This window comes from Puccinia triticina, chromosome 7A (assembly GCF_026914185.1).
Source record: "Puccinia triticina chromosome 7A, complete sequence".
Classification (NCBI taxonomy): Eukaryota; Fungi; Basidiomycota; class Pucciniomycetes; order Pucciniales; family Pucciniaceae; genus Puccinia; species Puccinia triticina.
Window position 1 is genome coordinate 7616126 of NC_070564.1, and position 71393 is coordinate 7687518.

The window sequence follows — 71393 nt, forward strand, 5'->3', positions numbered from 1 at the left end:
GTTGGGTGTTGGTCGTAGTTTGACACTGTAGGGCCGAGTCAGTAGTGCGGTGGGGGACCACGCGCGAATACTCTGGTGCCCCAGGTTTCTTTACCTTTTATTTTGATGCTTTTCTTCAGGTCTGCTTTTCACATCACATTCGTAGTGTAGGGGTTATCATCTGAGCTTCCCAAAGTGGATTTGCTTAGGACCCGGGTTCGAGTCCCGGCGGATGTATTTTTTGACATATCTTTTGTCCAAGTTGGTTTTATCCGTTGTTTAGTTGCAGATTGGTTGTAGTGTCAAAATTTCATGAGGTGTGTGTAATGTGAAAGTTGGTGAGGTGCAAAGTTGAGATGTGTAGTGTTCAATTTGGTGAGGTGTGAAGTTGAGATGGGTGTAGTGTTAAAGTTGGTGAGGTGTGAAGTTGAGATGAATTGTGTTGAATTTGGTGAGGTTTGTAGTGGGAGTTGTGTTGTGTTTTGTTTTTTTGTGTTGTGTTGTGTTGTGTAGTGAGGTGTAAAGTTGAAAAGTTTGTTGTGTTGAGTGGTGTTGTGTTGTGTTGTGTTGAGTGGTGTTGTGTTGTGTTGTGTTGAGTGGTGTTGTGTTGTGTTGAGTGGTGTTGTGTTGTGTTGTGTTGAGTTGTGTTGTGTTGTGTTGTGTTGTGTTGTGTTGAGTGGTGTTGTGTTGTGTTGTGTTGTGTTGTGTTGTGTTGTGTTGTGTTGTGTTGTGTTGTGTTGTGTTGTGTTGTGTTGTGTTGTGTTGTGTTGTGTTGTGTTGTGTTGTGTTGTGTTGTGTTGTGTTGTGTTGTGTTGTGTTGTGTTGTGTTGTGTGGTGTGGTGTGGTGTGGTGTGGTGTGGTGTGGTGTGGTGTGGTGTGGTGTGGTGTGGTGTGGTGTGGTGTGGTGTGGTGTGGTGTGGTGTGGTGTGGTGTGGTGTGGTGTGGTGTGGTGTGGTGTGGTTTTGTGTTGTGTTGTGAAGTGAAGTGAGGTGTGTGTTTGTGTTGTGTAGTGAGGTGTGTAGTGTGACGTGATTTTCGAGGTGGCATGTCGGAGGTGACGAGGTGTGTGGTGTAGGATGACTTACTCCAGGGTTGTGCCGAGTGTTTGTGGGTGGCTCTACTCCCAGGATTAGCAGGGAGCAAATTTACATCTCGCTACTCCTTTTCCTACTCCCGGGAGTAGTTACTCCAAGACTAATCTGACCCGATGCAGTTGAGGGGTCGGATTAGTTACGCTAATCCAAGCTAAAACCGCGACCGATGCGGTTGCTCTAACGTCTATGATCCTTCCCTAACAACAACAACAAAAGTTTTGTCCTTTCCAGGTCTGAGGCTGAGTAAGTCTGAATGTACAACTTGTAACAAGTGGAGACCCATCTGCATAGACGGCAAACATCTTCCTTGTTCATACCTAGCGCATGTCGAAAAGATGTGCCTCCAACCCTGAAACTATGGCCAGAAATCCCGCGAAAATTGTCCCCAACAAATATGCTCTTCAGCTTGTGAAGCACCGCGCGGCGCGTCAAGTGTTTCCGTTTACCCGCGTCGGTGTACCCAAACAGAGAAGTTTGTAAACTGCCCGTCTCCTGCAGGCGGCGAGATATGGCCGCGACGGGGCAAAGGGCGTTGTTCTGTTTGTTAAGGACGAGCAGCTGCGGACGGCCTGACAATGCTGTCTTCGCCCCTTGGAGTGTTAAAGTGGCCACCTTCCCCAACGCCGGATCCGTCGCGAAAGAGACGTCCGTAGTCAGGAGAGAATGAGCGTAGGGGAGCGGGCCGTCCTCACTGTCATATGTCAGCTCCGCCAAACGCGCTGTAGGAATACCAGACCAGACCACCCGCAGCTCCCGCCAGGGAAGCTAGCGCGGTTAAGCCCAGACTACCCGCAGCAACCGCAACGGAAGCTCGCGCGGTTAACTAAAGCCCCAGACCCAGCTGCGCAAAGAGGTAAGACCCCTCGAGCAGTCCAGACCCAGACCTAACCCAATCTCAGGCTGACAAGCTCCGCTTGCTCACTTGCAGATACGGAAAGCGCAGCGGCAACCACACCGGGGGAAGGGAGAATAAGCTTAGCCTCCAAGTACGTGCTCGAGGAGAGATAGAGTTAGAGATTGGCCAAGCTGACCTACTTCATTCTTGTAGATCCTTTGCACACCGGATAGACAATCAGACCCCAGCCGCTTTACCCGATAGGATCACGGTCAGCACCGTAACCGGTGAGTAGTCCACTCCCTGAGACCCAGGAAAGGATAGAAAACAGACAGCTGACTTGACCTGAACCATGTTCGCCAAGCAGACCAAGAAACCGCACACCCGTACAGACAGGATAAGACCAGATTACTCTGTTAACTGGCTCCTGCGTTGATAAGCTCAGAAATCACACCTAGACCAGAAACAGAGAGTGAGACGAGTATCTAACAAAGGCACATCTTATAGACCCGCTCCCGACTCATCTCATAACCCATCCCAAACTCAGACTAAGCAAACCAGAATAATCAACCCTAAAGCAAAGCACCCACTCGTGCTGCTGTCAGGTAAATCTCTCAAACATAAATATTTCTCTTATCTTAATAATAAATGTAAATACAAGTTATTAAGATAAGGAAAAAACTTTCAGTTGCTCCAAAATTTCCACGCGCAAGGCCCCAAAACGCCACAATGCCCAAATCGGCAATTTCCCGCTCCGCGTCCGTGCCGCCAAGTCTCATATTTAACACTGGGATCAGATGCCAGAGCATCACCAGAGATTTAGCTGGTAGTCCTGGCGTAACCGTGTCTGACCTAGAGGAGGCCTTGAGCAACATGTTGATTCACATCTTATTCCCCACCGGTAAGACACAGGAGTGAAGTTGGTGCCACGCTCTGAGACTGCTGAGGCACTTCCTCAAAGACGTCAAAGTGATCTTTCCCGTATTGTGCATGAACCGGTTCCTCCCCTCCCAGACGCAGAACCGTTCCAAGGACAAGTCTGAGATCAGGAGAGTTGAGAACGCTTCACCTGTTGGGTTACAGAATGTGAGGAATTTCTTGACGATGTAAGACTCAAAAGTGGTTGTGAAACCCTTTTGCTGAATGGAGAAGGGGATGATGGAGGTGCAAAACTCTGCCCTTCTATACTATCAGATAACAAGACCCACCAAGCTAAGCTTGGCAAGTTTTAATCAAGTGATAGGTCTGGTCTAGTTCCAGATGAAGTTGTTCAATGACAGGTATGTGAGATTTGAGAGTGAGTTCAGTAGTTATTTGCAAATATAAGGGTTGTAGTGATGTGTGAAGGTGATGGTAAGTGTGAAGGGTTGGTATGTAAATAACTGGGGAATACTGAGCTGAGGGAAAAACAACTGGGGGAGAGAGCTCCTTATATAGACAAATGTGAGGGATTTTAGCTACAAGGGGGACCCTGGATGAGGGATTTTAGCTGGTGGGCTGCATACAAGTGGTGTCAGAAGATATTAAATACAGGCAGAAAGTGGGGTGAGAAATGAAAGATGATGTCATACTGATGCAAGGACTGCATAAACAAAGCGGGGAAATGTCAAATACAGAGGTACTTCATGCAAGGGGTGCATGAGTGGTGTCAGACTAATGCAAGGAGTGCATAAATGGGGTCAGAAGACTGCATGCAGCTGCAAGGGGTGCATAAATGAAGCGGGGACATGTCAAATACAGAAGAAATGGGGTTGGTCCCCTGCATATGCAGTGGAGATAAGAGGGATAGAAAAGAGTATGTGTTTGGCTGGGGCTGAGTATGCGTATACCTGGGAAAGGTGACTTGAGGGGTGTGACAGGTTAATGACTGAGGCTGGCCGTGTCCATGAGGGTCCAAGAGGGTGTAACTTCCAATCCTGCGGGGTTCCAGTGACGCTTCCAGTGGTGACTAGGGGTAAAATTGGCCGTAGAATCCATTTATGAGGTCTATTTGGTGGTATCTTGAGGGCTAGGGTGAGTAAATATATGTATGAGAAAAAAACTTTTGATTTTTCACTTTTCCGTCTACCACATCCTCCCCCAACTTATTGTCTGTCCCCAGACAATTCCACCGGAAAAGTGCCGTATCTTGACTTGTGGAATTTTGAGGCTTTAATTTTTACTGAGTGACATGATGAATCCTTGGGAAATTGGCCGTTGGACGTCTCCTGGGTGCAGTGACTGAGAGGCTGAGCGGGTGAGTTTTGGCCAGAAAAATTGATTTTTGTCGTTTTTCTGACTTTTCTTGAAGGAAAATTTTTGAGGTATTGGGGGGTCGAAGTGCTGCGCGCAGTCCGCAGCTGCGCAGCCGCGCCCTACCACAGTAGTTGACGTCGAGTTGCTTCAGTTGCTGCCGCAGTCGCGCCAGCGCTGCTCTTGGTAGGTGCGCGCGCCTGGAGCCGCGAGGTTCAGTTATTGAGTGTTGATTGGGGGCCCGTTGGACCGGTCCCGGTATTTGAGTGAGCGGGCCCTGAGCACGGATGCTTGCTGATCGCGCCCGCCCGCCGTCTGAGTTCCAGCCGGGTATGTATATCAAGGGGGTATGGGTATAAGTCAGACTTCCACCACCTTCTCGACTTCGCCGACCTCGACCCTCGACCGACTTGAATCCGAATCGAATCCTCGATCTGCAGGCCTTCACGCCACCAACACCACCATCTCCTCCTGTCGAGCTGGTTGCTGGTTCGCGTTTGGGGTCCGTTTTGTTCCAGTGAGTAGCCCGTGTGGGCCAGTGCTTGTTTGTATAGTGGGAAGCAATTGGCTGAGGTCCACGACTTCGCCCTCATTCCGTTTGTCAACGCTGATTGAAAGACAAGTTACACAACACCGTTGAGTACATAGTTGAAGCTGTCAGAATTCGACGCCGTCGACGCCATGATACGAGCTGGCGAGTTGTGCGATTGTCCTGCATGTTGTTCATTTCGGCCCGATCTGAATTCGGTCGTCGTATGATGTCGTTGGCCGTCGGCCTAGCTGTCAGGGTGAATAGGAGCCTTGGTTTTGCGTTTGGGGTCTAAGTAAGTGGTACCCTGAGGTACTGGAAAGGTATAAAGATCTTCCTTTCCAGTCCATTTTCTTCCTCCTCACCCTTTCTTCTAACTTTGCAGCCTGACTGGTAGCTTTCTAAATTTATTACCTCCTATCATGTCTATAGTTTTTGTATTCCATTACCAGCCGCTGCCGCCCAGTCTATATCGCGCCAGCGCATAACCCCATCGTGTGTCTGTTGAGCTCAAGCCCGGCTCGACTCCTTTGAACAATCCGCAGATTTGAGAGGCTGTTGTGCACGTCGTGTCCGCACCAAGCTTCGGATATTTGGCCCCGTTCGAGTTCAATTGCTTATGTTGTTGGTGGTAAGCTGGGTGTTGGTCGAGGAGTCCAACACTGTCGTTTGGGTGTAAGAAATTTCTGAAAGTGATTGAGATGTAGTGATAATCCAGGTCTAGCTGTTGTAAAGAGCCTTTGTTCTAAAAAAAAATCAAAAAAATTGGAATCCAAGACCCAATTGAAAGCCCCTCCCCCAACTTAGCAGGTTGTCCTCAACCTTGAAGAAAGTGAGTTTAGAGTATAAAGTCAAGAAAAAAAGGGAGTAAAAAAGAGTGTGAGTTCTGAAGGAGTGAATTTGAGTTGGAATTGTGAGTGAATTGATCTAGCAGGTAGATTTTGTTTGATGGGTTATTTTTTATAGATTCATTGAAGAGATTTTGAGTGGGGGGTAAGTAAGATTTTTGATAGTGATGGAGGGAGGACGGTAATGAAAGAGTAAGTCGTGAAAGAATGTGGGCTCCTCCCCCAACTTGAAAGATTTAAGCCCTGATATTTTGAGAAATTTAGAGCTGATATCGTGTTTTTATGATTTAGAAAAGAAAAAGAAAAAAATGATAATTGTTTAACCAATTCCAACAAGGAGCCTTGGGCAGTTGAATGCTTCCTGGAGTTGTCCAAAGCGGTCCGGCGGAATCTTGAGAGTTGGTTGAAAGATGAGTTTCTTGAGTAGGTAAAATAAGAGAAGAAATTCTTTGTTTTGTGATTTGGGTTGAGATAGGTTGTTAATGGATCTGTCCAATTCTTGTTTTGGTTTTAATTTATTCCTTGAAAAAGTTGGTTTTGAGGTGATATCCGGAGGAACTGGGGCCGGCGGAGTCTTGAATACATCTTCAGCAGGCATTGGAATTGGAATTGGATTGATTGAAGTATGTGCTCTTGCTGGATTGAAATCTGGATTATTGATATTTAATAGACTGATGGGGTTGTTTTCCTTTTCTTCAGTGTCTGCACCGGTGGTCCCTGGCTCTTGAGGTAAAGGTTTGTTAAAGAATTCTTCATGTTGATCCAAGTGAGGTTTGAAAAGGTGCTTGTTGAAGATCTTGCTTTGAATTTTGTGAATATGTTCAATCCAACTGATTTCAGGGGAGCAAGGAAATTGTGGATCTTGCTGAGTTGTTTCTGTAAGATGGGAATCTTCAATATTTGACTTATAGTTGTTGTTGAGTTGATGTGGCTGATGATCCAAGGTTTCGATTTTCTGAACAGATTGATCTGAGATTTCTTCCTGATTTACGCTGATAGCCGTATTCACACCGTTGGAGTCAAATTCTAGTATCTCAATGACAGTGTGTTTAGGCTCCATAACGGTATCCATGAAGTATGCTGTTGATGGTTTCTGGTTCGTTGCCATATCTGGTAGCCGGATTGTTGAAGCTGTTGTTTCAAAAACTGATTCCTGAGAGTAAGTCTGTGTTTCTGTTTCTGTAAGTTCTGACGTAGGTTTCGTAACATCTGTTATTGGTTCCACCATATCTGTCACAGGATGTGTGATTTCCATTGCCGGTTCCGGGACGTGTTTGAGTGGTTTTTCTGAGAATTCAAGTGGATAGTTGTAATCAGGAGATAAATTTAAGCCCAGAGCGTTTTCTTGTTTTCGGAGTTCAGTAAGCTTTTTCTTTCAAAAGAGATTGTCTAGGGGAAACAGGTCTTTATATTAAACTACAACCCATTTTCTAACATGGAAATGGAAGGGGTCTCTCAACTGGGTAACTGCACTGATACTGTTTCATTGCAGCTTTACAAGAGACAGTTCAAGCATCAAATCCAGTATCCAATGAGCAAGCAGCTCAAAAACCCCTCAGAAAGGATTAATACATTACCAACAGCAACATTAGAAATCATGATATTTTGATGTTTATCTGCAGTCCAAGCAGCCAAAAGCTTGGTGCCCAGTGCGCGCCCAGGCATTTTTGAATACTGTGTTTTTGGCTAGGCTGGCGCTTGGAGCCCAGAAGTCGCAGCCGGCCGCGCATGTAGCGCGGTGGGTCCCGTTTTTCAAACTTCGTCTCCCCGGCTAGGTCGCGCACAACCCCATGCCCCCCTAGGTCGCCACTCCACCCATTTGGCCCGGCCCTCTTCCAGCTGCCGGCTCATTCGTCAAACGGCCAATCGGTGCGCCCCCTCTTTGATCGTCCGCAGCCTAGTCAATCTTCTCGCCCCGCTGTCATTCGGCCGGCCCCCTTATAGTTGGTCCGCCCGCTCGCCAAACGGCCCCTTCCCCCCGTCAATCGGTCCGCCTCCTTGTTGATCGGTCCGCTTCCTTTTCGATCGGTCCGCCTCCTGGATCCTTGTTGACCGGTCTGCCCCCTTGTTGATCGCTCCACCCGCTTATCAATTGGCCGCCTGCTCCTCAATTGGTCAACCTCTTAGTCACTTGTTCCAGCCTATCCTCAATCAATCGGCCTACTTTTGAATCGGCTTTTGGAATCTGAGGTTGCCTTATTTGCCCTTCCGCGTTCAGAAGACTCCCTGTTAAAGGTATGGCAGATTATTTGCAATAACCTACTTTTAAATCGGCTTTGGAATCTGAGATTGCTTTACTTTCTCTTCCGCGTTCAGACGACTCCCTGTTGAAGGTATCGCTGATTCTTCTTGTTGATATAGTTCAATCAATGTTGTGGGTTTACCAATATTCTGATCGATAGCTTCTTTAAACCATCAACATCTGGTCTTGGCCCAAAACAAACAAGATCACTCTCTCATCTTTAACCTGAATCTTGTGAGTCAAAGAATAACATTCTGTCCTAGCCTAAGTCATTTGTTTATTATTGAAACCACCTTCCCAAAGCTTTAGAAAAACCCAACCGATCAAGCTAGGCGGCATCATTGGATTTTGACTTTTCAGCGCTTTCCAAGGTGAATCTCTCATATTTCTGCCTCTCTGCTACTGGCCATCCAACGGCTGTGAATACTTCTATGGTGCTGTTAGATGTGGATTGAGGTGTAAAGTCCAATCTGGATCTAATTGTGGGGTGAATTGCTTTTTTGGTGTACAGCCAAACTGTGATTCATCCCTACCATGCAATTTCGTGATATGGCCAACTGACCAAATTCATCATCCCGCGCGATCTTTGCTTCAGGTATTTCCATGATGCGCGGCATTGAATATCGCGATCAAGACGTTGATGCGGTCATGCGAATGACAAACAAGTGGCTCATGGTTTTGCATCGCAATGCTCACAGGACGGTTGTCGACTTTGATCTTTTGGCTGTTTTCATTATGCAGGAAATGGATCGGAAGTTGCATATCCGCGATCTAGTTGCTATGTTAATTGAGACATTTGCAGAAAGTAGTACTCCAGAAGTGACTCGACAAAATCAACTCCTGGACGCCGCCTTTGTCGTAAATGAAACCATACATCGCTATGACCAGGGAGTATCTCTCCAATCTGATTTCCCAAAGCCGTTCTGCCTCCGATACCCCACAATTAGTGAAGTTTTGAGGTATTCCATTGCTTTGGAGAAGGAGTTTCAGGTCATCAAAGCTTCAGGAAAAATGATAGTGTTGATTGACAAGAATGGAATATGTGTGGGGGTTGGCCTCCCTCCTTACCCAGGCCCAGCCAAAGATTCTAAACATATTGCCCACGATGTAAGTATCTTTGTGTTTGTACATGGGCTTTACTGATCAAATGAAGCATTTGCTGATGGTAGAGATGTTTCAGATTCCAGCGTTGTCCTGTCTAACCGAAATGGTTGAAACTCCAGTGTGCAAGTTAAATCTTGATCAACAACCGCCTTTATATCTTACAGAACCTCCACCTGGCCCACCGCAATCTCCGTTTCCACTCACTGTCAAGACTAAAGGTGAAATTTGATCTCCTCAGAACAGTCTTGATGCTAGCGTTTCTTATCAAGCCTATGGCTTTGGATTAGGTGGTGTCAGTGTGTTTTTACCATCCAAAAATGCTTTTTCTGAATATCTTTTTACTTGTAGAAAAAATCGGCTGCAGTGCTTGACAAGAAGATTGCCTGCGATGCCAACTCCATCAAAACCGAACAACTGCAGGGACACGGCAAGGAATGGAAGAATGAATCAATAATTCCCACACTACCCAATCCACTACGAGAATTCAGTAATACTGCGGATAATCAGGCCATAGCTAAATTAAGGAACGAAATTACTTTTTATTCAAAGCTGACTCTTGCTATCAATAATGCATTCCTCCCCAAAACTGTTGAGGTAGCTACAAAAGCTGTGGCATACATTAAAAATACGGTACCAATTTGGTTCAAGAGAGTCTGAAGGTTGAGAAAAATGATATCATTGCATGTGAGTGAATTTCAGTGATATCATTCCAATTTTATCTGATTTCAACTTCTTTTGGAGCTACAGCCCAAACCGTCAGTGTCAATACACAGATCCATACCCATCGTGACAAAAAGAACACTCTCCTATTTGATTCAGTTTATTTCTTTGGGAATCATCATGGAGGAGAATTTGTTTTTCCATTGTTAGGGGTAGCTTTTACTGGTCTGCATGGATACTCAGTTCATGGGCCGTTCCAAATTCTCTACCATGGCGTGGCAAAGTATTACTTCGAAGAGGGATTGCCTGACTCTCCGTATTGATTCTCTCTGGCAATGTGGAGCCGCAAGAGCTCTTTCACCGCAGTTGCAAGGCATTCTGCCCACTTCCAAAAGAAAAACGAAGTAAGTTTATCTGCTCAGTTGGACCCATTTTATCAAATAAATGTTGAATTTGAATTTTGCATAGACATACAGCGACTCAACATATTGGCTACCAATTTATCCAGAATACAAATTCGATGCTGTCCAGCACTATTTTGAACAGTACAATCGGGAATTAAAGGCCAAGGAAAGGCTCAAGGGTAAAAAAAAGCATGTGGCTGAATAATGATGATCCCCACTCTTTTAACAAAACCTCGCTATATTTTTAGTCAAATTGAAACCCTCCCGATTTATTGAGCCTGTTTGATCTTACATTTTTTCAAATTAAATCATAATTTTTTTTATCGGTTTCAAACAAATCAAGGAATTTGAGTAATCCTGCCTCAATTGGTAAAGTAAATTCTTTGATTGATTGTGGTCTGCAATAATCTCTGGATAAAAATATTCCGTAAAATCAAATTGCAGCATATAATATCATCTGTGCTATATTTGGTGATAAAACTAATCAAAGATAGAAGCTATCGCAGAAATAATAAAAAGTGTTGGATGTTGCAAACATTCATCCTGAGTAATAATGATGTCTTCAAAAGTTTGAGGTTTGAAACAGATATCTATCTACACTTCTGGAACTTTTTCAATTCTGAAGTTGCCATTTTTAATGTCAGCTAGCCATTTCCGTTTTTCGGGAACTTGAACCTTTGTAAATCCTTTCATCAAAGACTCTTTGCTCAGCTTTGAGTTCTCCGACTGGACTAACTTTAGCTCCGGATCAGTCTTGGCTAGAGTTTTGGCTGGATTTGGAGTCTTGGGGAAAATCGAACTTTCATCGCCACGGGCAGCAGCTTCATTGCAGGTATTGAATAAGCAAGCAATCAATTACATTTCGGAATTTTATGAGACTTACCCAAGAGTTCATTGAGAGCATGACAAAGGTTTGTTTTGAGCAAGTCGGATTCCTTCTTTTTCTTCTCCAGGATAGATCCACCAATATTTTCCAAGTTGCCTTGTATTTGTCTTCCATGACTGTAAGCTTCAAAAGTTTCTTTTGATGACCATTTCTTCTTAGCTATACTCAGCCATGAAGCATCGTTTGAGTACTCCTTACAAAAGCTATTTTTTCCGGGAGATCTTGTTGCAGCAAGGAGGTAGTAAGTTACATTGTATACATTTGATACTGTGTAAAGCTGATTCATGGTTTGTTGATCAGTTATAAGCTACCAGGCATTGAAAATTTGTTAAAAAAACTGCCAACCTCCGAATTCAGCTTGAGAATATTTTTTAAAGCTTTTTTGTATGTCTCGCTGGTGCTTTCGCCCTGTAATTCGGATCCCTTGGCCGCAAAAATGTTGACTTTTTCGGTGTTGACCAGCTTTTTATACAGAGGGGTATATCGTTCAATTTCCTCCAGGGACAGACTTGTTTCTGCCTCTTCATCATCCTTGTCATCTTCCTCTTCAAAGTTGCATGGTATTCCCGAAAAGTGTTGGAATATTCGCGCACTGAAGACCTCTTTCTCTTCATCCGGAAGCAACTGCCAGGCCTTGCCAATATTGACATTTTGATCTTCCCAACCTTCCGAAGTACCCTTGGATGGAACTTTGGATGAAAATTATTATAACATTTGAATCGATCTTTCAACTTTGTGGATTGCTTACCTCTATATTTTAAGCTCTCAAGGCTGAATGCAACGAATCTGTTCCAGCCACATTTTTTGCGGGGTGGCTTGTTCTCCCCGCTACAAGGAGGAATACAATGAGATTGTAGTTTTTAGAAAATGATTTTGATTTGAAGGTTTAACTTACAGGAACTTGGTGACTGTCTTCTCAGCAACATTTCCGACAAGGGCCAGCATGAGCTTGCTTTTCATGTAGTTCTGCTGGAGAAGTTCTAATTTGGCTTGAACATCTGGTGGGAGACGATTTGAGGTACCATACTTTTTCTTTTGCAAAGTAGATCGGAGTTCGCTTAATGACCAGGAGTCCAAGTGGGATTCAAAGTTCTCCAAGTTGAAACCAACTCCTTCATTTTTGACATCTTCTTGTCTGGCGCGGCCAGTTTGAGTGTTGGTGGGATTCGGAGATGCTTCTTCACGTTGGTTGGAGTTTGAGCAGCCATTGCTTTTGTCCGAGGAGCTTGAATCTGTATTTGTCAAAGTTCTTGGACGTTTTCTGGATGCCTGTTTCCTCGATCCGCCATGTGCGCCAGAACCAGATTTTCCTTCCTTTCTGAGCCGTTTTTGGTGAGAACTGCCTGCAGCAGTGGATCCCTGAGAACGAGTTGAGGTTCTCTTTGAATTCTTAGAGGAGCAAGTGTTTGCCATTTTTTGGAGTGGCTTAAGTTGCAGGAGTCGTTTTTGTCGGCAGGAGTCGTTTGGAGGCAGGAGTCGTTCTGAGCCAAGTTGAGAAGTTTGAAGCTGGATTGGGTTGAGTGGAGCAGATTGGAGCTTCCTGGGGTGTCTTTGAAGCTTTCTGGAAATTGAGGGCTATGTATACTGTGCAGGGGAGTCGGGTATGCCCCTTGAGCTCACTTGAGACCCCCCCCCCCTGAGATGCTCCAGGCCAGTACCAAGCGGTATGGAGCTGCTCTGAGCCAGTGCAGAGCCTTATGGAGCTGCTCTGAGCCAGTGCGGAGCCTTATGGAGCTGCTCTGAGCCAGTGCGGAGCCTTATGGAGCTGCTCTGAGCCAGTGCGGATGTAGGGGGAGCTGAGTTGAGACATTTCACTCAACTCAACCAAATCTTCCCACTTTTTTTACAGAAAAATACACTCAGACAGGTTGGAAAGCCCAGTATAGATGATCTACATCCCCCAGTGGGTTCAAATCAGTGGCCTTTTGTGGGCAGCTGAGCTGGGCTCACCTGGCTCCGCCTGGAATACGGCTTCTAACCGAGGATGTTGGCACGCACATCTTCGGTTTGTAGCCGATGGATTGGGTGAACAAAACTCATTTGGACCCAAGTTTTCCACAATTAACCTGGTTCCATTACAAAGTCCCATTGTCCAATCAAGGTTCCTGAGCATTATTATTGGCACTCCACATTTCAGTTGAAGAATATGAGGTGGGGACCCTGAGATGTTCAACCCTTTGATATACTCTTGCAAATATAGGTTTTTGGGGATCATCTTGCACAGAATCAAAGCTTGTGTAAGCTCTTCCCTGAGATGGAATGGATTCTAGAATTCTAGAGTTGATTTGTTCTAAATAAATATTCTTTCAGTCTTATGAGATGATTCAAATTTTGCTCCTGAGAACCCCCATGAATGACATAGAAGTAGTTGGGTTGATTTTGCTGTTTTATTGAGTGATACCTTCACATCTCCAATGGATAAAAGAAAATTCTGAAATTGAGGATCACCTGATGCACACATATTGACTGGAAGTTAGATGATATTTTGTTGAAAGTATCTCCAGCAGTAAGAGTTGACAATGTTTGCATCAAAAATCTGGGGACATGTTCCCTTCCGCACCACTGGTAAAACCTGATGTAAATAACCTCCAAGTACAATTACCCTGCCACCAAAGGGTTGATCTGAATCCATCAAGTATTGGAGTAATCTGTCTCAGTGTTTACCAATTCAAGGGCATGTCTATGTGTCATTGGGGCTTCATCCCAAATGATAAGCTTTGATTGCCTCAACACATCAGCCTTTTGAGAATGTTTTGTGATTGAATAAACTGAATTTTGCAGAAGCTTTTGAGGAATTCCAAAATTCAACTGAACAGTCCTGCCATATTCCTTTTTCATAGCTGCAATTCCTGTGGGTTCAGAGAGAATACAAATTAAGATGGTATGGTTGGGAAAATGAGAGCTCACCACTTCCTGCACCTGTGATAGCAACTATTTGGGTTAATCTGAAATTTTCCAGTAAGCAGTTGTATCAGAAGGTCTTTCCAGATCCCCCTGGACCATCATTAAAGAAGCAAGCAGGTTGTTCTGAATAACATGCATTGATGATCTGATCAAAGGCTGATCTCTGCTGATTATTCAAATGATTTGAATTGTCAATTTGAGATATCCACGTGTTGAAGACCATTTTGTAAAAGGATTGGATTGATCAATTCAATCATCTGATTTGTTATGAGTGCATCATCTTGAAATTCCTGATGGATCTCCAGTCTTCAGTCATGTAAGGAAGAATTCCATAAACACAGAGGGTATGAAGGTTGAAATGTTGCTATAAGTATGCCAAATAAATTTTGCAAATAAGTTGGCATCATTGTTTCATTTGCTTCAGCCATTGTGGCTTCCAAATAATGATCATTTTCCAACAGACCCTGGGCCAAAGAAGCTGAACAAAAACTGCTATAAATTTGTCTTCAAAATTTACAAAGATCCTCAAGAGAGGTTGCACCAGTGACATGATTGAGTATTAGCCGTAAATGCCATCTTTCTGAATCAGAAGGATAAACTGCAGAAATTCTACCAATTCAAAAACCCCTCTGCCTTGGATTCCATTCTTTGCTTGTGGGGTGCCATGTATATTACTGGATGTCAAAACAAATTATAGAGAGATAAGTTGCAGATAGTTTGCAAGAGAAAATCCTCCAGCATGCTTCTGGAGCTGCTACCCATCAAGAATGTCTGAATCTAGTCACCCCATCAATATCTTCTTCAACATCCAAGGCTGATTTATCAGAATATTTGTACAGGTATTTGACTGCACAAATTTCTACATTGATGTGACAGTGAAATTTGGCAGATAAGTATGAATTGGAGGGCATGACCCAGCAGTTGTCAATGATAAAGTGGTTATTTCCTCTTGAGATTTTTGGTTCATTGTAAATTCTCCTGTAAAACTGGTAAGAATTTTCATTCATTAGAATTTCAGAGGTGTTGATTTTGGGATTGTTGTTGTGGGTGTTGTTGAAATTGCATTTGATTTGGTTTTCTTGCATAATGTTTGGGAAAATGAAAATCCGGATTAGAAAACCCTCTTGAAAATTGTTGTGATGGAATGGGAAAATGAAAATCAGGGTTATAAACCCTTCTTGAAGTGTGTTGTGATGGTATTTATTCTCTAAAGTGGCTGGTCTGATGATTACCAAAGTGGCTGGTCTGTTGATTATCAAAGTGGCGGGTCTGTTGATTACCAAAGTCGTTGTCAAAAATTGATCCTGTCCTGGTAGTTTTGTGTACATGAAGATTATCTAGATCATTATAAATATGGGAAATATTGTTAAACCACCTCTTTTTTGGTATTGTGAAAAGAAAATGAAGGGTAAGAAGATGCTGCAAAATGATGTTGCGTTTCTCTAAATCTAGCTTGCTGTTCCGCAGCATAAGCTCTTCTCAATTGTTCATTGGATTGTTGCATTTTTGCAATGAAAAAAGCAAAGGATTATAATCAGAACGGGGAAGTTAATTGAGGTGTGATGAGGAGAATAGTAGTGGGTGGTGTCTGATGAGTGGATTGGTTGGGGGGAACTAACAGCACATTGTGTTGATTTTGTTGTTTATATAATGTGTTAAATTGAAGGTTCAGATGGGTACAATCAGCCATTTTCAAGGTTATAGATGTGTGACCAAGTCTGATGAAGCTGATTGCTTCAACAGACTTGGTTGTTGGTGTGAAGCCAAGTCTGATGAAGCAGAATTGTTGTGGAAGTGGTTATCAATGACATTGAAGACAATTAACCAGGTGTGGATATCTGTCCAAGCAATCTGCACATCCCCAAGGGAACACTGAACAGAGTCAAAGCAAGTCCGTTGAACGGAGTCAAAGCAAGTCCGTTGAACGGAGTCAAAGCAAGTCCGTTGAACGGAGTCAAAGCAAGTCCGTTGAACGGAGTCCAGGGATGGAGTATAAATTTATGGGGTCCTTCCAGCAGACTTGGAGTTGTCCACTCAGTCTTGATGGCCGCATTCCTCCAGAGAGCGCAAGTATGCCTTGCTGAGGAGGTGTGAAGCGGCTCCAACTTCCTTCGCCCAATGGCTGGTATACACCCAACAATCTGCTTGAATGGACTGGGTTATAGATGTCTCACCCTGTCTGTTCAAGCAAAAAGAAAATTGATGCCGGCGTTACATGCATACCAACGCCCGTGTTACTTGCATAGACAGATTTTGTACAGGATATCAACGCCGGCGTTACTTGCATAGACAGATTTTGTATGGGTTTGTTTGGCCCCCAGACCCTTTTCCTTTAGTTATATGTAGATTATTTTCTCAATCAGATGTTTAAAAACTTTGAGTTAAGAAATAGAGAATCTGAAAAATGTGTAAAATATAAGAAAAAGCATGCAATGCATAAAAAGTTGGTCTTGTGAATGATGGTTGAGAGTTACATGAGACAAAGCGGATGTAACAAAATTAGGGCTGAAATATCCGGTTCTCTCACGCGAGAATTCCTGATAAGTCATAAGTCCCTCCGTCAAAGCCTCAGGCAAGAGAGGGACTTAGTTAAGTTCGGGCTAAACAATGAATCATGGAACGTAAGAACGAAAAAAGGAGCCGAATGCCTAAAAAACTGCTAACCCGAGATGGGAAAGAGGGCTCTGAGATCTGAAAGGGGGAAAGAGGTGATGGGGTACGCTTTGCGATAACCATCTCCCTGGGCGTCGACGTCATATATGGCGCGCCTGTGTACCGCGCATGACATCGACCCGTGCCCAGCCCCGATTTTCACGAGCCTTCCCACTCTCTGCTTGCATGGACAGGGGGGAACTCGCCGGTTCCCGCTCGATCCCCTTCAAGGAAAGGCTTAGTTAAGCTCACAGCCAAGGGTGGCATTGATCCATACTCGCTAGCAGCTACATTAGAGGCCAAATACACCTCACGGGCCATTGAAGTCAACTGCAACTTGTATACCAGCAGGTCCATTGGAGATTCTCTACAGCAAAACTTCAGGCAGGAACTAAGTTGATTTCGGCCCTCATGTGACTTGGGCCAGGTGTATTATAAAACTTAATTTGAAAGGCCTTGGTACATGGAAACTGCATGATTAAAGCCCCAACTCGCCAGAGTGCGCTGGAATTGGAGGCGATGTACAAAAAATGGTAAAAAAATGTACACTAGCGACGTCAACAAAACAGCATCCCTAACAAGTTATATATTACTCAATCAAGACCGCCGGGTATGGGCCATTGAATGAAAGAATTAACTACACTATCTATATTGGGATTGAATGGAGACATTGGCAGGGCGCTTACTTTCGCCAGGAGAGCTCGATCATTGGTCTTGTTGTAAGGGATCTGAATGGATTATCGGGGGTTTTGAATTTGTGATCTTCACGTGCATGCGGTTTGATAACGTGAATTGTGCTGGATTACAGAGTTTACTATGTCTCGGCTGCAGTCTTTGTCGGATCTGTTGGTAGAGGGAGCGACTTTGAGAACAATGAGAAGGACGTAGGAATAAGGTTCTTGCCATCTGAAGAACCATTTTTGCTCTTGGAGATGTTGGATCGGCTCAATACTTCAAATGTCTGACCAGATGTGTTCGTTGAGCTTGTGCTGGTTGATCGGAGCGAGATAGGTGGAGGGATGCAACACTGCGTTATACTGTTACTGCGCTGGACAGCGGGTCGACCTAACCCAGCTTCGGTGGAACCATCTGGCTTGTCTTGTGGAGTCTCAAGAAGTTCGGAATGAGTTGAAGAACCCGAAGTTGAAGAGCATAGCGAGGATATTGGTGAAACAGCCGAGTTAAGCGGGCTTGACGGAGTAAATGTTTTCTTCCCAAATCCCACGCGCCAAGGTTCATTTTTCCCGGACACGATTACTCTGTGGTGTCGAGAATCAGCTATAGAAAGTAAGACTAAGTTTTGCTTGATTGAAAACTCCGACAGTACGTTTGCTTACAAGGGACTGATCAACCTGGAGCACTTGTCAGACTTTTTTCGACAGAGGTTTACTGCATCCACATAGCTAGAATTTGGCGGCACCTGCTCAAGTTGTATTAACCCGGAAGGTGGGCTCAACTTGAGGTCTCGTTTCGAGGAAGCTCTCAAACTGAGTTTCCGGACGAAGCTCCCGAGTCCACGGGTGATCGGACGAGGGGCGATGGGTGGTGGTTTTTGGGAAGGCTACGGATTTGAGCTGTCAGTACATGTGCTAGTCGAATATCATCTACGGCCCATGATGGAGTTGAATTAGTCAGACTTACAGCTGCGGCACCCACCGATGCAGTAAGTTTACTACTGGCTTGCTGAACGCGCGGATCCACCTCAAAGGAGGAGATGGAGTAGTCCATGCATTCAATAAACCTGCTTTCGTGTAGCCCTTCTTGGCGATGGGGGGTATCTACTGTAATCATGAGGCGGATCACTTTCGAATCGAGTCGCGGTTCTTCCTGGTCCGGCTGCTCTAGCAAGCTTCCAGATTGCAACTCCGCGCCGAACGACATTGATGCACAGCAACCACTGGGAGAAAGTGAAGGCGAATTCGAAAATGGCAACGCGGAAGCTGGAAGGGATGATCAATTGGGCGGGAAAAATAGATTCGACGAAAAATGTAAATGGCTTTAAAGAGGACTTAAGTATGTGTAACTATCGGGGGATTGAGTGTTTGGCGCTCTCGGAGACTGGTTGTAGCAAACTTCGAGGGCTTTTGAGCGAGGGACTGCGCTGGGTGGCTGAAAATATTGACGAGGACTGGGGGGGAAAACTGATGACAAGAAAATTAAGGGATGATGAAGAACTCACGGTCCAGGGCAAAGGCCCGAGCCACTGGATCCTGGATTGGGTCTTCAACTAAGGGCCCATATGTACCATAGCTTTCCGCGAACTTAACGCAAGTCTCGAGGGCGTATAGTTCGGGGTGGGTGCTGGGAACTGGCTGGTTCGGGGTCCCAGGCTGGAGTGGCCGGGCCGCGGTCGCATGGCGCCGACCGTAGGAGGGACTTGCGCCCAATCACGGATCTGGCGTGGATCCTGACGTGGTAATCTGTGGCAATCCACCATTTTTGGGGGTGCAAATCTTTGCACCCATGTCATCTATGCTTAATCACTTTTTACTCAAATCATCTGCCCTTCGGTTATTTTGAAACCATTGATCTGGCCTTCAATCATTATCCTGCATAATTTTTATTATCATTCCTCACATCATAAATTACAGGCAGTCAAAAAACCCTGAACTTCATGACCCGCAAGGGGCTGTGGGAAAGCTGTACTCAAGTCCTGTCAAGCCCCTCTGATTTTCAGGGCAAACTTACCCCGGCCTTGGCCAACACTTTCTTGTTTTGATCCCCAGTTGAAGGGGTCAGTTCTTTGAGGTTAGGAGAGATAGATTGATGGTTGGATGCAAAAAATTTAGGGCTCTAGTGAGCCCCTGAAAAAAAAGAAAAAAAAGAAAAAAAAACCATCATCAAGTCATTTCTTATAAGGTGTACAGTACCTTGACAGAAATATTGGAACCCCCAAAAGCTCATTCCAGAAGCCCAACCAACAGACTTGAAGTCATGAGGATTGGACAATGGGTGGGTGAAATGACTGTAGAAGAGTGAATATAACAAAATAAAAAGTATATGGAAAACCCAAAAATTTATAAATTTTCTTTCATTAGGGGGGTTCACAATAGGATAAAAATGAAACCTTAGAGTCAATTTTAAGGCCTTTATCAACAACTTTTTGAAAATATGGCAGGATTTACAGGATTAGGTGTCCCCTGGCAATCAGAGGGTGTTCTTCATTTTTTAAAAAATTGTCTGTAAAGGCCTTAAAATTGGCTCTAAAGTTTTATTTTTATCCCATTGTGAACCCCCCTAATAGCTTTTCACCAGAAACCTTTTATTGTCCCACCAGAAATGTTGCACATGCTGTGGTGCTCCATCCCAAGCCACAAGTAGTATTTTTAGTATCTTCTCTTTACATATCTTCATCATTACATTGCACATTACCCCATAACCCTTCACAAATACTTCATTATTATTGCATATTCAGATTCTACGCCTTATTTCACCTACTAGAGGCCAAGGCGGCTGCACCGCTGCAATCTCCAGGGAGCCACCCCCAAAAAAGCTCCATGGTGTGGAGATAAAAGTTTTTGGCATTTTAAGTGGAAAAATAAAGAGATAGTGTCATTTGAACAACACTGAAACCATTAAGTAATCACGCCCCATGTCCAGCTGCACCCCGTAACACACATGGCGGAATGAGCACCCCAAGGCACCCCCAGACAAGCCCTCCAGCTGAGCCCTTTTTCACCCCTTCCCTCAAGCAGTCCCAGCAATCAGATATTGCTGTCACAGCCACAAACATACCTGGCACCAACCACACAAATAAACCCGCTCCAAAACTGTTGGAGTACATACATGCAGATCCCCTGGCAATCTAGCCAAGTTTCCCGTGCAGACCCAACCCACCATCCACTGCCTTGCCATTGGCTTTTCCATCAGCACACCCTTCCCCAACACGCTTGATCTACCAAGCTTACAACCCAATAAGCGCAAAGCCCCTCAACTTTGTTTGGTTCACTGGAACCCCCCCCCCCCTCCCTCCCTCCAACATGAATGACTCCACAAAACATAATCTGGGTCCCTGGCGTACATGATTTGTCAATTTTTTCAAGCAAATGCACCCCCTCACAATGACCTCAATGATTGATGAAGCCAATTAATCCTACAAAAAAATCAGCTCTTCAACAAAATACTTCCAAACAACCCTCCTCCCCCCCCCCCCCCCCCCAACTATACAATTAACAACCACTCATGAGCACAGAAAATGTTGATGTCTCTTTCACACGGTCACGGCAAAACCAAGTTTGATTCAGCATGACCCAGGGGCTAAGAGATTGACTGGGAAGGGGAGAATAACTATGGAGGATGCCTGATTGTCTTGAATAACCTTTCTGGTTGTGAACTCGTGAGCTACATGCCTGATGTTAGATAAAACTATTTATGGATGGGGTAGGATTAGATTAACAGTGTAATAAACCTGGTTGATAATGAGGGTGGCAACAGAAGTAAGCAGGCATACAAATCAGGGTTTTTTCCGTTGGTGAGAAGGGAAATTTTTGATTCAGAGCGCCTGTCAATTTCTGGGATATCAGGACCTCTCTGAGACATTACCCAGACAATTGGATTTTTTGGCTCCTTGCACCAATACAAGATGTGTTGTGCCCAGAAATACTTGCATTGGCTCCTGTACCATCCAATCACAGGCTTTACATACAACATCTGATGGAAGAATACATACATAATTGTTCAAGCAAAATGTTTTGGTTCAAGGCCCAATTTCACCCAGGCAATTGAGAGTCATGTTGTGTGCTTTTTTGTATTGATTTGGGTTGACATCATGGACACAGCCAAGTGATAATTCTATAAGATTAGTAATCCCACACAGTCCAAATGGTCCTACAGTGCAATCCACCCATCATTTTTAACCATTCTGACTCTCCAGGTAACCTCCTCAGTAGAGCTACAAAAAACACAACCAAACTATGAATACATACAGCGGCACAGAAGTCAATGCAGGTGTAGGTGCATTTATACCATGTCCATGTAGCTAGATTAAGATAAGGTAAGTAAAAAATGTGCCTTGCGGCAGGGCCCGACCAGTGCTCCTTGCCCCTCCCCCCCCCCCCCCCCCCCCCCCCCCCCCCCCTTCAAGAAATAAAATTGGGTTGGAGCTGGCCCCAATTCATTCCAAGCAGAATGTGTGCCACGCCGGGCCGGGATGGTAGTAATTGATTGATCAGAGAAAGAGGGTGGGTGCCGAGAGGAGCACTTTCTTGAACGCGGCAATCTCCTCACCGCTAATCAAAAAAAGACAAAGTAATGATATAAGTGTCCCCACCCACGACAGAAGGGGGGAGAAAGAGGGGGAGGAGGGGAGGTAGAGGTCGAGGAGGGAGGCTGAGAGGCTGGCAACGTCTTCGAACTGACTCTTGGCGCGGGCGGCGGCAAGGGAGGACTTGATCTGAAGCTCCTGCTGCAGCACGACGTTAAGCTTGACGAGGGAGGCATGAGTGTCGCCACCGGGCTGATTAGGGTCGACAGAGGAAGCGGGGCCGAGGGTTTTGATGTAGAAGGTTGGCGAACAGAGGGCAGTACCGGTATCGAGGAGGGGGAGGGTTGGGTGAGGACTGCGTGTCGAGCAGACCTAAGGAACGGAGCAGGCCCATTTGATCGCGCAGGAACAGGCCGGCGGGGGCGGCGATGCACCAGACAGGCCTCTGCGGCCCCTCCTGTCACCGCCGCCATCAGCGCCACAAGCTTCCTTGTCTGGGCGTCGAAGAGGGATAGGTTGGTGAGTAGCTTGCGTTGGATGATGAGTAGTTGGAGCCGAAGGCCGGGCGCCGAGGAGGTCTGATTGAGTGGCGAGCTGGGCTGCTTGGCCCACAAAAACCGGGGACACGGGTCAGTGTCGTGGAGACTTCAAGGACAAAACCAAGAAGGAGAGAGAGCAACTGATTATGACCTGGCGCCGGCCAAAGCCTCCTGTAACTCTGGCATCGCACGCTCCATCTCCTCCTGGAGCCTTCTAAGACTGGTGTGGAGCTAAATTGAGGGATGGGGGCGGACAGGTGATGGCCTGATGACGGAGGACAATGGCGAGACAGCGGCGACAAACGCAGACACCATTGTGGGGCTTTTTTGATTGGATGGCTCCGTTTATCTGGCCCGCCAAGGCCGTCCGACTACAGGCTGTTGCTCCCATCTGACGCGGATCATCAAAGGGCAGTGTTGTTTTATTGGTGGGGAGGGGGGCGAGAAGCAGACTACGGCGTCGCACAGCCAACAATGTCTGTAGGCTAAAGATGGTCTGGCAGAACCCTTCCAGTGGACGATGATCTGCTCCTGGGACCGCAGCGGGCTGTGGCTGTAGCCAAAGATGGCGCCCGGGTTGCTGGCGATGATGGTCCCAACAAGGTGTGGCTTGGTGGCTTGAGCATGGTTATAGCAACTTGTTGTTGGAATGATTGTGTTGGTTGCTGTTGCACTGGAGAAAATGGCTTGCGTTGCCAGGAATTGCAGTTGTTCTGCAATGACCGTTGTGAAGAGCAAGGTGAAGGGGTGCGTTTCCGCTTGGGTGTGACAACTGAGCTTGGTGTTGGCCAGTTGTTTTGACATAAATAGAAGGAAGGACCACAGACAAGTTGATACCCAGGGGTTCTGGTTTTGTCCTGGCCCCTCCCTGCAGGCCCCCTACTTCGCTTGATTAGGCCCCTGCTTGAGACAACAAAATCCGACTCTTTTTTGCTTGTTGCACTGTCACAAGCTGGAGAGTCTATCCATGGCACATACTGTGTTCGGGGATAATCTATTCAACAGTGGCCATCATTTGGCTGCACACCAAAACTTAGATCTTTTTTGCGGTGTTTTTGTGAATTTAATAAACTTGGATAGTCACTTACACATAGTACCCTAGCTTAACTAAGCCTCTTGAATGGAGGGTCCAGGGGACCCCGCCCAGAGGGCTCTCCGTAGGAGAGGCTTATGCATAATGTCTGAAAGCTGGCAGACAAGGGAAGGATTTTCAACCCTAAAAACACAAAAACAGAATTTAAAAATCAACAACACATGTACAGAGAAATCTGAGTAGACAGTTCTCTCAGCAGTAATAATGTGCACCCTCAACAAAGTTTTTGAGGCATAAAATCCAAAACTGATTGAAGGAACCTGTTTTGAAGGTCAAAGGAATCCTGAAGGATATTCCATTACTCTGAAGATCCAATTTTGGATTTTCTGATAATATGCACAATTGAATATCCTATCTGCAAAAATTGAGTGGCTACAGGTGTAGGATCTGCAGATATCTGCAGGCTTGTGAATCCAATACCCACAAGGCATGATGGTTGTAATTCCTTGGTTTACATTTCTTTTTTTTTTTTTTTTTTTTTAAAAAGATTAGTACAAGGAAAAAGGTTGGGATTGAGGAGATGAGACCAGCACCATTTGAAAGCTGAGGTTCTGAAGTATATTTTGGCTCTGGGACAGGTCCGCAGGAGCTGAGGGCAACGGTGGGCCGCTACGCTACACTACACTATTTCAGCGCTACGTGTTAGCATAGCGGCAAAAAGCACCCACCAATTTTGAATAGTGTTAGCGCCGCTATGCTGCCCTAATTTTCAACGGCACCAACAGCGCACAAATTCTTTGTAAGCGTTAGCGCACCGCTACACTCGCTAAAAAAAGGCCTTTTTTTCCGCTGAAAGCGCTGTAGCGCAGCGTAGCGCGCGCTCTTTGGCGCCCTCTGTGTGTAGCGTTAGCACAATTTCTCAAATCTGCGCTAACACTACGCTAACAGCTTAATTAGCTGCGCACCCTGTGCGCGCAGCGTTAGCACGGAGAAGGTGCAATTCCGCTAACGCTACACTGAAAGTTAGCAGAATTCCGCTATGCTAACACTACGGTTAGCGTAGCTGGCCCACCGTTGCTGAGGGGGAGGCTGGGTGATGCGAAGTATTTTTCCTCCAGCCATTAATGATTTCTTTCTCAGCCAAATTTTTGACTTTGTGCACAAGTCCCTCCCTGCCAGAGGGGCCGCTTTGCGGCCAGCCACAGCAAGCCTCCTACCAGGGGGGACTTATGTCAAGTTAGCATAGTACCCCTTTATCTTCAATGGTTCAATAGTTATAAAGGATATAAGATTTACAGAAAACTTACAGTCTTCATTAGTTACAACATTCACCTCATGAGTAACTTACTTAAATAATTATAGTACATTCCTTTTACAGAAGTCTTCCCACACATTAAACCCCTTACATACATTGCTCATCATGTACTATGTCTATTGTACACATTACATCATTGGATCTGTGCTTACCTCTTTCAGTAGTACTCATCATTACAAATGCTACTATGTTCACATCATCTTCCCTATTTGTAAAGTCTTTCTTCCCATAGCTAGGATTTCTCTTGATTGCTCATCTTTCAGCTGAACATAAGACAAACCATCTTCCCCCCCACAAGTGAAGAGTATGCAGAAATTCCAACCAGTCCAGTCCCTTTGACTTATCTAATAACATGGCACACAATACCAGCTAGACCAAAGACAAAGCACAATATTGATTTCTGCTTGCTGTTCAAAGAGCTTGACCAACCAATGCACAACCCAGTTCTTTTCCCCCCTTTCTCAAGAGCTTTCTTACCAAAAAAGACTCACATCTTGCCAACCTGTTCTCATAAACCTTTTTGTTATCAGCTCAGTAACAACCCTTCAACATTAGTGAACATACTAAAGTCTCTGCACATCAGCCAGCAGAAATCTCCTTAGCACACTTCTGGCCCATATATCTCTTGAATATCGCGCCAGGAACGTCCGCCGCAGACATCATGGAAGCTCTGAAAGAGCATGGACCTATAAAAGATTGTTTTACGCCACATGTCGGATTGGGGATGGAATTATTTGCACTGGTTGTGTTCACGAGTTGGGAGGGTGCTAATAAAGCTATTAGAGCGCTTGATGGCGCAAAAGCCAACGGACTGCCATTGGAAGCGCAAGCAACAAAAAAGGAGGAGCACCAAGGTCTGGAACTTCTAGCGCAGCTGAGGTGAGCGGCCCCAGAGACAAAACTATGGATAGCTACGCCGCAAGGATCACACCAATTTCGGGGTTATTTCTCCACCGATTTCTACTAAAGATTCCTGTTACATTTCTTCTTTATTTCTTCATCTAGATATACATTTTTTAGCATTACATTACTTCTTAAAAAAGAAACTATAATACAAGCAAGAAAAACAATAGAAAATTCATTAAAAGAATCAATCAAAGAATATATTATTTCTACCTCATTTGTTCATAGCCTTTCCCTTTTTCAAAACTCAGACTCAATTCTACGCAGAAGAAAATCAAACATACAAAAAAAAATCTGTACATAAACCAATCAATTTGCCAGTTCACAGTCTCCTTTTGCTTTTCCCTATTTTCTTTCTCTGCTCTTTGTCACACTTCACTCAAGGTTGGATGATGGGGACATCATCTAATTTGGGGGTGGATGTGATGAGCCTAATCAAAACCTTATTACATCACTCATACACCTACTGTGAAGGAATCAGCGCCAACACCCTCTAGGAATCACCCTGGTACACGTAATCCACGCCCACAGACACTTCATAATAGCCTAGAATCATCTCTACAAGGCACCTCAACTCTTCAGTATTCACTTTCATGGATGGCCCTCCACAATGGGTAAGAAAATATGTACAAAATCAGGTTCAAAGTGGGAGAAAGTCCACCATCAAACAGAGCCAGACTATTAGGAGATATGTGTCAGGGATCTCTGCCAGCTAGGGGAAGTGGGAGGACCAGGGGATATAGTCAAGCAGGAAGGGGGCCTGTGATTGTCCTTGTGAAACGTTGCGGCGTGCAGGGGCTTCACATTACATTACACCCTAGAGATTCCAAGAAGCACTGGAAAGGTTTGTGGAGCAGAAAGGAGTTAAGACATGAGTTAAATAATCATCCCTTCTTCAAGATTCATGGAAGAATGCTTGGGATTTCATATTATCATAAGAAGGAAGCTTGTGCAAATCAAAATAACCAATCATAGAAAAGAAGTATATCAAGTTTTTTAGAAAAATATGAATGCTAAGCAAGTATCAGGCTGTAATGCTGGTAATGAGGTCAGTTGTTTGTTGGAAGCTTTGTTAAAGCTGATATTATAATAAAAAGGAAAATTGGAGGATAGCAAGAATTGTGACATGGAGAAATGGTGTACAAAAGGAAAATTGAAGGATAGCAATAATTGTGACATGGAGAAATGGTTTACAACCAAGAAAGAAGAGGAAAGGAAATGCTATGGGGTATCAATGTAGGACCAGGAGATATTTTTGAGACAATACTATGTAGCATATGTTAAGGATTTGGGAGTTGAGAAATCCAAGAGGTATAAGGCGCGCCGAGTTCTGCAGAAATGAGCTTTATCTGTTGAGACGGAATACCACCTTGCCTTAGGGTATCCTGTAAAATCCAGCTTTTCTTGTGATAATGCTTCAATGCACCTGCTGAGAGTTGGTCTTCATGGTTCGTACCGGTCTCGATGTTAGCAGAACTCAGACAGACCTGACAGCATTCACGCAATGGAACTTCTTTCTTGGATCCCCACTTGTCAGTCGCAAAGTTTGGCTTGGTCTTGCCTTCCGGTGCCAACATCAGACTAACGTTTGACAGGTTTTGGATGGAGCTGTTGGCAAAAGGGGGAGAATTGGCTGAGATGATGATAACATCATCAACAAACTCTGAAGTGGAAGTGGTGGTTGGCTCTGTGTGATTTGATGGGGGTGGTGTTTTTCGCCAGTTCGTGAGTTTCTTAAAAAACGCAATATGGGTAGGTTTGCTGCGGCGAGTGCCGGTCGTGGCGGATCGTTGTAAAGCGGCACCGGGGGTTGAAGATTTTTCCAATGAGGCGCCGAGAGCAGAGCTATCTTGTAGTGGTGTAGCAGACGGTCTCAGGAAAGGGGTAGTAGGGGTCGCCGTTCTCTGTAGCGGGGCTCCAGAAGTCATCGCTCCTTGTGTTAGAACTCGAGGAGTGGATACCCGCTTGAGTGGGGCCCCTTGAAGCGATTGATCCGGTGTAACTGGGAGTGATGGTCGGCCAAACGAGATATGAGTTGGTGATTTCTGTAATGAAGCACCCGGCGAATCGCCGATTGATCCAGCAGGAGGCGAGGTGTTAGCTTTCCCAGGATCTCCAGCATCATTTTGTTGCCTATCTAGTCGAACGGATCTCGCTTTTTGACCAAACCACTTGAATCGAGAGATCCTACGGCCGTTTGTTTCTAATGGAGAACATGATTTAGACTCAGCGGGGATCATTTGATCGACGACTGAGTTTGAGGCCTGGGGTGATGTAAGCTTGAGAGCGTTAGTTGTGACAGGTGTTGGTGGTGAGATCGGACCAACAGGTTCTGAATTCATAACTTGAGCTGTTGAATCAAGTCGAAAGAAAGTTCGCCTCAAAAATTAATTATCAGCAACTGTAAAAGGGAATCAGTCGGTACAAAGAACGACTGACCATTCGAGTCCACCGATGTGACTTGCTTGGAGAAGGGCGTGTTCTGAGCCTGCTGTTCCCAGTCATCGTTGGGAGAAATCGAGGAGGCGATCGAGTTGATCGCCGTGTTGGTTGATAGTTGAACTGGGACAGTTGCGTTGTTTAGTCGTTCTCGAAGACCTGGGGATAGATGATGCAGGTTGGAGAGCGTGCTGGGTTTGAGGTTTGATTTATGATTGCCGCCCATTTGCTTCCATCGCTCCAATCGGTGTTTCTCTTCCCGTCTGAGTGCCCTTCTGTTGGGTTGACGGGTAATGCTAGGAAGGGTGAGGTTGAGATAACGAGGGACATCGGGAATGAACTGTTCGTCTTCGTCGATCTCTTTTCGTGTTTGAGCAAAAAGCTCCCGGCTGGTTACGACAGCTGAAGGGGAGTTGGCAGTTAGTGAGGCGTTGGAGTGATTGTGGTGGTGGCCGATTCCGATGAGGGAACTAGTTGAGATGTTGAGTGGTAAACTATAAGAGTAGAAAGAGTCGGATCGTAGGAAGAAAAAAAAACAAAAAACAGAAGCAGCAACATGACGAATCAGATGAGTGAGAGGTTTGTGCGAAGCTGGAAGAAAGAACGGACGCGATTTTCTTGGTGCAAAGCCGAACGGGTCTCCTTCTGCTACGACTCCTGGAACGCCGAGAATGATTTTCCTCATCGGACGAATTCTCTTCATCTGGATTGGGGATGATACGAACGATAGGGTTGAACCTGAGCTGAGGATGGTCGTTGATTGGTTGTGGATCGACGGAATGGTGGCGAAGATGGATGGTTGCAGCTAATTCGGATGCCGAACAAGCTGAGGGTCCGGCGGTGGATGGTAGGTCTTCATTGGGGTTATCGGCAGGGTGGGAGGTGGTTGCGATGGAAAGCAGGGATGGTTTGAAGGCTGATGAGGTCGACGATGAATCGATTGACTGGATATCTTTCTTCTTCTGATCAAACTCGTCAAGTTTCTGGCTGATGGTGACAGTAGCATTATCATCGAACCTGTCTGCCTTGCCACTATTTTCCAGATTGCTGTTGACTCGGATCGACTGGCACGACGACCCTCCGTTCTCCCCGGCCGTCGCACCCGCATCGCTCTGCAGAGCTGTACCAACCGTCGGCGCCCGTGTCGTCGTACTCCTGCCCCTCGCCCGAGGCAGCTTCGGCTTCGGCTTCGGAGTATTACGGGTGGTGGTAGGCGGGCCGGTATTACCACGCTCGCTGTAGTCATTCCGGCTGATACAGCTGCGGTCGATGTTCGGAGTTTCGGCCATCAACTGGATCCGGCAGTGGCTAGGGTTCGGCTGAATATGTGTCAAAAAATCAGTACATCTCAGTGCTTTCCTCAACCCTCCAAGTACTATTTATTGGTACATCTTTAAATAATATGAGATGATTTGTAAATACGTGGCAAGTTGGGTGTCCTATGGAACCTCCCCACTAGTTGTAATATAACTTCACCCCTTAGCCAGTATCCCGCGTGGGATATCCGGTAGATAATCTGGGATATCTGTCGAGGGACCGCGGATCAAGCCAGGTATCTGAAACCCGAGGTTCCGAAACCTGCGGATATGGGTGGATATTTCTGCATCTGAAGCGGAGCTCTTCAGGATGCAGAGGCTCAGCGGAATAGACATGCGCACAAGATGAGAGGAAATTGGCAAATGGCCTGAATATGAAAAGGAATTGGGGGAAATTAAACCCCCTAGGCATGTCCAGTTGTCGGAGTCGATTGTATCTGCCAAAAGGACGCTCTGGAGGAAGGTAGTTCGAGCCCGGCGCGTCGTGCCCATCAGGCGGAGGTCCAACATCACCGGAGCCTACGTCGTCCCAGAAGGCCTTGCAATTTGTATACCAGTGACCCTCCTGCTTGCAGTAATTGCACTGGCTGCCCCACTTTCCTGTCAGGTGGCTATTCAGTGGATAGCCTCGGCAGGCAGCTGCTTTTTGGACGGAGAGATTAGGTTTTTGTGGTATAGTTGGGAGGCTATTTTGCTGCGCTTGCATGTTTGGCTTCTGGGGTTGGTTGTAGTGCTGAGGATTGCGCTTGTGGAGCGTATCAACCCCCAGCGGTGCGCATTGCATTCACCGCGTGATCAAGGTCCATCGGCACGTATCAATCTTCTACGAGTCGATGTCTTGCTTTGAGATTTTCCCAAAGCCGCTTGAATAACCGTCATCACATCACTCATTGTTGGTTTGTCTGCGGTGCCGTGGAAGGGTCGGAATCCCTTCACTGGAGAAGACAATGGGACTGAGAGTGAGGGCCAAAGGCCTGAAGTGTTGGAATCCAGGCTTAAGCCCTGCGCAACCAAACTCGGATCCAGTCAAAGTTGACCTGGTAGACTCAGGCCTCAATTATAAACAACTGGGGAAATCGCGGCTGCGCCGCGGAACATGAATCAGAACTGTAGAGCCAGAAAAGGTCTGGCATAGCCAACAAAAACGTATCAAATGATTTCGCAGAGCTATGATGGCTCATAATCTCACAGGATAAAACAGCTGAGGAATTATCAGAACGACATTTGATCTCTGGCCTCGTAATGTGTTCCAATTCTTTCTTGGAATGCTAATTCCAAGATTCAACATTGAACATAATTTTCTGCATGATCCCGGGCTCCTGCCCTCCATTAGAAGGTTTCAAAGTTGAAATCAGGTCGCGCAGGACCCCAATCAGGTCTGATTTCCAGGAAAAAAAATCACTGCCAAAAACACCAACCTGGGGGCTCTACTTTGAACGCCCCCAAATGCAAGAATCTCCTGATCTTGCACCCAGGAGTTCTCAACCTGCAAAAATTTGGGCACAAATCCCTTTTGTCCCTTGCCACCGGGGTCCCGGAAGGACTTTGATCCGTCCGGTTCCCTGTGTGAAGCGTTGTTGGAATACCACATGTCACTGTCACCGTGTGTGACAAGCTTCCTCCAACTCGGAGATGTATTCAAATCAAACTCAATAATGCCCTTGCGAGGCCGGTCCAGGCCCAACCGGCCATTGAGTGTTGTGTCACTTGATGGCCGGCACAGACCTGATCAGCCATCAAGTGTTGCGTCACTTGATGGCTGGTACAACCCCACCCGGCCATTGAGTGACACATCACTTGATGGCCGGTACAGACCCAACTGGCCATCAAGTGTTGTCTCATTCAATGGCAGGTACAAACCCAACCGGCCATCGAGTGTTGTCTCACTTGATGGCCGGTACAGACCCAAACGGCCATTGAGTGTTGTCTCACTCAATGGCCGGTACAAACCCACCCAGCCATCAAGTCTTGTGTCACTCAATGGCCGGTACAGACCTGACCGGTCATCGAGTGTTGTCTCACTTGATGGCCGGTACAAACCCACCCGGCCATCAAGTGTTGTGTCACTCAATGGCCGGTTGAGACCCGACCGGTCATCAAGTTGTGTGGGTGGTAGTGTGTGCTGGGCCCTGGCTCACACTCAATGGCCGGTATGCGGGTGTGATCAGGGATAGGTGAAAACACCCTTGAGGGGGTGTTTCTGACCTTTTTCCTGCTCCTGGAGCCTTTTTTGAAGAAGGAAATCAGGTCCGCAGGAGAGGTTCCAGGTCCATTTTTTTTCCTGATTCCTGGGACCTGCGCAACCTGATTTTTAACTTTGAAACCCCCTATTGATGAGGATTTCTTGGTGCTGATGCACTGATAGCTAAGTGACTAATTAAGCCAATACCTTTTATGGATCAGTGAGTTTGCAACAAGAATATGTACCAGGTTGAAGAAACCCGTAAATATACCCTGACCCATGTGTTTGATCCCCAGGAGGACAGTGTAAATAGACTATGTCAAGGGCTATGCTCTGAGAGCGGAACAGGGGTTGCTCAACTGGTCAGCTTAATGGCACTTCCTAATTGAGGCAATAGGCTTTTCATATCCAAACAGAAGGAATGGTGCTGGGTCATTTTTCATAATTGACATCAGTGTGCAGTTCCAGACAACCTTAACACAAGTCCCAGCCTCCGTGCAGGCGTGCAACATTTGGCTGGTCGCGAAGCGACCCCAACTGGAGGGAGGGCCTTGCATACTAAAACACTTTTCTCGCGTGAGCCAATTCCAAGGTTTGGCTGGGAGCAGCCTTGTTTGCATCACCACACTCTCAACACTCATCATAGTTCTACATGTTCTGGATTTTTCAGTACTTTTTTTAGTGCAAAATCTTGATTGTTTCCACTGGAAATAAATTATTGAAGTTCATGATTTCAAACTTGGATTTGGCTTGCACATCATATGAAAAGGACCGTGTGCAGTCATACTACTTCTTGTTGTCAAGTGTCAAATGTGAAGGGGTGAGAGTACAGCAACAAAAAAAATACTGAAAAATCAAGAAGATGGTAAGCTGTCAGATAAACAAAAAAAGAAAAAATTCTGATGAGTGGCATAGAAACCAGGAGAGAAAGCGTGGCCTCTATATCACACTTGGCTCACGGGAGCTTTGTGTTTTAGTTCATAAACCTCTCTGGTGAGACTGGGCTGCCGCCCAGACCCGCTCACCACGAGTGGCTTAGTTAACTTAAGCTCTAGTTGCAGAACAGATAGCCTTACTCCCCCCTGCCAAACACCTGTCATGTACATTGACTTGATTTGGCCCGAGCTCGGCAGCTACACTCTCTGAACCCCTGGGGTTGGTTAAGAACAAGGTCCTTTGTAGGTCCTGGCTGAAACAGCTTCAAATTTCTCTATTTAGGGCCTCACACCAAAACATCCCTTTTAATCTTCCATGTAAAGCTAGAATAATAAACTCCGCATTGAGATGAACGTTCAAGGCTGTGAAATATTGGAAAATTTAAAGTACAATCCTTCAAACCAAACATATATCTTAACTGTTCCAAAACAAATCCGACAAAACAGTAAAGGAAAATTTCTAGAATATCAATCTCCAGAATATGATTTAGTTTTTTGCAATAAAGCTTAGTGGTTTGGTATTCATGACGTGAGAGGAGGAGATTTTGAGACTTTTGAGGATTAGGGTTGGGGGTGAGCGGCAGGAGCACTGATTCTTGAGTAGTTAATTTGGCTGGAAAGATTTGGGCAGGGGAGACTTGGGGTAAGAAGCTGGAGCCATGGAGATGGTTGAATTTGAGGATGAATTGGGGAATAGTTTCCAGTCCTGGTCTTGAATGAAGAAGGATTACGGACGGAGGAACAAATGAATTACTATGACTGGCTGGAATTGTGAGCGTGAGAGGATCTAGTATCAAAATAATTGAGCATGAATTGTGAAGAGTTTCTAATCCTGGTTTTGAAAGAGAGGAGAATAATTTGGAGGACGTACAAATTACTATGGCTGGCTGGAATCGTAAGCGTGAGAGGATCAAATATCCGGATGAGGGGTGTGCAACCTGTTGGTTTTATCAATAATTATTGAGGGCGATGCATGAGATGGCTTTGAGATTTGGGAAAGGAAGAATCTGAATTCTTGGTGGTATTGTTGGATCAGGGAATAGGTGTTAGAGGAGGGATTGGGAAAAATACAAATTGGGTAAAATGGATGATGCATTATAGTATTATTGGCTTTAATTGGATGAAACATTGGGGTGATAAGCAAAAGTGTGAGTAAAGAACAATGAACAGGAACAATGGCCTGAGGAAAACAATAGAAATAAGGGGAACAATAGATTGTGCAGCGGCGGTGTTGAGCGAGAGGTTTTGAAAGGTATAAATAGAGGGTCTTGATGAGAGGAAATGAACCAAGGCTCCGGAGTTTCAGGCTTGCTATGAAAGCCTTCAGGGGGGGGGGGGGGAATGCTGCATTTTTTTTTCAGAAACTGAGAAATCTTGGGTTGGGACTAGGGTTTAAGGGCGGCTGCGCTGCCCTATGACCATTATTGCCACATCATGTAATTATAAAATTGACCAAAAAATAATAGGATCCTCATTGGACCGCTGGGGGCGAATCTTATAGAGGGGTTTGGATAGATGAGAAGAAGGTGTTGGGCACGGAGCTTCTGTTGGAGAATAGAAATACACTATGAAAAAAACTCAAGAAACTGATTTCAGTTGACATGCAGCATGCTACATAGGGTTCTACATGAAAAACTTGTCTTGTTTCTCTTTTCCTCTCATGAAGTCCACCATGAGCTGACTAAGAGAAATTTATCCCTTAAGTCCTCAAATTCTTACATGAAGTCTATCAAAAAGAATGGTATTTCACTATGTAGATGTGAGAAGTTGGGGGAAAGGGAAAGGAGAACCCCAAGGTGAAGGACAGCTTGAGAAGAAGAAGAGAAGAGAGAGTTCAAACTAGAGTATGTACAAGATATGTAGAGCAACTAATACTATGTATAAGCATACCACAAACTCAAACGTTTTTGCATCAATGCCAACAGGTGCTGTGATTTTTTTTTGAAGCAGTAGTCCACCAGCCTCTTCCCAGGAGATTTTTAGTTTGGTCATCTCAGCCCAGACATCATTCCATTTCACAATACTGAGATCTGTTCCAGGTAACCAATTGCTGATGAGTTCCCCAAACTGGTTGATGATGTCCAGTTTGTCTTGGTGGTCAGATCTGTCACACTGGCAGCTCTTGAGGTAGATGAAGATTGTCCAAGTGCCATCAACAATATCCAGGAGAGTACCCTGGATGGTTGACCTGAAGAGGCACGCAATTGCCATTTGGTCCTGGACCAATCATGTCTTGAAGTTAGCTCAAGCTCAGTGAATGTACCCTGATTCTCAAAGACATATTTTAAGGTCTGGTTGATCTTGAAGTTTTCTTTTGCCTTCAAGAGTTTGGTCTTCTTGGGGTTGTGCATAAAGTGGAGGTCCAGCGGCTTTTTGTGGAAGCTGTTCTTCACGCTGTTTGCTCCATTGCTCACAGGATTAGGATTTTGTTTTTGGGAAGTGGCGTTATTGTCCAGGCCTTCAAGTCAGACTGGTTCATTTTCAGGTGAAAATAGTTGGCGGCGCTGATGCAGCGTCCATTGCTGTGGAAGTCAAGGATGATTGTATCAGAGGGTTATTCTGATTGTAGGATAATTGTGTTTGTTCTTCAAAATGTAAAATCTTCTCAAGTCTCTTTTGTTCTTTGATCTATTTCTCTCCTCTCTGTATCTTGAGTGTTATTTAATCACTTTCTCTTGTATCTCTTTTAACTTATCTCCTCAAGCAACCATTTATTTGTTGGTATCCGGGAAAATGGACTCACCAGGGGAGGATTTGATGCACTCTCCAGAGAGTGCCTGACTGTAATTTTATTTTGTTCTGGGTCTGGTTTCAGTCAGATGTGTATTAGGAAATGATTGATAAATTATTCAGAAGTCAACGGGAAGTCTGTCATAATTTACGAGGAAGTATAACAGGACCTCATGCAATGTTGTATAGAACTGTTTCATTCCTTAAGGATAGCTCAATTACAACCTATAATGAAATGATATTTACTGATCAATGCCCAATTATCAATCATTTATGGTGAATTTATGTTGATCAATTTCTCTATGTGCAAGGGGTTTCACACAACATAAATGTGACTAGCTGGGACTTGAATGGCTTTCTGACCAATTTTTACTTGTCATGGAGCTGTGAAAGGCCCCTCTGGTGATCTGTCACCCCAATGTACGCGCATACAAAAAGGTGACATTGTCAAAATGTAAAACAGCTCACATGCATGTGCATGGAGACATTGGAAAACAAAAATCCATAACAACAACTTAAAATCTTGTATGTGTTAAGAATCCAGGTAGTCTAGCTGAAATCTGGTACCACAAACCTCCAAGCTTGACTTAACACATACTTTTACCCTATTTTCATCCTTTTTTGGCTCAATTATAGATGATACCTGCCTCTATTCAGGGAAATATGACAATTCAGGTGGGCCTTTCACATCATTCTAACTCGTTTTTATTTGTTGTTGATCTGAAAGAGGCCCAGCCTGCAATTGGTAACAACATTTTACGCGCGCACATCCCAGTTTATTAAAAACAGAGATTCACCAAAACCAGGTTCATGGTTTTGGCCTGTGTTGTATTCAAAAAATTCTCCAAATCACGCTATTGTGCCTGGAGGAATCCATTTAAAATTAAACCCCTGAACACCAAAGTGCCTTGGATTGACCCCCCAGCCAGTGCGTGAGCAACAGGCAAAAAGGGGCCGGTGAACCCCCCTTTCCATCAGGAAGTACTGACTTCAAGAGGGGCTGATAAGCAAACCATGCCTATGCAAGCGCAGTAGGTCATGATAAGCGGGATTCAAAGTAGACCCGCTGTGGTAGACGGAAAAGTGAAAAATCAAAAGTTTTTTCTCATACATATATTTACTTGTAATACGCCTCAAGATACCATTAAAAGGACCTCAGAAATGGATTTTATGGCCAATTTTACCCCTAGTCACCACTGGAAGCATCACCTGAACCCCACTGGATTGGAACCTACACTTCTTTGGACACTGGACACCCATCACACGTTCAACATACCCAGTCACCAGCCTGTCACAAGCCTCAAGTCAAGGATCACAGCATTATGCTTATACACATCACAGGATACAAACATATATCTCCCCATCAGACTACAGTCATTACATATTATCAAGTACTCTTCTATTTCCATATTATGATGTCATCACACACTGACTCTGCAGCCTCTGACTTCATTTATGCACCCCCTGCATCCACCTGTCAACTCATGCAGTCTAATGTCACTTTACGCAGCCTTCATGCGGCCCTACTGCATTCTTATGACATCATTTATGTACCCTTGACATATTATGACATCATTTGTATCTACTCCCACCAGCTAAAATCCCTCACACTGTTGTCTAGATTAGTTGAAACCCTAACCCACAAGCCCCTCTGGGGCTCCACTTTTGTCTATATAAAGAGCTCTCTCCTCCCCAGTTGTCAGCTCCTCAGCTCAGTACTCACCAGTTATTTACATACCACCCTTCACACTTACCATCACCACCACACATCACTACATCTCATATATTTGCAAATAACTACTGAACTCACTCTCAAAAATCTTGCATACCTGTCATCGAACAACTTCATCTGGAATTAGACCAGACCTATCACTTGATTAAAACCTGCCAAGCATAGCTTGGTGGGTCTTGTTGACTGATAGCATAGAAGGGCAGAGTTTGCACCTCCATCATCCCCTTCTCCATTCAGCAAAAGGGTTTCACAACCACTTTTGATTCTTACACCGCACATGCCACTTGCAAAGCAAGGCAAGCCGGCGTTCAACTCAAATGTTGAATGTCGGCTTGCAGTCTCCCCAAAAAACTGGGTTATGCAAAGTGACCTGCATGCACGCGCGGGTCTACTTTGAAACCCCCTATTACTGGACGATTGACTTGACAAGGGGACAAACACACAGCCTTCAGCTGCTCCTAGGTATACCCCCAAACCTCATCGTCACCCTCCCAACAAAAACCGCTCGGTCAAATGATACATTCTCCGGGACCCTCACTACCTCAATCCAGCTGACTCCTCGCCTCCCCAACAAGCCTCCGCGCCACACCCCTGCCACGCTCCACCATTGCCAGGCCGATCCCCACCCGTTTTGGAATCAGTGCTCTCCCCTTGTCCATGCTCAGGTCGTTTTACCCTCCTCCTCTCGACACAGACCGCTCATGGCGCACAACTGACCTGGTCTAATCCCATATCCACGCCGCAGGCTTGGCCTAACAGACCCTACACATGTCACTGCGCCGACACCCTTCTCACCTTTGCCTCAGCATCAAACTACACAAAAGCATGGTCAGCCTGGCCTGGCCCGTCGTCGTGCGTCTCCCCCTGGTTCAACTCCGTATCATTTTTAACGTCCTGGTTCGCAGGCTTACACTCGTCCACGCAATTGTCACTTTTGCCCCCGGGTTCAACCACACGAAACTTCTGCTCAGCCTGGCCCCGGCCGTTGTTGTGCCCTCATCGTCTTCTTGACCGGTACGCTCAACGCCCCTCTTGCTTCAACAACAATTACGGCGTGTTGTAAACTTTCTTATAAACAGCCCATTCTTTTCCTGAAGTACCCAGATTTGAGCGTGTATTTGACGCGACGAAAGCTGCCATTGACGGCGGACGAGGGGCCAATAGAGCCGCCGCAGTTGATGCTAGATCTGATAGACCCGATTCTCGCTTGGCGGGATCCTTTGAAGCTTGTGCTTGTTGACGGCGACGGCGCGGCCGGCGACCCGGCCAGTCTCGGGGTGGCCGTCCTCGTCGCCGCGGCAGCCACGTCCAACGGTAATCCCCCTTCCTCTTTGCACCATGGAATATTCAGTGGCTGAGATCATCTCAAATCTTTAGATACCATGCGCTCAGAACGGTATCGGAAACTGGCCGAGGGGCAGTTGGAGTTGGTGCTGAATCAGGCGGCTCGGTCCCCTGAAGGGGCCATGACGGGAGTCTTTACTGCTCTCAATGACCAAGCACGTAATCCCTTTGATGGACGGAACAGACCCGGCCATTGAGGAGTGTTGAATCCCCCCAGGTCATTGAGAGGAGAGTAAACACTCCTCTCAATGATCAATGACCGGGTCTGCTCCAGCCACCGAGAGGGCTGCTTCTCCTCACGATGACCGGGTTCGTTCCGGTCATCGAGAGGTTTGTTTACTCTTCTCGATGACCGTGACCGTTCCGGTCATTGAGAGGAGTGCTTAATCCCCTCAATGACCGGTGAGTTGCACTTCACATGCGTGCTGGCCGGTCATCGGGGGATACTCCGCTCCGGGACCAGCCTGTGCCGGCCACAAGACAAATGGACATGGGGTATGTACTTCTGCCCCTCAAACTCTGTTTTTGAGGGGCTGTGTACCTGACCATTTGGCAGGTTGGAAATCCCCGGGGAGCGGGAGCCTGCACTCAGTTTTTTCTTTCTATTCAGGCTGACCTATAATCATGACATTGGTTTTAGTTTCAAGGGAGTTGATGGAAACGCCGGCTTTTATGTGCGGTTTTTCTCTAATGTTGTGTTGTGTTTTGTATTAGACTGCCTCTGAGAATAGCATGACATTTTTGTAATTGATTGCTATCCTGAGGCCCTCAGGAAGTATAACACTATGGTTTAGAAACCTGGGCCCACCACTGACGGCGGCTGGGCGGCGGGGTCTCCCTTTGGGGGCAGTGAGCGAGTGGGGTGCCTGTCCGCGGGGAGCGCTGTGTGAGGGAAAAATAAGCAAAGTGAAAACAATGAAAACCTTCATGAGCATGTGAATAATATGAATTGAACTCCAAGAAATCATCCCAATCACCAAACAGGTCAAATTGAGTTATGATTGAATTGTGGCCAGTGTGTCTTAGTGGTTTCAACTGTGTTCTGATTGAGTTCCAGTTGAGTTCTGCATGACTTATTGATGATTTATGGATGAATCCATGATCAGTTTCAGAAAAGTTGTGGATGAGTTCCAGAATTGTTCATTATTTCTTACACTAATTTCACCAAAAGAATCCAGCACAGTCCCGGAAAAAGGATATGGTATGGCACTCTCTGGAGAGTGCATCAAAATCACCCCTGGTAACTGAAATACCAAATTTGAAACCTAGAGCTGGCTTTTAACCTTTTAGACACCAAAGGGCAAATGCAAATATGACAACAAAAGATGTGTTGCAGGTCAGGTCAGCCACACTCAGTATCAGGTCTTATCTCAGTAAGTTGATTACACATACCTGACGACAAGAGATGCATTGCAGGTCAGTTCAGTCACGTTTGGTATTGGGTCCTATCTCAGTGAGGAGAGAGAGGAGCAGGTACTGGCGAGCTGAGCTAGACTAGATACAAGGGGTAGCCAAGGGTGAAAGCGCTGCGCTGAAAGTAGCGGCCCTGCCCGCTGTGCTACCGCTTTTTGGGTCGGGGAAAAAGCGGGGCCCCATCATTTTCAGCGGTAGCGCAGCGGGGCTGGCGCTGCACTACCGCTTTTTGAGCTGACCGCGCAGCAAAGAAGTTGTACATATACCTTCAATGACCACTCTGTACCGGGCATCCAGGGTGTTGTACATATCCCCTCAATGACCGGTCTGTACTGGTCATCCAGAGGGTTGTATGGTCTTGATGGCCGTTCTGTGCCAGCAATCAAGGGCTTGCAGCATCCAGGGTGTTGTACATATTCCCTTGATGACCGGTCTGTACCGGTCATCCAGAGGGTTGTATGGTCTTGATGGCCGGTCTGAGCAATCAAGGGATCAGAGGGCTGACTGTGAGTTGAAAAAATAAATATATGTATATGTATGTGAGCACGTATCTTCTCTGTTACTCAAGTTCAGTAAGCTCCTAGGTTTGGTTTACTTCAAAAATTTATTTCTCTTTGAAGGAGTTATGTGGCATAACTTAGATTGTTTCTGATGACAGGCAAGAAGAAAGTCTTTGTCACCAGGAAAAAAAAATAGTCACTTGATGACAAGTGACATCATGCCAGCTCCAGCGGGCTACCCACCATCTACCCACCATCTACCCATCATCTACCCACCATCTATTCACCATCTAACCACTTTCAGAATTTCCACAGGAGATCCTCAGTTTTCACTGGGCACCACTGATCCCCATTTCTGGTCAGCTGATACTCAGCTTTAGATCCAAGCTTATGCTCAGCTTTGTTGCCCAGCTCATGCTCAGCTTTGTTGCCCAGATCAGAACCAGTCCTGGCCCAGCTGCGTTTCAGCTTTATTCCACTCATGGCTCATCTTAGACTCATACTAGGACTATCATAGGCCCAGCCAATGCTCAGCTTTGGACCAGTATTGGCTCAGCTGATTTTCAGCTTTGAATAAATCTTGGCCCAGCCAATGCTCAGATTCTGAGTCTGACCACTCCTGTAACAGCTTATGCTCATCTGTGGACCAGCCTTGGCTCAGCTGATGCTCAGCTGTGGACCAACCTTGGCTAAGAAAATGCTCAGCTGTGAACCAGCCTTGTCTCAGCTGATGCTCAGCTGTGGACCAGCCTTGGCTCAGCTGATGCTCAGCTGTGGACCAGCCTTGTCTCAGCTGATGCTCAGCTGTGGACCAGCCTTGGCTCAGCTGATGCTCAGCTGTGGAACAGCCTTGGCTCAGGTGATATTAATCTTTTGAATAGTCTCAAAACATCTGATACTCAGCTTTAGAACAGCCTTGGCTCAGCCAATGCTCAGCTTTGTACCAGCATTGGCTCAGCTGATGCTCAGCTTTTGAAAAGTTTTGGCCCAGCTGGTGTTAATCTTTGGAACAGTATTGTCCCAGCTGATCCTAAGCTCTGCACAAGCCTTTTCCAAGATGATGCTCAGCTTTGGACCATTGTTGGCTAAGCTGATGCTCAGATTTGGAATATTCTTGGTCCAGCTGACACTTGGATTTGTATCAGGCTTGGAATATCCAATGCTCAGCTGTGGCCCAGGCTCAGCCAATGCTCAGCTTTGACCCAGGCTCAGTCAATGCCTACTGCTCAGGTTATGATGAGCATCAGCTAATCCTGGGAAAAAATCAGGATCAGCTGACTGTGCCACATTGAGTGCTCTGGTGCAGTCCTGCAAGCTCTACAAGTGCTGGTGGAGCAGACTTGGAGCAGCGCTGGAGTAGCTCTGGAGCAGAAACCAAAGCTGCATCATGTCACTTGCCATCAAGTGACTATTTTTTTTTCCTGGTGTGTGCCAAGCAAATTTTTAAAGCATAATTCTTTGAGTGCAAGAAACTGTGATGGTTTGAAAAAGAAAACCAGCCAAGCTGAGATTCCAGGCTCTGCAGAAGGGGGTGATAGTGTGCAAGTCCCTCCTGCCAAGAGCTATTGAGGCTTGCTTCACAGGACCAGACACCCACAGCAGCAAGGGACTTGGGTTAAGTTTGCATGGACCCCAATTTGAGTCACCATGGCAATGTGGCGCCCCACCGTGGCCTTCTGGGCTGCCCCAAGGCTTTACCAAGATCCTTGAGTGACCCGGCGTTATGGATCTTTGAACGGGACTGTGCCGGTGACAGCACTGTGAGGGGAAATGTGGTTTGTGCCCTCAAAGGTGGTCCAAAGGAAACGCCGGAGTGATCCAAATAGGTAGCTTGTGTGGGAAGTGGTTTTGAGTTTGACAAGGTTGGATTCTCGTTGGCGTTGTGGTTTGGTTGTATGAAAAGTGGAAAAGGTTCAGAGATTGTGGCTTGGTGCGCAGGTATTGAAAAGAATCATATGGATCAAATTTCTTGATAGCCCGTCGTGGATCAGACTGAATGCTACGGCCTCCTATCATCCAAGCCCGCACTGGACTTGGAATCCTGGAGACCTGTCACAGACAAATCATCATTTCCCTACATAAATACACATAACAGAGAAAAGGAAAGAAAATGAAGAAAAGAAAATCAACAAAGACCACCAAGGGAAAGGACAAACAAAGAGGCATAGTGAGAAAATAACCAACAACTAAAAAAGAAACAGCAAACTACTGAAGATGAAATGAAGACTCAAGACAAGAAGATAAGGAAGGGCAAGGCGGACTGAAAAAACCCACATGTAGCATGTGTCAGGACCAAACAAGCTGAAGAGGTGAGGTGAGGAGAAAAGATAAGGAAATCAAGAAGGGAAGAAAAAGGAAAAAAAGGAAATGGGGAAGGAGGGGAAAAACTGAGCCTTGGTGATCTGGATCCTTGAGGTGAATCTTGATGTTCTTGATGGTATTGCTTGATCCTGATACATGCACCGGTGTGGCCACCACAGCGTCCAAGGGGCCGGCCAGCAAGTGGCCCCCAGGCGCCCCAGCCGGGCTGCCATTGTGACCACCACGTAGTGATGGCGGCAAGGCCTTGTAAATTTGGATGTTCCCCTTGGCTGCATTTATGCCTTCCTTGGGACTAACATCTCATGCTTTCAACAACCATCTCAAAAGGCTCAATCCCAGCTGAGAGCCCGGGAAAACAAATAGGGAATTTTTTTCTTTTTTGGACTTGAAATATTTATTCTGCATGAAGGTAGTCATTGATCACTGCAGGCAAGCAGGTGACGTTTCTGAATGCAGTGTCACCTGCGCAGTTACTGTGGCTACAAAAACTAGGTGACATTGCGCAGGGGAGCAACAGGCTTCTGCCTGTAGTGTGATTGTATATTTACCCCAACACAGAAAGCCCTTTATCAATGCAGCTGTCAAAGAGCTCAACAGGTGTTGAGTCTAAGGTGTGGGTTCAAACCCCACTCACCAGGGGAGACTTTGACGCACTCTCCAGAGAGTGCCAGAGTCTAATTTTATGTTGTTCTGGGTTGGATGTGAGTCAGATGTGGATTAGGAAATGTTTGATAAATTCTTCCAAAGTCAATGGGGAGTGTGTCAGAAGTGATGCAGAATTGTCACAGGACCTTGTGCAATGTTGTATAGAACCATTTTATTTTCTAAGGATAACTTAGGCCCCGTTTTGCTGCCGCGTTATACGTCATAAATGGTCAAATTTATGACGCGCGAACCCCGGGGGTTTCAAAGTTTTGGTGGCAACGGGGGGCGAACTTTGGGTTACGGCATCATAAATTACACGATCTATGACGTATAACGCGGCAGCCAAACGGGGCCTTACTTACAACCTGTAATGAAATGATAGTTATTCAATGCCCAATTATTAATCATTTATGGCAAATTTCTGTTGATAAATTGTTCTATGTGCAAGGGGCTTCACACAATGTAAATGTGACTCACAGTGTGAGACTCCAAAAGCAGTTTGCACCTCTTATGGCTGAATTTAGAGAAGTATGTGTGGGGAAACCTCTGCCTCTCTGAAAGACAAAGAATGACAACACCCCCAGCTAGACTGGAAGCAAGAAGACAGTGGTCTAGTGTAGTTGAATACTTCTCTCACAGGTGGCTCACAATGGACTGTGTATTGTAAAATATAAAGCTAGTAATTTATTATGTGGCAGAGAGTGTGAGGGTGGCAATTTATTTGAATCTCCTGGGGGGAAGAATCTCCTCCATTGGATGTGACTTCATTTCCTGTGCTTTCAAATGGGGGACAAAGGAAGAGAGAGCCCCTCCTTATATAGGAAAATGTGAGGCATTTGTGCTGGTGTTGATCTATGTCCATGAGGGGTTTTGGCTGGTGTGTATTTCAAAAATGAGATATTTTTGCTGGTCTGCTGTGCAGAATACAGCTACGTACAGTGTGGCAGTGTAGACATGAGCAAATTTAGCTGGTGATCTAGTTACAAGTGTGGCTTATACAGCCCTCTGGTTGCTATGGAGTGTTCTCAAGTGACCTGCACAGCTTTCTGTATTGCTGTGTAGTCTGCTTGAGTGACTTGTACAGACCCATGGTTACTATTCTGCTTTATTAATGTGGCTTGTGGTTGCCAGTTTACTGTAATAAGTGGCTTGTGGTTGCTACACAGCCACATCTGAGGCTGGCTGGTTGCTACGTAGCCGCATATATACACACAGATATATGTAAAAGGATAGTATGTAAGCTGTATAAATGCAGTTGTGTACAACTGTGTATGTAAACTGCAGGGTGTGTGTGTATCAAAAGAGGGTGTAATGTAACACCACATATGTAATCTAGAAATTTTTGAATTTTTCCATCCAGAACAAAAGTGTCTACCACAGCGGGGGCTTTAATGGCTTTCTGACCAGTTTGTACTTGTAATGGAGCTGTGAAAGGCCCCTCCAGTGATCTGTCACTCTAATGTATGAGAAGATGATATTGGAAAAGGGGAAAGCAGCTCACATGCATGTGCATGGAGACATTGGAAAACAAACAAACAAACACAAAAACAACTCACAAGCTTATATGTGTTAAGAAGCCAGGATGTCTGGCTGAAATCTGGGACCACACATCTCCAAGCTTGACTTGACTCATATTTTCACCCTACTTTCATCCTTTTTTGGCCACCATTCTTGTTTAAGGAACTTCCTTTCTTTTCCTTTCTTCTATGTTCTTCCTCATACTTTCCTTGTTGCCTAACATCAGAGAGTGGAGGACTTCCCGTCGCAATCTGGGAGCAATCTGAGAGCCTCCCAGAGTCTCAAAGCCTAAGGCTTTGTTTGGAGCCAATATAAATATAGGTGATATAATCATTGGTTAATTCAATGAAAACTACAAAATTCAACATAAAGCTCCCAAATATTTTTTCTAGGCAGCCTACAATACTGGTCTCTTCAATTATGAAGTCAGATTCAACTGATTCAGCCATATTCAGTACTGTAGTACCATTATATTGCTTTTGACCAAAACAAAGCAATATAATGGTATTATGGTGCTGAAGATGGCTGAATCAGTTAAATCTGATTTAAAGTTGATGAGACCAGTACTGTAGGTTTCCTACAAAAAAAAATGGATTCTTTATGTTGAGTTTTGTATTTTTTATTGAATTTACAAGTGGTTATATCACCTATATTTATATTGGCTCCAAACGGGGCCTAAATTTCCCTGCGAAATTTGGCTCAGATCTGGGTCTGGAAGGGGTTCCCAGATTGACGGGAAGTCCTCCAGTATGTATGTATTAACATGTTTTAATAAGAGAAATTAAATGCTCTATATATATATGTATGGTACAAATGACTAGCTCGTCCATTCCTTTAGTCCGCTCGACCGTTCGTGACTTGAGTTGGCCGGGGACATCACAGTCGGCCCATGGAAAGAACACGATCCATCAACTTGTAGTGATGATGGACCGGCTTGATAACGTTTGCTCAATAAAATCGTCTGATCTTTGACAATCAAAAGGCTGTCCTGTCTAGCCTGACTGTTTTTTTTTTTTTGGCATGCTGGTTAAATTCTCATTGATCTTTTATCCCAGTCAAGTGGGATTAGGCCTTGATGTCGATAAGCGTCCGCTTGCTCAAATTGACCAGACCTTGATTGTATTATCTTTTGAACCGGTGACCATATATCGATCAAAGTAGCGAAGGCGCTCGACGGTATCCGTATGGCCATTGAGACTGAGACTCGATCGTTGCAAAGTCGTCCGATTATAGACCTGTTTGAATATAAGAAAATGAGACAGTCAGACCAGTAGACGCTTCAGCTGAGTTGAAGAGGCAGCTTCGACTTACATTGATTGTCGCATCACCAGCTGCACACATAATTTTTCGGCTATCAAACTGCAGAGCAGTGATCGGATGGCTATACTTAATCGTCTCGCTCACTACCCCCGTTCGAAGATCCCAAATCTACAGGACAAAACAATTAGCTTGGGCTTTTTTTTTTTTGGAGGGGGGGGGGGGGGGGGGGGGGGAATCCATCGCGTTCGTACCTTGATGGACTTGTCTGTGCTCCCGCTGACCAGATGGATTTCGTCGAATTGTAAGCAAGTAATCGGACCAGTGTGACCAACCAATGTGCGGTGGGCTTGGCCAGTTCGCACTGCAATATCGGAACAACTGAACTTCAGAACCCGAAGAGATGACAACGTGAAAAATTCAACGTACTGTCCCACATCCGTACACATCCATCACCACTGCCACTAGCCAAGGCATATCCCCAGAACTGAATTCCACCAATGTAGTCCTCATGCGTAAGCGACAGTTCATCGAGCTGATTCATGGTATCTAGCAGTCGAGGCTCTTCGACCGATTCGCCGTCGGGCCGATAGTTACTCAATAGAGTTGGTCGACGCGATCTATCACTCCAACTACTGGCAGAGGGTGAATAGTTGCTAGGACCAAACTCGAAATCACTGATGGTCGAGCTAGGATTTCTAAACTGACGCCTGGCAGATAGCTTGGTCGTGGGAAGGGGTGGGTTTTGCATAGCCCAGAGGATATCCATCGTCATCACCGCTTGGCCAGTATTAAGATCCCATTGTCTGATGGTTTTATCGGATGAGCCGGTGACCTAAAATCACAGAAGAAGACCATCCTTAAGAACAATTCAGTTGGAATCACATGGTATATGGCAGTCTGAACACCGCGTGCAAGGAAAAATAGTAAAGAAGAAACATGAGACTGACGAGACATGCATCATCAAAATACAGAGCAGTGACCGAGCGACTGTGACCCTCTAATTTCGTCACGCATGGGTCAAGTTTTGAGGCATCTTGGTTGGGAAGATGACTGTTATCAGTCGGACTGACACCAGCTGTCTCATTTGATACGATCTGTTCACCCTCAGTCAAGCTTCCTTCCAGATTGTAATCCATGTCGAGTGCTCGATCAAGGTTCCACACCCGGATCTGTCCGTCAGCACCCCCGGTGATGCATGTCATATCCTCGACCTGTAAGCACTTGACCATCCCATTATGGCCCTTCAAAGTTCGAATTGATTCTCCAGTGGCAAGATCCCAAAGTTGGAGTGATTCGTCGAGGGATGAGCTAACGAGATGACCGTATGGAGTGGAGAAGTCGAGTGCGAGGATGGCTTGAGTGTGACCTCTGAGGGTCATAAATGAGACATTCTTGGGCAGCTCGTCGTGTTCGGAGGGTAAGAAGGCCGGGCCGCGGCGTCTTCGGGAGTTAGTTGATGAGATCCTTGGTTCTCGGCCTGTAGGTTGGGCCAGTTCGTGGTTGAGCAGCGGCAAGCTTTCCTGTATTTCGACCAGTCGATCGCTAACACCCTCGTATTCGTCGATCAGTTCTAGTTCCTCTTCTTTTAAGGCCAGCATGGATCTCTCAAAATCTTCTTTGAGTTGATTTAGCTTGAGTATCTTGAGGTCGATCTCGTTCAAGTCCTTGGAGATCAGTTCTTTACGAATCTGCAAGTTTTCGCGATCTTGGACGATCTCGGCCAGTTCCAACTTCAGTTCTGGTATCATCTCTTTGATCCCCTGTAGATTCTGAGCATCTGGTTTGGATAATGGTTGCGTTTTAGAGAGGCCGATCATGGCATGGTCCGTCTTTCGCCGTCGCGTCGGTCTCTTGGTCGGGTTTGGATTACGATCGGCATAGCCGGTTGAAGATTTTCTGCGATGACTGGCAGTATTTTCGTGTTGGATCAGTCCTCTCTCGGCATCCAGTTTGTCCTTGAGACGAAGTGAGATTGGGTGTGGGTGATCGGCTCGATCGAGTCCGAGTAGTTTGTGGCCGATTTCGGCTCTTCTCCGACGTCTGTTGAGTTTTGATTCGACAGATGAGGGGAGGGTTGCCTGGAATCCATCGATGAGGGATATATCTGATGATGGAGCGGGCGATGATGGTGATGATGAGGATGGATGCGCGTGAGGAGGGGGAAGGTCGAGTGCGAGGAGCTGGTTGATTTGATTGGGATCGGTGATCAGCAGGTCGCTAAGCTGGAGGCCCGAGCGGCCGCCGAGTGATGGAGGCAGGAGTAGACGGAGTACCTTGACGAGATCGATTGGCGGTGGCGGCTTGATGCTGGATGATGATGGTTGGTTGAGCAGCGAGGAAGTGAAGGGATGGTTTGAGCTTAGGATCCGATGGGACATCAGCTGGGGTGCGAGTGAGGTGAGCAACTGACGAGGTGCTGAGACGATCGAGCCGGGTGAGTATCGGCTGTGTTGGTGGTGGCGGTGGTGGGTTGAGGAGGAAGACATGGTGGTCGAGAGCAGGAGTTTTGCTGGGAATGAAGCGGACTGGAGATAAGAATAAAAATAAAAATAAAAATAAAAATAAAAATAAAAATAAAAATAAAAATAAAAATAAAACAAAACAAAACTACGATAAAACGGGATTAAAACTGTTCAAAAATACACGGGGTATCCAAAACAAACCAAGATGGCAACCATCAGCCAAGTTCTTCAGGCCGGCGGACATCAGGATCAAGTTGCGATCGACTCAAACCAGCCAAGCAGGATAATCAAGAAGACCAAGAAGAGCGAGTTGGAGTTCTATCGGTCGCTGGCCAACCAACTCGAACGCCCACCTTCCCAGCAGAACGCATGGTCCGACTGGAGACCCCAGTTCTTCGGCTCATCAAATCATCAAACAGTTCAGTATTCAACATCATCATCTGCAGCAATTCACATCCAGTGCTGAAAATCCATTATCTGGACGAACATCTTTGATCAGGACGAACAGGTATCCATCGTCCTCGAAAACTTAACATACAAATGGTCGACTGCGAAGACCGAGCAGGGTGAAGAGCAGGATCAATTATTCAATCATCCAAACGTGATCGATATCAAATTAGGACAGAGACTATACGATGATCAGGCTACCCCAGAAAAACAGGAACGGATGCACAGGGCCGCACTCGAGACCACCTCGGCCAAACTGGGGATCCGGTTGACGGGCGCTCAGGTAATCAACCAGAAAGAACCGATAGGCTGCAATTTACTGATTTCAACTCTTCTCCCTCCTCGTTTTGACCAAAAAACAAACAAACAAAAGATCTGGAATAACCTCAAAGGTGAATATTCAAGTATCCCAAAATCATTTGGCAAGTCGATCAAACCAGACGGATCAGATCTTCAAATCAACTTCAACAGTCTCTTTCCGGTCTCAGATTCAAAGCCAGCACACGAGCTCGAGCTCGATCGATTAACATATTCAGCCGAAGGTCTACCATCTGAGATACTCAAACAAGTCATCGATCGATCCATTATACCAAAGATCCAAAAGATTCTCGACTATCTCTCATCCTTCAACTGGCGTATCTATGGTGCTAGCATATTGATCGTCTTCGAAGCTGATCTCAGCACTCTCAACACTCTTCTCTCCTCACCTGATCACAACCGAATCATCCAGGACATTGCTTCGGTCAAAGTCATCGATTTTGCACATGTCCAACTGGCCGATAGTCCGGATCCAGGCCTATTAAAAGGCTTCCAATCCACACTTGACCTCTTCCACCAACTTTCTGCAGAACTTGCTTTGATTTGACTCGCACCGCCACCCCGTGATCTTACTGAGCAGAGAGATTATATTACTATTTGGATGACTGGAGCTGCTCCACCTCTACACCATTATATCCGTGGGATGGGTTTACACGATCTGTATGTTTCTTTCAATCTTACTCCTTTCCAGCGGAATTATCTGTCCAGAATATGTTCCGGATGTTTTGCCAAATATACAAGAAGTATAGACCTACAACAAGCTGAACCTTACATCCGTTCAACACAAAAAATACACATGTAATTCAAACATCAAGTTGGGCTTTTGTTGTGGAGGGTTATCAAACCTCAGCACTGCAAAAGGGGTTGCATCGGTTGCAACCCCCCGCGGTGAGGTTGACCGGGGGTAACCAATATACAGTCATATCAAAAAAGCTTGGGCCCCGTCTGGCACCAATATAATCAGCGACAGATTTCACAAATATTTCATGATTATATCGGTAAAATGCCGATGGCGTTTGGCAAACCCATATATCCAAAATATGAAATAATTACAAATTACAGTTCCTACATGCCGATATATCGGCAGCTAAATCAGACCCACCCCTTGCAACTCCCAACCTCATCGAGTGGATACAACACTCCACTACACCCCGGACGCAAATCTTCAAAGGAGCGCCGAATTGACTCCGGAGATCCTTCGAAGTTCCCGCCTGCAAGGCGGGGACGTCTTGGTCGGGTCAAACCGGCCTTTTGAAGGGACTCCGAAGTGGGATCCCGGAGTCCTTCGAATCCATTTCGGAGTTTCTCCAAGGTGGATATTCACTTCGAGTTGTGCCCGAAGTGCACTTTGGAGAGCATCCGACACATAGTCGGAAAATCTCCCAAGTAACCTCAAATTACATTCAAAGTCAACGACTTCGAATGTTTTTTGATTGAGGACTTGCACTCGGACCTTCTGGGCCCGCTTGCTTTCTCAAATGCTCCTCAGCCCGGCTGACCCCCGCGCAGTGGAGACCCATCCAGACCAGCTCATGTTACCAGTTGTTACTCGGATTGGTACAATATCCATATTTTTTGCATTTAATCTATTTAAGCAATAATAATAAAAAACACTTTACAAAGTATGCTGGGGAAGCTTTAATATAATAAATGAATCATGTATCTGGTAGTGTAGACTAGGGAGAGAGGAGGGGGGAAGAGAAGAGAGAAAGGATGTGAGAGATCAAGATAGAGGGAGCTGATAATGATTTACTGTTTGGATCTCGGGCCCAGGCCTCAATCAAGCTGATTCGGAACAGCAGCTCTGAAGCCAAGCTGCAAAACCAGAAACTGCTCTGAGTATCTACGCACATATTGCTCAGACTATCATTAGGGCAAGAGTTGGGAGCTTCTTGCCTGATGAGCAGACTCAGATGATCAGTTAGGGTCCACTATTGGACTTTGGACAAACTTGTAGGAAGAGTTGAACTTACCCTGGAACTCACAGTCCCAGCGGGCACGGCCAATCAGGAATGTGATTTGAGAGGGAGGAGATGGTGGGAGGAGCATCTTCAGCAAGGAACGGGTGGGAAAGAGGTGTTGGGAGTCTGTTACAATTGAAGTCGGAAGAAAAAGGCAGCTGCTGCGTACTGCGGCCCACTGCAATATACATTGCAAAATGTTGGGACCAGCAAGCTCAATGGGTCAGCTTTGATTGATTTTCAAAAATCATTCAAATGTCCTTGGGTGGGGAACCCTGAGGATGGCACTTGAATATCCTCCAAATGCCCTTTGAAATACATTTGGCGGAGCTGGTTTCTCCACCAAAGGCCTTTTGAACGGCAATCGGAGCTGAACTCCAAAGAGATGATCGGGTGAAACCCGCTGGTTGGGCGGGATTTTTTTTGGATAAATTCATACTTTCAAAAGTCATCCAAAGTTTTTCCCAAAAATTGGGAAAATCTTTGGATGACTTTTGAAAGCTACTTGAGCAAGGGAACTTCAATGGTTTTTTGAATGTAACCGCTCCCTTCGAAGGTCACCCAAAGGAAAACTTTAAAAGTGTGTCTGGGGTGTAGCTCGATGTATCCACTCGATGACCAACAGTTGGTCATTGAGTGGACTTATATATCCACTTGATGGCCCGGTTGGTCATCAAGTGGATGCAACACTTCACTTGCTTGATGACCAACCGGGTCATCAAATGGATTTATCCACTCAATAGCCCGGTTGGTCATCAAGTGGATAAATACTCCACTTGATGGCCCGGTTGGTCATCAAGTGGAGTAGGTATCCACTCAGTGACCCGGTTGGTTGTTGAGTGGAACATACTCCACTGAATGACTGACCGGGCCATCAAGTGGATATAAGTCCACTCAATGACCGTCCTGTTCATTGGGTGGACTGAAATACATCCACTCCATGGCCAACTGGGTCATCGATTGGGTGAGGTGGGTCATAGGCTATAGCCACTCAATGACCGGGTGGGTGGTCATCGAGTGGAGGGCGAGTTTGTCCATTCGCTTTCTTGGTTGATCAAGAGGTGGGTGGTTGGCTGGCTGGGTTTATTTTGATGTACTGAAAAACGCCAGCAATATGTTGAATTACATTTTATTTTGGGTGAAATATTCAAAATGTCACAGATTATTTCACCAATTATATCGGCGCCAAACAGGGCCTTGGCTTCTTTGGAAGGAATTTCTGCTGCAAATTCCTAACAATAAGGTTTGACAGATGGATATTCATCCCCGTGTGTTCAGTTGCTTGGAGGATCCTACACAGCAGGTCAAACCCAACACCCCAGGGGCGGCTTCTAGGGCGTCGCCGGGACCCTGCAGGCAACACCCTCAGGGCGCTTTTGTAACTTGCTGCCCCCAAGGCGCACTGATGGGGCACAAAGGGGGAGAGTCTGATGGTCCGCCCATGATGCGTTTCTCACATTGAGGGCCGCCACTGTGACACCTCCCAGAGCCAGTTCCCCTGGGTCAAGAGGGGGCCCCAAGGCCAGCCAAGCCAAAAGTATGGCTCCTGTTGAGCTTAACAAAGCCTCTCCGAGGAGGCGCGAAGCGTCTACAAAGGATGTTATGAGCCGTAGCGCGGGCTCCGCAGCGCAGACTCACATGTACATAGACTACACGTAAATGTCACGGACCATACTCAAGGTTCGAGAGGCTGGAGATCCAAGCCTCTTCCTCATCCTGCAATCTACCATCTTGGATCCAGAACCCAGACCCCATCTTCCTCTCCACAGAACAGACCTTAACATATTGCAGGATCTACTTAACGGAGACGAAGACCAAGAGCCCAACAGACCAACAAGAACCAGATCACTCCGACTCCAAAACCTTGAACATCCTGACTCCGAAACCTTGAATATCCCGCAATGCACTCCTAGAAACCTTGAATATCCCGCTCCGACATCACACAGCAATACAATGGATGCCTCCGAAGCCGCCAAACTCCGACAACAACTGGCGGACATTGCTAAGAAGGCCAACAACGAGGAGGAAAAAGGCTGCCAGGCCGAGACCAAGTTGGAGGACGCACTCCGCACTCCAAATCCACCCCCTCCCCCAACCGCAACCAAGACCCCCAAGATCGCTCAACCCAACAAGTTCAATGGAGAACACGGAGCGGTGGCGGAGACGTTTGCCCGCCAGGTTGGCATCTATATGACTGTGAACAAGCACTTGTTCCCGACCAACACAACACAAATCCTTTTTGTGTCCTTGTACATGACCGGACCCGTGGGCGTGTGGGCAGCCCCGTTCCTTTGTCAGAATACAGAGGTTGAAACTCTAAGCGCCAAAAGGCGCAGGGGAGAAACTGACTTTGATGCAACGCATTGTAAGTTTCAAGTTTCATCCCTCCAAACCCAAGCCATTGTTGCTAACCTCGTCGTCTCACCATCTCTACAACAGATGAGACGAGCGACAACTCCCCAAGGGTGCGTGGTACAGAAAGAAAACCTAGCAACATCAGGGCAGCTCCGAGTTCCAATTCTTTGATCTTGTGAGTACTTAAGAGACAGCTTTTGAGCAAGAGCCGGAGCATCAGACTAACAATCATCCGCTCTCAAAGTACACTGTCTCATAGATTATCAATCAGCCCCAATAACCTGGCATCTCGAATAAGTCTCTTGACCAACGAGTAAGCACAGAGATCTTTGCTCCTACCGGAAGCAGTGATGCACTTAGCTAACATAGATGTTGTCCCATAGCAGCCTTAACAGGAATAGCCAACTGCGTCACTAAGGAATTCAACACTGTTGATACAAGTGTGCGGAACACAAGAGGTACACAATCCCTTGTAGCAAACTAGAAAGCAGGAGCACAAAACTAACGCAATGCAAATGTCTCCGTAGTAATCTATTTCTTAGCGTTCACAGCCAATCACTTCTATCTTGTTCTCTCTCTCTTGACTTCGTGTCCAAGCTTTCTCTATCATCTCCTTTTTTTTTATCTCATAACTCAGAAGCACGGCCATTTCGCCTGCTCTTAGGTGAATACTCATTTCACTTCTTAAATCAACACTCGTCAAAAGACAAAAACAGATTCTATGTAATTACTTGCTTAAACAATTGTTCTGACATCGAAATCAATCTTAGTTGTCTGCAATCTTACAGATTTAAAGTCTTGAACGCTCAAAGCAACCTCATCAGCCACCCAGCAACTAGGAGCAGGAACAAATAATGCCGACTGCCACTCGACAAGGTTCACTCCCACCAATCAGCATGCCAACTCCTGGAACAGCAGTCACCGCCGCCAAAAAGGAGGAAAAGGAAATAATCGTAATTCCGACGTTCAATGGGAGCAACTATGCGAATTGGCAGAACTCGATGAGCGCATACTTAGAGTTCAAAAAGCTATGGCCTGTTGTCAAGAAAGACACCAAAGAATCGACGGACAAGCGCATCAAACAACAGAAGCTCGAGGCCTGGCTAATCCTTAACTCAAAGATAGTTCCGGAAATCCTCACAAGCTTAAGCAGTACCTGCGGTCGGGATCCACACAAAATATGGAAGAGACTAAAGAACAACTATGCTACCGCTACCATATATGGGATCTATTGAGTCTGGTCGCAATATCTCCGGATCTTGTACAATGATGATTTACTCAACTACATCATCAAAGTCAAAGCAGCCCTTGCCGAGATCAGCACAATTGGTCTGAGCGTCATGAATGAGCTTATAAGTGTCAGCATCATTGAAACCATCACAGAAAAACGACCAATAGTAATGGAAAGAATCCTAGGTGATATGGAGACGCTTGCCAATCCATTTCTGCTCTTGGACAAACTTCGCCTCATTGCCAACCATGAACAAGTCACCAGGTTAAAAACCATCACTGCGGCGCCATCCAACAACCCAGGTGGTAATCCACATTCAGGAACCGCACTCGCTACCACCGCTGGCAGAAAGCGCCAATACGTACCCTGCAAGAACGGAAAGCACAACCCTGACGCGTATCATGAAGAGCACCAGTGCTGGACGCTGCACCCCGAGCTAAGACCAGCAAAGAAACAGCGCGCTACCAATCTCGCCACGACCACTGGAGGACCATCTGATCACGTTGGTACAACTCAAAGCTATGCCTACCAAACTTCGTCACAACAGGTCAAAAAGAACGCTGTCATTCTTGACTCCGGTGCAAGTCAACACATGTTCAATTCACTCAAGTACTTCACCGACACAGTTGAGACAAACATATTCATTGTGACTGGATTGGGCAAGGAAACATCAGAAATGGTAGCAACTCGTCAAGGAACGGCTAGGCTAGAGTTTGACAACAGCCCGACCATAATCCTTTGAAATGCGCTTTTTGTTCCCAACCTCTCCACGAACCTTGTGTCTTTTGCGCAGCTGATCAAGGAAAAAGCTGAAATAACGAACCTCAACGGGCACATGACAGTAAAGCTAAATGGCAACCACAGCTTAAGAATCAACACCGAGCAGAACCTCTTTCTAATTGAAGGAGTGCGGCAAATTGAGGAAATTTCTCTGAACACCACAACAGCGGCGCCGCACAACTCGCTCATGACGTGGCTCAATTGACTTGGACATGCTAGCGCAGCACGAATCAAGGCGGTACTCGGCAAACAGGATCTATCCAGAGAAACAGTCGCCTGTCCTGCCTGCATGCAAGGAAAAATGGCCAAGCTGCCATTCAACGGACACTTCACCGCAACTGAATCGTTGCTCGAAGTCATTCATGGCGACATTGTCGGACCCATTTGGCCAGCCACAAACAGTGGATTCAGATACTTTCTCACGATTGTGGATCAGCATACCGGATTCATTCACATCAGCCTCTTGAAAGAAAAATCTGATGCCTCTGCGTCCATCCTGGACTTCAAGACAAAGTTTGAAAAACAAACCGGCAACTCAATCAAGAAGATTGTCACCGATGAAGGCGGTGAATTCTGCAACAAGGCACTAGGCGAGGTTCTCATGCAAGAAGGCATACAGCACAATGTGTCACCTCCTTACACGCCGCAGCACAATGGAATTGCGGAACGGGCAAATAGAACGGTGATCAAAATGACAAGATGTATTCTTCTCAAATCCAACCTCGCTGCGGAATGGTGGGGAGAGGGGGTAATGACCGCTGCATCAATAACCAACTGCCTTCCTTCTCTTTCCAAATCGCGCACTCCTCCCATCACCCTCCTGCTCAAAATCAATCCAAACATGGATTTCTTCAAACCCTTTGGATGCAGGGCCTGGGCTCTGAAAGATAAGGTGAAACGCGATCAGAAATTTGATGCAATTGCTTGGGAAGGAACTCTGATTGGATACACCAACAATTTCTCGGCTTACCGCATTCTGCGCCATGAAGACAAAGCAATCATTGTGACTCGACAGGTTTGCTTCAATGAAACCGTGTTTCCGGTCTGTCCAGCAATCAACAAAAGTCTGAACAATGCCTCAGACGTTGAATCCACGATTCCTATCTTCAAGTCTGAGCCAATCCTTCCATTTGATGAAACCCTTGATCCAAATCAGGAAGAAGACTCCGCAATCAATGGCTTGGAAAAAGATTTTGACTCATCGCCAGTCAATACACACCCTTTCAGTCCAGAAACCGGCAAACACTGGGTCTATGTCAAAGAATTCGAGCCACCCAGCAAAATTGTCAGCAATATCTCCGAGGATAACATCATCACTGAAAAGCAAGCGAGAAAACCCGTATGCTACATCGCAATTTCAACTGATCCCAAGTCTCACTATCATGCGATGAAGAGTCACGATTCGCAACATTGGATAGAAGCAGAACTTAAGGAAATAAACAACATGAAGAAACATGAAGTTTGGATCAAACGCAAGAGCCGGTCTTTGGATAATCCCATCGCCTCAACTTGGGCCTACAGGAAGAAGCTTGGCCCCGACAACCAAGTGATTGAGTACAAAGCCAGGATTTGTGCTCAAGGATTTCGCCAAACATTTGGCGTCAACTTTGAAATCAAATATGCACCCACTGGCAAGGCTGCATTGCTACAGCTCCTTCTCTTGTTTGCAGTCAACTGCGGTCTTGAAATACATCAACTTGATGTTCGCAGTGCATTCCTCACCTGCCCGCTTGAAGACACCGTGACTCTACTTCCACCTCAAGGTTACAACTGCCCTACTGGAACGGTCTTTGAGCTTAGAAAGGCTATATATGGCCTCAAGCAAGCCTTGCTTGTATGGTACAAACGCCTCAGCCAATATCTTCAGAAAATTGGCTTCAGAATCTCAATATCCGATCCATGTGTGTTCTATCGCTTATCCGCCCCTGCGACATGGCTCTACTGTCATGTAGATGACATTGTCATTATCAGTAGCAATCCATCCATCTTTAAAACTGAGATGGAAAATGAGTTCGACATCAAGTATCTTGGAGCGGCGGCTTTCCTTCTTGGCATGAACATCGACAGATCCACCAATTACCTACACGTTCATCAGACGCAATACATTGAAAGGAAACTGATTGAATTTGGACTTGAAACATCAACACCGGCGTCGTGCCCAATGAATCCCAAAACGCACCTCAAAGCTGCAACAGTTGCTGAAATCGATGAGCTCTCAAAGTTGAACGTGAACTATCGTGCCCTAATCAGTTCACTAAACTACTTAAGTGTTCTCACCCGGCCCGATATCTCCTACGCTGTAAGCGTCCTCTCACAACATCTTGAAAAGCCTGGGATTCCACACTTTCTTGCAGCACAACAGGTGTTTCGTTATCTCAAGGGAACAAAACATGTGGGCCTTGTGTTCTCTAAGTCACCCAGCCTAGAGATTTGAGCGCATGTCGACTCTGACTGGGGCAACTGCCCTGACACCAGACGATCAGCCACTGGCTACGCGGTGTTGACTCGTTCTCAGCTCATTTCGTGGAAGGCGTGCCAACAGTCAACGGTTTCCCTCTCATCAACCAAAGCCGAATACAAAGCGCTCTCTGACCTCGGCAGGGAACTCGCTTGTTTGTCTAGTCTCATAAAAGAGATAAAACTTGACTACAATCCTCAACAAATCTTTGTTGGCGTCGATAATCAAGGAGCCATTGACTTGGCAAAAAGCAAAATCTCTCAGAACGGGTTCTGTACAAAGCATATGGACATCCGCTTGCACTTCGTCCGAGAACTGGTCACATCCAAGCTCATAATTCTTCAATACATTCGCACTATCAACAACTTTGCCGACTGTTGAGCTAGTTCACATAGTGTTTTATCTCTCTTTTCCATTTCCGCCTCCGCGTCCGTATGCCACACACATGTCACTCTATTGTTAGTCACCTTTCACACATCCTCATGTACACCTGAGACAGCGGGTGTGGAAGAACCTTTTCCTCATCCTTCCACACCCACCGCACACTCGACCCGCCTCGTGCCCGCTGTCATCAGGTATGCTTTGTTTCTTGTTTCTCTTTTCTTCTCATTCTCTCTCTCCTCACTTCTTTCTTTGTATGATGATTTGTCTTACCCACGCAATCCAAATCCTTCCACACCCACCGCACACTCGACCCGCCTCGTGCCCGCTGTCATCAACACTTGTTCAGCTTATCACCGACTTCCTGACCAAGCCGACAGGAAGATGCACAATCAGAAGATCGCTGCAAGCCATAGGAGTAACAACTCCTCCCTCCTCTGCCTCAAGCCTAGCGGCTCAAGGCAACCCAGCCTGTCAGAATACAGAGGTTGAAACTCTAGGCGCCAAAAGGCACAGGGGAGAAACTGACTTTGATGCAACGCATCGTAAGTTTCAAGTTTCATCCCTCCAAACCCAAGCCATCGTCGCTAACTTCGTTGTCTCACCATCTCTACAACAGATGAGACAAGCGACAACTCCCCAAGGGTGCGTGGTACAGAAAGAAAACCTAGCAACATCAGGGCAGCTCCGAGTTCCAATTCTTTGATCTTGTGAGTACTTAAGAGACAGCTTTTGAGCAAGAGCCGGAGCATCAGACTAACAATCATCCGCTCTCAAAGTACACTGTCTCATAGATTATCAATCAGCCCCAATAACCTGGCATCTCGAATAAGTCTCTTGACCAACAAGTAAGCACAGAGATCTTTGCTCCTACCGGAAGCAGTGATGCACTTAGCTAACATAGATGTTGTCCCATAGCAGCCTTAGCAGGAATAGCCAACTGCGTCACTAAGGAATTCAACACTGTTGATACAAGTGTGCGGAACACAAGAGATACACAATCCCTTGTAGCAAACTAGAAAGCAGGAGCACAAAACTAACGCAATGCAAATGTCTCCGTAGTAATCTACTTCTTAGCGTTCACAGCCGATCACTTCTATCTTGTTCTCTCTCTCTTGACTTCGTGTCCAAGCTTTCTCTATCATCTCCTTTTTTTTTATCTCATAACTCAGAAGCACGGCCATTTCGCCTGCTCTTAGGTGAATACTCATTTCACTTCTTGAATCAACACTCGTCAAAAGACAAAAACAGATTCTATGTAATTACTTGCTTAAACAATTGTTCTGACATCAAAATCAATCTTAGTTGTCTGCAATCTTACATCCTTGACCAGGCAGCAGTGGAACCACCCACCCTGACCTATGCGGAGTTCACGGCGGCCTTCCAGGGCATGTTTTTTGACCCGGAAAAGAAGGCAAAGGCGGAACAAGCCCTCCAAGCGCTGAAGCAGACCGGTTGTGTGGCGGACTACACTCACACCTTCATCCAGCACGCCTCCGCAGCGGGATGGGAAATCCCCACCCTCCTCAGCCAGTACTGCCAAGGTCTGAAGCGGGACATCCAGATGGCGCTCATTGTTTCCCGCACCACATTCACAACCATTAATGAGGTTGCTACCTTGGCCCTGGAGCTTGACACGGCGATGAGCGGAGCGGAGGCCGGAACAGCGCCGGCTAAACAGAAGATTGACCCCAACGCCATGGACCTATCGGCGTTAAACGGACGACTATCCGACTCCGAGAAGGCCCGAATGATGCGGGAAGGACTCTGTTTCCAATGCGGAGCGCAGGGCCACATCTCCCGCGACTGTCCAACTGTCTGACCAAGAAGGGAAAAGGCCGTGGAAGCGCCAGGATTGCAGCAATGGAGGATCAGATCCAACAATTAGTGGAAGGGATGGCCGCAATAGGCGGAGGCGGACCAGCGGATAAAAGGCGGAAAAGGCCGGGCCGACTCGTCAAAAAATGGAGGCGCTCAGGAATGAAGGTTGTGCCTTTCCTGAGCGCGGCGGAGTTGTCTTGTAGTATTGGTACTAGTCAAACTTTAACCAGAAATGAAATTGATCCCAGATGTTTCATCTCTCACACCATCACAACTCCCAGAGCCACACCCCAGAACCCCTTACCCCCTGCCTCCTTTTTGATTGATTCCGGAGCGACCCATGATGTGTTGAGCAAGTCCTATGCCGCCGCGGCGGGATTACTCCGCAACGCCACCGCCTCAAGGCAGACAGTGTCGGGATTTGATGGATCCACATCTTAAGCGGCATATGAGATTGACCTGACCCTGAATGAAGAACCCCGCCCTTCAAAATTCATCATTACCCGACTGAAAGACACGTACGACGGCATCCTTGGGATGCCATGGATCCGCAAACACGGACACCAAATTGACTGGACCACCCGCACACTCCACTCCGACCACTCCGACATTGCAGCTGCCTCCGCAGCTTCATCCACTCCAAAAACATCCTCAACAGAGGGCCAAGGGCCCATGATGGGGAAAGCTGGGATTCGTGACAAGGGGGTGTGTGTTTTACCGCCCCCGCAATGTGAGTTCAATAGACTACCCTCTTCCATACTCCCTGAAACGGCTGGCAAGCTTTTTCTCCCCGTAGATAGTACTCCGCACACCGACTGGAATCCCGCCCCCCCGCAGCTGGAATGGAACCCCGCCAACCCCGCCGACAATTTTTCTGCCGCTTTGGCGGTATCGTCCACTCCGCAAACATCCTCAACAGAGGGCCAAGGGCCCATGATGGGGAAAGCTAGGATTTGTGACGAGGGGGTGTGTATTTTACCGCCCCCGCGATATGAGTATAATAAAGTTTCTCCGCAATCATTTTCCGAAGCAGCTGGCAATCCCCTTTCTCTCCTAGAACTGTACACTGCAGAGATTAGCGCCGCCAAGACATTGTGGTCGACCTCCGCCCGGCTAGCAGCGGCGGGAAAGGCCGCTATTGCAACACGGACCGTCGGGGAACTTGTACCGCAGTGCTACCATTGATTCATTGACATGTTTCGGAAATCCAGCGCTAAGAGCCTACCGCCACGAAGAAAGTATGACTTCTGTGTTGACCTAGTCCCCGGAGCCACACCGCAAGCAAGCCAGATCATTCTGCTTTCACCGGTGGAGAACCAGGCACTCGACACACTGATTGCGGAAGGACTGGCCAGCGGAACAATCTGACGGACCACGTCACCATGGGCGGCCCCATTTCTATTCACCGGAAAGAAGGACGGAAACCTTTGCCCCTGTTTTGACTACCAAAAACTCAACGCACTGACAGTGAAGAACCGCTACCCCCTTCCGCTGACCATGGAGCTGGTTGACAGCCTGCTAGACGTCGACACCTTCACAAAGCTGGACCTCTGCAACGCCTACGGAAACCTCTGAGTGGCAGACACTACCAAGATGGATGAATTTGCGATGTCGTATATTGATCAATTTTTTTTTATTATTCTTCTTGATACCCTTTTCTGTTTTCCATGTCTCCTTAATACCATTCTATAATCTCTCTCCTTCCCCTTGTGTTAGCTTCAAGCCACAGGAATCTTTTTTTTTGCCTGATAACATTCATAAATTTCTACATACACCATTCAATTCTTCCTGAAAAAAAGACATTGCAAGTTTTAGGATTAATCCAGGATGGCTGAGGGGTCTCCATTTTTTTTTTCTTTTTTTTTTACTTCAACAATTGATCTGTTATCAGAAGTCTACAAATTGACTTTTTTTTCAAAAAAGGAAAAACATTGACCCCTCACCTCTCTCATGATACCATCCTGCACACATTTTTAATTTGGTTGGTTGAACTTGCTCAAGATATTGCATATCATACTTGAAGTGCTACATGCATAGGAGGCCTTTTTGAAATTAGTTTACCATGGTTTAGCATATTTTTGTCAGGTTCTTTTTTTTATCTACTTTTGTTATCAACCACAGATTAATGAGGAATATTTCCACATAAAATTTTGTTGGACAATTTTTCTGAATATAAAACCCAGAAATAATGTTCTTGGGGTCACATCCATTATGCAGCAGCTGCAATCTGATCAGTTGCCAAATCTCACTACTTTGTTAGTTTCTTGGTAGTTCTGCAACTATATCTCAACACAGCCTGGGAATTTTTCCATGAAATTGGTACCAAAATTTTTAAAAGCCCCCATAGATTCATTGTGTACCTTGGATGACCACAAAACCCCCAAATGTAGCAGCCACAATGTGATCAGTTGCCAAATATCACTAATTTGGTAGTTTGTTGGTGTTTCTGCCACTATATCTCAACACAGCCCAGGAGTTCTTCCATGATATTGGTTTCAAAATGATCAATAGTCCCCAAGGATTCATTGTGTACCTTAAATGACCACAAAACTCCCTAATGTAGCCCCTACGACCTGATCAGTTGCCAAATATCACTAATTTGGTGGTTTCTTGGTGTTTCTGGCACTATATCTCAACACAGCCTGGGGGTTCTTCCATGATATTGGTATCAAAATTTTCAGTAGCCCCCAAGGATCCATTGTGTACCTTAAATGACCACAAAACCCCCAAATGTGGCAGCTACAATCTCATCAGTTGCCAAATCTCACTAAATTGGTAGGTTCTTGGTGTTTCTGCCACTATATCTCAACACAACCTGGGAGTTCTTCCATGATATTGGTTTCGAAATGATCAATAGTCCCCAAGGATTCATTGTGTACCTTAAATTACCATGAAACTCCCTGATGTAGCCCTACAACCTGATCAGTTGCCAAATATCACTAATTTGGTAGTTTCTTGGTGTTTCTGCCACTATATCTCAAAGCAGCCTGGGAGTTCTTCCATGATATTGGTACAAAAATTATCAAATGCCCCTGAAAAATTCATTGTGTACCTTGAATGAACACAAAACCCTCAAATGTAGCAGCCACAATGTGATCAGTTGCCAAATATCACTAATTTGGTAGTTTCTTGGTGTGTCTGCCACTATATCTCAGGCCAGCATGGGAGTTCTTCCATGATATTGGTACCAAAATGATCACATGCCCTCAAACATTCTTTGAGTATCTTGAATGACCACAAAACCCCCAAATGTAGCAGCCACCATGTGATCAGTTGCCAAATATCACTAATTTGGTAGTTTCTTGGTGTTTCTGCCACTATATCTCAGCCCAGCGTGGGAGTTCTTCCATGATATTGGTACCAAAATTATCAAATGCCCCTGAAGATTCATTGTGTACCTTGAATGACCACAAAACCCCCAAATGTAGCAGCCACCATGTGATCAGTTGCCAAATATCATTAATTTGGTAGTTTCTTGGTGTTTCTGCCACTATATCTCAGCGCAGCTTAGGAGTTCTTCCATAATATTGGTATCAAAAATGATCAAATTTCCTCAAAGATTCATTGAGTACCTGGAATGACCACAAAACCCCCATATGTAGCAGCCACAATGTGATCAGTTGCCAAATATCACCAATTTGGTAGTTTCTTGGTGTTTCTGCCACTATATCTCAGCGCAGCGTGGGAATTATTCACTGATATTGGTACCAAAATGATTAAATGCCCTCAAAGATGAATTGTGTAACTTGAATGACCACAAAACCCGCAAATGTAGCAGCTACAATGTGAATGCTTGCCAAATATCACTAATTTGGGAACTGATCATAGTGTGGCTGCTACATTTGGGGGTTTTGTGGTCATCCAAGGGACACAATGAATCTTCAGGGCCATTTAATCATTTTGGTACCAATATCATGGAAGAACTCCCATGCTGCGCTGAGATATAGTGGCAGAAACACCGAGAAACTACCAAATTAGTGATATTTGGCAATTGATCACATTGTGGCTGCTACGTTTGGGGGTTTTGTGGTCATTCAAGGTACCCAATGAATCTTCAGGGGCAATTGATCATTTTGGTACCAATATCATGGAAGAACTCCCATGCTGTGCTGAGATATGGTGGCAGAAACACCAAGAAACTACCAAATTCGTGATATTTGGCAACCGATCACATTGTGGCTGCTACATTTGGGGGTTTTGTGGTCATTCAAGGTACACAATGAATTCTTGAGGGCATGTGATCATTTTGGTACCAATATCATGGGAGAACTCCCATGCTGCACTGAGATATAGTGGCAGAAACACCAAGGAACTACCAAATTAGTGATATTTTGCAACTGATCACAGTGTGGCTGCTACATTTGGGGGTATTGTGGTCATTCAAGGTACAAAATGAATCTTCAGGGGCATTTGATAATTTTGGTACCAATATCATGGAAGAACTCCCATGCTGCGCTGAGATATAGTGGCAGAAACACCGAGAAACTACCAAATTAGTGATATTTGGCAATTGATCACATTGTGGCTCCTACGTTTGGTGGTTTTGTGGTCATTCAAGGTACCCAATGAATTTTCAGGGGCATTTGATCATTTTGGTACCAATATCATGGAAGAACCCCCATGCTGCGCTGAGATATAGTGGCAGAAACACCAAGAAACTACCAAATCAGTGATATTTGGCAACTGATCACATTGTGCCTGCTACAATTGGGGGTTTTGTGCTCATTGGAGGTACTCAATCAATCTTTGAGGGAATTTGATCATCTTGGTACCAATATCATGGAAGAACTCCCATGCTGCGCTGAGATATAGTGGCAGAAACACTAAGAAACTACCAAATTAGTGAGATTTGGCAACTGGTCAGATTGTAGCTGCTACATTTGGAGGTTTTGTGGTCATTTAAGGTACACAATGAATCCTTGGTGGCTATTGATCATTATGATACCAATATCAAGGAAGAACTCCCAGGCTGTGTTGAGATATAGTGGCAGAAACACCAAGAAACTACCAAATCAGTGATATTTGGCAACTGATCAGATCGTAGGGGCTACATTAGGGGGTTTTGTGGTCATTTAAGGTACACAATGAATCCTTGAGGGCTATTAATAATTTGGATCGCAATATCGTGGAAGAATTCCCAGGCTGTGTTGAGATATAGTGGCAGCAACACCAAGAAACTACCAAATTAGTGACATTTGGAAACTCATCAGATTGTAGCTGCTACATTTGGGTTATGTGGTAATTTAAGGTACAAAATGAATCTTTGGGGGCTATTGATCATTTTGATACCAATTGTGAAGCCCTGCACTTCCCTTGGGTTTCACAAGGTTACACGGGACTAACCCTTGATTACATCAGCTTATATTTCACTCTTAGCTATATAGTCTGAACTTCCCCGCTCCCCACCTAGCTCAGCAGAGACCCCGGACTGATCCCTCTCTCACTGAGCTAGGTAAGCTTCTCACTCCCTTTCTTCTCCTTCTTCTATGATTCATCTTGTATGTAGAGAGACCCCGGACTGATCCCTCTCTCACTGAGCTAGCTCTATGAAATAAAGCCCCAAGATTGTTTCTAGAACCGCTCCAAGGCCTCACTGCCTTGTCCCTCCGCCTCCAAACAGTGAAGGGTCTCCCAACCCTTACACCAATATCATGGAAGAACTCCCACGCTGTGTTGAGATATAGTGGCAGAAAGGGCCAGAAACTACCAAATTAGTGATATTTGGGAACTGATCACATTGTTGCTGCTGCATAATTGATGCGACCCCAAATAACTTATATTTTAAAATATTTCTGGGTTTTATATGCAGAAAAATTGTCCGATGAAATTTTATGTGGAAATATTCCTCATAAATCTGTGGTTGATAACAAAAGTGGATAAAAAAAAGAACCTGACAAAAATATGCTAAACCATGGTAAACTAATTTCAAAAAGGCCTTCTATGCATGTAGCACTTCAAGTATGATATGCAATATCTTGATCAAGTTCAACCAACCAAATTAAAAATGTGTGCAGGATGGTATCATGAGAGAGGTCAGGGGTCAATGTTTTTCCTCTTTTGAAAAAAAGTCGATTTGGAGACTTCTGATAACATCAATTGTTGAAGTAAAAAAAAAAAAGAAAAAAATTTGAGACCCCTCAGCTACCCTGGATTAATCCTAAAACTTGCAACGTCTTTTTTTCAGGAAGAATTGAGTGGTGTAAGTAGAAATTTATGAATGTTATCAGGCAAAAGAAAAAAAAAAATTCCTGTGGCTTGAAGCTAACACAGGCAGAAGGAGAGAGATTATAGAATAGTATCAAGGAGACATGGAAAACAGACAAAGGTATCAAGAGGAATAATAAAAAAAAAAAATTGATCAATATACGCTATCTTGATCAATATACGACATCGCAAATTCATCCATCTTGGTAGTGAGAGGGAGATGAGGATAAGATAGCGTTCATCTGCAAGGCAGGGCAATTCGCTCCGCTCACCATGCCGTTTGGACCCACAGGAGCGCTGGGATACTTTCAATACTTCATGCAGGACATGCTCCTTGGACAAATTGGAAAGGACACCACCGCATACCTGGATGACATTATGGTATACACACAGAAAGGCTCCAATCACAAGGCGGCGGTCAACAGAATCCTGGAGACCCTGAGCAAGCATCAATTATGGCTGAAACCGGAGAAATGTGAATTTTCAAAACCGGAGGTGGAATATCTTGGACTCTTAATTGCGTGGAACCGGATTAGAATGGAAGCCGCAAAGGTGAAGGCGCTGACAGAGTGGCCCGCACCGCGGAACGTTACGGAACTTCAGCGGTTCATCGGATTCTCCAACTTTTACCGCCGGTTCATTGACCACTTCTCGGGGAAGACCAGACCTCTACACGACCTGACCAAAGCAACAACCCCCTTTGTCTGGGATGACAAATGTAACTCCGCTTTTGAATGCCTAAAGACCGCTTTCACCTCCACTCCAATACTTAAGATTGCGGACCCGTACAAGCCGTTTATCCTGGAATGTGACTGCTCCGACTTCGCGCTTGGAGCAGTCTTGTCTCAAGTCTGCAACAAAGACAAAGAACTCCACCCCGTCGCTTACTTATCCCAATCATTGGTGCAGGCGGAGAAGAACTACGAGATCTTTGACAAGGAACTATTGGCCATTGTTGCCGCTTTCAAAGAGTGGCGGCAGTACCTGGAAGGAAACCCGCACCGCCTGACCGCCATTGTTTACACGGACCACCGGAACCTAGAAAGCTTCATGACCACCAAGGAGCTCACTCGGAGACAGGCGCGGTGGGCGGAGACCATGGGTTGCTTTGATTTTGAAATCATCTTCCGCCCGGGCCGCCAAGCCACCAAACCCGATGCCCTATCAAGAAGACCGGACCTAGCCCCCGCCCCTGGTGAAAAACTGACCTTTGGACAGCTGCTGAAGCCCAATAACATCACGGAGCGGACTTTTGCGGAGATATCGGAGTTTGAATCCTGGTTCAAGGACGAATCAATTGACTTGGCGGAGGCGGAGCACTGGTTTGAGGTAGACGTACTGGGGATAGACGCGGAGCACGGAGCGGAAAATGAACTGGCAATGGCTGATGCGGAGATCATTGCAAGAATCAGAGAATTGACCCCACTCGATGCCCAACTGACCGGATGGATGGAATCCTTGAAAACCCCCACAGGTAACCGGAACAGATACACGGAGACTGATGGCATCTTGTACGACAAAGGGCGGATAGTGGTACCGGCGGACCCAGCACTGCGGACCGAGATCCTGAAGAGCCGACACAACACCAAAGCGGCGGGCCACCCAGGCCGATCCCGCACCCTTGCCCTTGTCCGACGGAGTTTTGTGTGGAACGGCCAGAAGAAGTTCGTCAACCAATACGTGGATGGATGTGATTCTTGTCAAAGAGTTAAAGCCTCAACGCAACAGCCATTTGGGACACTGGAGCCGCTGCCAATTCCGGCGGGGCCGTGGACGGACATCAGCTATGACCTCATCACAGACCTACCTGAATCCCGCTCCTACGACAGCATACTGACTGTTGTTGACCGTCTGACAAAGATGGCACATTTTATCCCCTGCAGGAAGTCCATGAATGCGGAGCAGTTAGCGGACCTGATGGCAGAGCACGTTTGGAAACTCCACGGCACTCCGAAGACTATTGTTTCCGACCGAGGGAGCATTTTTGTATCCCAAATCACCCGGGAATTGGACAACAGACTTGGCATCCGCCTCCAACCATCTACGGCGTACCATCCAAGGACAGACGGACAGTCGGAAATCACAAACAAAGCGGTGGAGCAATATCTCCGCCATTTTGTGAGCTAACGACAGGATGATTGGGCTCCGCTCCTGGCAACGGCGGAATTTGCTTACAACAACAACGATCACACGTCAACAGGGGTGTCACCATTCAAGGCAAATTACGGTTTCAACCCATCGTACAGCGGAATTCCATCGGCGGGACAGTGTGTACCGGCAGTGGCGAAGCGACTCCGCCAGCTTGCAGAGGTACAGGACAAACTGAAGCACTGTCTAGAAGCGGCGCAGGAGGCCATGAAAAGCCAGTTTGACCGCGGAGTGCGGAAAACACCGGAATGGAACAGTGGAGACAAGGTTTGGCTAGATGGGCGCAATATTTCGACAACACGCCCCAGCCCCAAATTGGAACACCGCTGGCTTGGACCATTCCCAATAGCTAGCAGAATTTCAACCTCCGCTTACAAACTGACCCTTCCGCTTTCCATGCAGGGAGTCCACCCAGTTTTCCACGTGTCAGTACTCCGCAAACACAAGCCCGACGAGATCGCCCACCGACAGCGGCAGACCCCGGAGCCAGTAAAAGTCAAGGCGGAGATAAGTGAGAGGTTGACGGAATACTGGACAGCCGGCGGAGAGGGCGGACGACTCAATACCTTGTCAGCTGGCGCGGATTTGGACCGGCGGAAAATTCTTGGGAGCCAGAGGCGAACTTGAAGAACAGCGGAGACCTATTGGCGGAGTTTAACTCGAAATTTCCGGAGGCGGCGGCCAGGCATCGGAGGACGCGGAGAAGAAAGTGAGAGGGCAAGCTTTTTCCCACTGGGTTTTTTAATGCTGCCCGGGGACAGAATGCAGAGCCAAAAGAGGAGGATTTTTTTTTTTTTTCTCATTGACCAACCAGAAAAGGGGGCGGCTTGGGCATTAAAGGGGGGATAATGTTATGAGCCGTAGCACGGGCTCCGCAGCGCAGACTCACATGTACATAGACTACACGTACATGTCACGGACCATACTCAAGGTTCGAGAGGCTGGAGATCCAAGCCTCTTCCTCATCCTGCAATCTACCATCTTGGATGCAGAACCCAGACCCCATCTTCCTCTCCACAGAACAGACCTTAACAAAGGAGAGGCTTACCTCTCAAGTCACACCATTCACCAGGGGAGATTTTGACGCACTCTCCAGAGAGTGCCATACTGTACCCTTTTTCCATAACTGTGCTGGATGCCTTTGATGAAAGTAGGGTAAGAATTAATGAAAAACTCTGGAACTAATCCACAAATGAACTTAAAGTGATCCTGGATTCATGCAGAAACCATCCAGAAGTCATGCAGAAGTCAACTGGAATGCAACTGGAACACAGTTGAAACCACTAAGACACAATGGTCACAATCAAATCATAATTCAATTTGAACTGTTTGTTAATTGAGATGAATTATTGGGGTTCAATTCATGTTATTTATATGCACATGAAGTTGTTCATTGTTTTCACTTTGCTTGTAACTTTCATGTGTGTGTCTGTAAGTTTGTTACAAATTGCAGGTTGGGCCTCCCGCAGATCAAAAACATGTACACCCCTGTTAGAATGATGTGAAAGGCCTATCTGAATTGGCATGTTTCCCTAAAGAAGGCCGGTGTAAGACTCAAAAGGTGTTGTGTGACCCTTTTGCTGAATGGCAAAAGGAATGGATGAGGTGCAGGCTCTGCCTTTCTGTATATCAGAAAACAAGACCCCCAAGGTAAGCTTGGCAATTTATTTTGTGATAGGATATGTTCAAAGATGAGATATATAAGAGGATTGTTGTCAATGTCCAAGGTTGATGGTGTTACTGATGTATGGTGACTTGATGTATCGAGTGGGGTTTGAACCTAGGTCCTTGACCTGGGGGTATATAAGTTCAGAAAGTGAGGGGTGATGAGGGTGAGAGGGAGCTAAGCTTAACCAGGAGTGGAACCGGGGACTGCTTACTGGTGAAAGGTATAAGAACTGAGTGGTGATATAAATTTCAAATAAAGTGTGAAAGGTATGTGAACTGAGTGGTGATATGAACTGATGGCTGTAATATGGGATAGAGGATAATATGAGTTGTGATAAGTGAGTAGTGGATATAGACTCCGGATGGCATGAGGAGGGAACAACTGGCAGGCAGAGGCCTCCTTATATAGACAATGATGAGGGAATTTAGCTCCAGGTGAGCAGCTTTGAGGGAATTTGGCTGGTGAGAAAGTACAACTGAGGGATTTTAGCTAGACTATCTACAATGTGTCCCTTTGATATGCAAACAGGATCATATATTGGGTTTGCAACTAACCTTGGACAGATCACAAAAATCAAAAAATTGCAAATCCAATAATCAGTATTTGCCAAAAGTTTCTGCCCAGTGTTTTTACCAATTTCACTTTTCTAACTTCTGATGTCTTTTATCATTTCATGTTTTGGACCGATTCCCAATCATTGCTTCATTCACATCATCCAAGCACCGCTACACTCTTCCCTTTCTGCAGCTGTGTTCACCTACAATCTTCTACTCCAGTTCAATTCAAATTATAATGTTGTTAGGCTCAAATCAAAGTATGGTCAGCATGTACCTCCAATCGTTGCATCACGCCCCAGGAAACCCTCAATTAGGACACAGTCAAGATGATCATTCAAACAGCTCTTCAAAATCTTCTGAATCTCCCAAATCCCCTCTTCCTCACAATGTCATTTCTCAATTTTCAACCTCGGCTCCAGCTCAATTGCCAACCCCAGCTCCAACTGAGGTTGATCATTTCATTTTCCTTCCTACATGTTCTTACCAATTGCTGACCAAACCTTTCTTTTTTCAGGTGTTTCCATTTGAATGCCATATCTCATACGCGCTATACTTGGAGCAGCAAAACCAAAAGAAGGAGATGACCTGGAAACCAGCCAAATCAAACAATCCTAAGCTCTCATTTCTGATCAACCCAAATGAACTTGCCTTCAAGGAGTTCAAAAAGGATGTTGTGTCAGCGTGTAATGCCGCTCTTTTCGGTGTTGATAAGACAATTGCAAAAGCTGGCAAGAAAGGCATTCCAGCAATTGAATGGAAAGCGTTTATCCCAAATCATCGAGTTCATCCAAAGTCTCATCCAATCAATCTTGCAAATCCAGCTGATTATCGCCGTTGGATTGAGCTGATATCATCAAGACCCACTCCACGAAGGGCGGGAGTGTTCCCGAGTCAAGAAAACCC

The 71393-nt window shown here is 45.9% G+C and overlaps 8 protein-coding genes across 8 annotated transcripts in view; 4 read left to right on the top strand and 4 right to left on the bottom strand.

Annotated features, from left to right (window-relative positions):
- Positions 1–6952: 6952 nt before the first annotated feature.
- On the top strand, positions 6953–7522 carry PtA15_7A822 (uncharacterized protein; the record flags this gene model as incomplete). Its single annotated transcript, XM_053171468.1, has 2 exons — positions 6953–6980; positions 7293–7522. The coding sequence occupies 2 exons, from the start codon at positions 6953–6955 to the stop codon at positions 7520–7522; spliced, it is 258 nt and encodes an 85-aa protein (XP_053022646.1).
- Positions 7523–11704: 4182 nt separating this feature from the next.
- PtA15_7A823 (uncharacterized protein) lies at positions 11705–12226 on the bottom strand (the record flags this gene model as incomplete). Its single annotated transcript, XM_053171469.1, has 1 exon — positions 11705–12226. The coding sequence occupies one exon, from the start codon at positions 12224–12226 to the stop codon at positions 11705–11707; it is 522 nt and encodes a 173-aa protein (XP_053022647.1).
- Positions 12227–17183: 4957 nt separating this feature from the next.
- PtA15_7A824 (uncharacterized protein) lies at positions 17184–18250 on the bottom strand (the record flags this gene model as incomplete). Its single annotated transcript, XM_053171470.1, has 3 exons — positions 17184–17628; positions 17707–17930; positions 18011–18250. The coding sequence occupies 3 exons, from the start codon at positions 18248–18250 to the stop codon at positions 17184–17186; spliced, it is 909 nt and encodes a 302-aa protein (XP_053022648.1).
- Positions 18251–26642: 8392 nt separating this feature from the next.
- Positions 26643–29090, bottom strand: PtA15_7A825 (uncharacterized protein; the record flags this gene model as incomplete). The annotated part of the gene is made up of 3 exons (XM_053171471.1): positions 26643–27712; positions 27802–28295; positions 28411–29090. The coding sequence occupies 3 exons, from the start codon at positions 29088–29090 to the stop codon at positions 26643–26645; spliced, it is 2244 nt and encodes a 747-aa protein (XP_053022649.1).
- Positions 29091–37521: 8431 nt separating this feature from the next.
- On the top strand, positions 37522–38054 carry PtA15_7A826 (uncharacterized protein; the record flags this gene model as incomplete). The annotated part of the gene is made up of 2 exons (XM_053171472.1): positions 37522–37524; positions 37602–38054. The coding sequence occupies 2 exons, from the start codon at positions 37522–37524 to the stop codon at positions 38052–38054; spliced, it is 456 nt and encodes a 151-aa protein (XP_053022650.1).
- Positions 38055–45535: 7481 nt separating this feature from the next.
- On the bottom strand, positions 45536–48184 carry PtA15_7A827 (uncharacterized protein; the record flags this gene model as incomplete). The annotated part of the gene is made up of 5 exons (XM_053171473.1): positions 45536–45673; positions 45750–45866; positions 45950–46059; positions 46125–46530; positions 46646–48184. The coding sequence occupies 5 exons, from the start codon at positions 48182–48184 to the stop codon at positions 45536–45538; spliced, it is 2310 nt and encodes a 769-aa protein (XP_053022651.1).
- Positions 48185–48365: 181 nt separating this feature from the next.
- On the top strand, positions 48366–49472 carry PtA15_7A828 (uncharacterized protein; the record flags this gene model as incomplete). Its single annotated transcript, XM_053171474.1, has 2 exons — positions 48366–48578; positions 48660–49472. The coding sequence occupies 2 exons, from the start codon at positions 48366–48368 to the stop codon at positions 49470–49472; spliced, it is 1026 nt and encodes a 341-aa protein (XP_053022652.1).
- A 21286-nt stretch (positions 49473–70758) lies between these two features.
- PtA15_7A829 (uncharacterized protein) overlaps positions 70759–71393 on the top strand; it is a gene marked incomplete at both ends in the record, with an annotated part of 1060 nt that continues 425 nt past the window's right edge. Inside the window, 3 exons of the mRNA XM_053171475.1 lie at positions 70759–70938; positions 71005–71271; positions 71349–71393. The exon at positions 71349–71393 is cut by the window's right edge and continues 306 nt beyond it. Of these exons, the coding sequence (XP_053022653.1) occupies positions 70759–70938; positions 71005–71271; positions 71349–71393 (492 nt within the window). The remainder of the gene's footprint in view (positions 70939–71004; positions 71272–71348) is intronic.